Raw genomic sequence first — 53,639 nt, forward strand, 5'->3', positions numbered from 1 at the left:
ACAGAGGGAGGGAGTCCAATAAATAAGCCCACAGACATTCCCAATATGGCTTCCACCTTCTTTTGACCTCCCACATATGCACCTCTGCTGGTGCTGCTGAGACGGCAGAAGTTCCTCACAGGCTTAAATAGTTCCTATCTCCTTCCCTTGAAGGAAGTTGTCTTCCTCACTATATAAAAACTACCTTGTTTTGAATCTGGGCATTGCTCCTACCTTCTGTGTTGATGTGTGGGATAGGAGGCAGACTATTCTGCCCCTTGTCTCTTGTGATGTTGCCTGGATTTTTGGGACTGTCTCCTTCTCAGTTTAGAGGGGATTATGATAAAGGGTTGACTCCTATTCTTCGTTTCTTCTGATACCTCTTCTTTCTCACTGGTTGAGCTTCATGTTGAAGTTTTTCCCAGACAGAGGAATTTGGGTAATCTTGATCTTCTTTTTGAAGGCAGATGGAAAGAAGAAGTTGCCTTTAGGAGACATTACAAGGATCATTGAACCTTGAAGAGGTAAGCATGAACTAACTATGAGCCAGACCCACAGAACTGAGATCCACTTAAAATTATATTTTAAGAAGAATAAACATGACAGTTCTTTTTATTTGCCTTCTGTTTATGAACTTTTAATGTTCTGACACTCTAGCTTTCCTGGTTGCAAAGAAAACCTTGAAACTTGTTTTTAACTAAGGTGAGATTCTAGCAGTGACTTGATTTCATAAGCTAAGACCTTAAGGAAATAGGAAACATCACAAGAATTATGCTCCAGTTGTGAGAATTATCAACATTGATGCTTCCAGCAGTATAGCTGTCAAAATGCACCATTGGGTTGAATGTAGTCCTACACCTTGTCCAGGAGCAGGAACATGTATGAGTGGCCACTGAGAGTGAACATGGCATAGTGTTTTCACATCCAGGGACATATTAACCCTGTAGGGTAGGAGAACTATGGAACCTCTGTGGGCCAGCAACCATTAAACCAGCATAGAGTACATGGAACTCAAGGGGTAGGAAGTGAGAGATACTATGCGGAATAGGTTCAGAAAGAATAAATGGTTTGCCAGCAGATACTAGGGATATCAAAGGAATATCCAGGAAGTCTAGTAAAATGTGAAATCCTGAAGTTCTGCCACTAAGTTCAACAGGCCAGAGGACATAAAATCCAGTGCTATGTTTTAATTACAAGTTCATCCTTCCCTCAATTTCTTAATAATTTCTACACAGTTTTCAGCTATAAGAAGTGTTTACTGCAACATGTGTTTCTTGTCTTATTCAAGAATCACTTTTCCATTCAAGAGCAGACAAATTAGGTCACTCACATAACACATCATTCTTGGATGGAGTTTTCTGGTTTAATGGATCATTGCCCTTGGGTCTAAATTATAGCTGAGGAGCAAGAAGAAATGCTCGAGTGGTTGGCTCATGGGAAAAAGTATATTGGGAGCCCAATGAACTCAGATATTAAAAGTCTCAAAAGATGACTTCCTTGGACTTCAGCTTCATCACTGTACTGAATAAAACAGTCTTGAGTGCTACTTATACAGGGAAAAAAGGTATTTTCCATATTAAGTGTAAGAAGCTTGTCATTAATACACTATGTTCAGCAGAAACATCTTTGTTTCTAAATTTCTATTATAACAGTGTAAATATAACACATCCTTTTCCTGATCTTCCAAGTATCTTCTTCCCGATCACAGCTTAAGAGCTAAACAAAAATGAATCTATAGTACTGGAAAACTGACAATGCCTATCATGCTTATGGCTTCTATGTACATGAATAATAACTGGAATAAGAAGTGCAGCACTAAGCAGAGTGCAAAGTTTTTGAGGAAATTCTAGGAGAGAGCTGACTATCTACTACAGAAGTAACAAGACTACAGCCCATGGGGATCCCTTCAGGTCTAGAAATTTGATGTTGACAGCAGTGGCAGCTTTACTTGCTGCAGCTCCCAGAGGACCCATGCACTGGCCCTGTGCCACTCATCCAGCTCATGGAACCAAATAAGTTGGACAACACTGATCTACAGGGTACCTACAATGATGTTTATTTCTGCAAATCTCCAGGAAGGGGGCTCCAGATCAACCAAAAGTTTCATAGGATGGAATAAGAATGCCACGGTCAATATCCAAAGAAATCAACATTTGCCAGAAAGCCATTACTTAATTATCATTCCAGCTCTAACTGCAAGTGACTTCCTGCTCTAACTGCAACTGAAAATTTCAGTACTTTAGAAATCACTGGGCACATCTACATGAGATGCTTTACTGTGGAGTAGAGCTAATTACGGTGCAGTAGGTATCCACGTCTATACATGCAGACACTTACTGAGCGGTAACTGGCTCTAATCATAAGTAAATTTGCTACCTGCAAGTAGCAAATTTTCTTGTGATTAATAACTGTAGTGCACGTGTACACACCTGACCAGAAGCAAATATGTTCCCAGGAAGCAGGGGATGGGAGATTGCTCTCTGCCCCAAAGAGCTGCCTGCTGTGGGGGTGGGCTCTGCCACCAAAGCCCAGGTGGGGACAATGTCCCCCTTCCCCAGCAGGGAGCTCCCAGCCCCCACTCCACTCCACTCCACTGTCACAGTGCCAGGAGATCCTTCTCTTCCAGCCTGAGACCTGCAGCTGTGAGGCCAGTCTGGGAGATCTTTATCTCTGTCGTGGAAACACACACAGAGTACTTTTGGGTCAGGTCAGCAGAAGCTTTTATTCAAATGAAATTACAGCTGTAGGGGGGACCCCAAAGTGACATGGATTTCCCAAGCACTTGGAAGGGGTTCCTCCCCAAAAGCAAAATCAGGAGGCTTATATACTTTTTAACAGTCGCTTACAACTCACGTGATCATATAGTGGAACCTGCCAGAAAAAGCAGCCACAAACACCAGCTCACACTGCCTTGCTGTTGTCAGGATGGGAACCATGGGGGAGACGAGGTTAGTTCACAAAGCGAGAAATAACACTCCCTTCTTGCACCTGGAAATCAGAGTTGTACATACTTTTTTTTCTGCAGAGGAGTTACAAAGAACAAACACTTTCCCTTATCTGCTCTACTATGCAGAGCCAGCAATTCCCCACAAAGTGGTTATGTCATCTTATAACTCGTATGATCAAAGTTTAAGGCATTTATTTTTTTTCTGATTCCACATCTCCTAGCCAAGCCCTACAGTCACAGGATCCGGACTGGCAGAGCCTTCTCTCCCAGCACCAGTTCTACAGTTGCAGGACCTGAGCTGGGAGATCTTTATCTCCCAGCTCCAGCTCCATGGTCACAGGGGTGGCACTAGGAGATCCTTCTCTTCTCTCCCAATGCCAGCTCCACAGATGTGGAGCTGACACTGGGAGAGAAGGATATCTCAGTGCCGGCCCCGTGACTGTGGAGTTGGCACTGGGAGAAAAGGATGGCCCAGTGCCAGCCTTGTGACTGGGGAGCTGGTGCTGAGAGAGAAGGATCCCCCAGCCTGGGTCCTGCGACTGCAGGGCTCAGGCTGGGAGAGAAAGATCACCTGGCCTCCTGACAGAAAAGCAGGGTCTGGAAGCTCCCTGCTGCTGGGGCAGGGGGACATTGTACCCACTTAGGCTCCTGTGGCAGAGCCCACCCCAGCAGCAGGAAACTCCCAGTGGCAGGGAGCAACAACTCAGTCCCTGGCAGGAGAAGGCTGTTTCCTGGCCCAGGGGCTAGCACACAGGGAGAACCTAGAGCTCCCCCTGGCTACTGTAGGGGCCAGTAGAAGGGCTCTAGGGAGTGGGAGTAGTCTGCTTCTAGGAGTAGCAAATCTGTTCCTTTATCCCTGCATGTGTAGGCATGTACCCAGGAGTATTTACTTTAGAGTAGTTTACTTGAGAGTAATGTGCTCCTGGATCTTTTGCACATGTAGACATGCCCACTGCAGGGTAACTGTGTGTAAAGACACTGAAAGACAAGTATCTCACAAAGGATAGACATTCTGGCCAACACTTGCTTGACTGTACCATAGCCATGATAACAGCCACTTTACTAGTGTATAATAAATCTCTTACAGTAGGGGTTGATTCCTTTTGAACACACTCAACTTCTAAGACAGAGGCCCAGTTTTGAACTCAAAAATCCCATCATCACTTTAAACAGGTCTTCATTTGCACTTGCTGACCTCCTGGCAAAATTTAAGAAAGCAAAGTGATTCTTCAATTTTTTTCCAGGTCAGCAGGAGTGGTTCTTGTATTCTGTAGGTCCCTGGACAGCACACTTCTGTATTTGGCTGTAGTTGGCTTTAAAACCTTGTGACTTAGCGCTGACAGTTGACTTTGGTTTTGTAGATAGATAAAGAAGTTACAAATGAGATTTAGGTTCTGTTAAAACTTAACTAAATTAAACAAAAAATTCTGATTAGGAGGATCAATTATATTCCTTGCTTTAAGGGGGCACACACAAACTATTCTCATAAATGTCTGGCTTACAGATATCTATGAAAGAAGATTCCATTTGTTTTGCAGACAGCCGTCTCCTTTCATAAATTATTAAGCAGATTTGGGATTTAGTGGTTTCCTCAGCTCTGTGAGACACACTAGGGTAAGTCTGCATATTTTAAAAATGTGATCATTCATGTTTATTGTGTGAACAAGTTAAAAGTATGGTGGATAGTTATGGATGGGATTTTCAAAGGCAGCTAAAGGCATTAGGCAACTAAGTACCATCCCTTAGGCTCATTTAAAAATCTCATCCAAGACAGTCTATTGCAACTATTGATCCTTTATATATAACTGGACCAAACCTTAACATTTAGTAAAGAATCTGGTGTCTGCATGGCATTCTCTACCCTAAGAGCTAAATCTGCAGGGTAAGTCAGTGATTCAGTCAAATAGAAGGCAGGGTAGATTTGTACTTTATAGACTAACCAAAGTATATAGCACCACTTCAAAGCAGTCATGGGGGACAAACTGGTCCTGGCTTACAGACAACACCCCAACTTCAAATGGCATCTCTCAAGCAAGAGGCTTCTTAGCTCCCAGTCTCACCAAGGCACCAGGCCTTGCAATGGGCCCAGATTTCTTCTGTGTCCCAACATCAGTACAGACCATGTCATCATTATAACATCCAAGGTTTGTTTATTTGCACCTCTACCAATGTCATATATGCAATTACCTAATTAGTGTGCCCCTCTGCTGTCTATATTGGATAGACTGGGCAATCCCTACTTGTGAGAATGACTGAACACCACTTTGATATCAGTTACAGAGAGACATGCAAACTTCTGGCAGAACACTTTAACTTGTCTTGACACTATATCACTGCCCTGAGGGTGGCTGTTTTTAGACAGCAAACTTTTAAAAAAAAATCTGAACAGTAAATTGTGGACTAAGAAGTCACTCACAGATTGGATAGTCAAGTATGTTTTAAACAGGGATTATGGATTCTTATCCTGTTACCTGAGTTAGTTTTGTGGCCCATTTGTTCCTATGACTTTACTGGTGGTTTTCTCATCTCTGCCAGCACTGTCTATCTGTCTGTCTGTCTGTGTGTCTTGTTCTCTCGTATTCTGATTTCTGTCTCCTCCTTATACTCTGCTTTTTGTACACAGTATCTGATGAAGTAAGCTTCAGCCTATGACATCTTGTGGTATATGTACCTAAATATCTACTTTATTTAGTCTTTAAGATGAAAATCTATCCTGCCTTTTACAGTATATAGCACAACCACCACAGTTACTTTCATTCAGAAAGGCTAGAGGAAGGAGAAGAAAAGGTAATGCCAGTCTTTGAATAATAGTAGTGGTTAGATCACTTACCAAGCAATGCAAAACTTGGGTTTTAGGCATTTCTCAGCCTTGGAGGATTTAAATAATTATTTTCTACTTCCTACAACAGGGCCCTAACCACCAGATTATATAATGGTCTCCCCAGTGGACATTTATCATCTCTCCTATTTAAGAGGCACAGCCATTTTACAAATAAGAATGCAAGAGTCATGGAGCCAGAGAAAGAAATAGAAATAGTTCAAGAATGAGCCTGACTCTGTACCCTAGTGGTTAGGTCCTTAATTACAATGGCAAGAACTGCTGTGATAGAAGTTATTGAGAGACACTCCTTGGTTTAGATGAGTTGGGAATTGGGACATGATCCCTCAGTTAAGTAGTAGCCAGTTAAAGAGAGACAGAGGAACTGTTTAATGTGACATGCATAAATTGTTTGTGGAGCAATGACCAGAACCTTCGGATTCCCCTTTTTGGTGACTGCTCTAACCACTATACCACTACCTCCCTTTGTTTATTGTCTCCCTAGCCCCATGAATCCTGTATCCCTGATACCCAGGGAGCATAAAGCAACTACAGAGAGCACTTGGTTCTTGGACAGCTGACCCGTCTGTTGTACCCTCCAACCATGTTCCTGTTGATAGTGGGAAGATAGCTGATCACAGAGCCTCTTTTAGGGATATTTAGCCTACAGTTTGAGAGAAGTATAAACTCACTTCATAAAGACTCACGTGTAGGATTCCCTGAATTGGAAGACCGCTAAGAAGTTTATAGCAGGAGTAAATCTCTTAACTTGTTCTACATCTCCATATGTATGTATGCATGCATGTATACAAATTGCAGGCATGTATAAAGACATGGGAGTGTGGTTAGCTGTTATTAAAAGTAAAGATTAAATGTAAAAAACTTCTTTTTTTAACTAGTCCCTGATGTGACCCAGAGGCAGCTGACACATTTAATGAATTCTGAGCACATATTTGCCTGTGAGTAGAATACAATGAATAATACTTTTTTTTTTTTTTTACTGCAGCTGGACACCTTCCAACTATGGACAAGACTATTTTAGTATTCTTCATTCTGCTGAGCATTGCAGCTGAAAGCAGCCTGGGATGTAATTGTGAGCAATACGCATGGAGTTCTTGGTCCAGGTGTTCAAAAACATGCAATTATGGAATCCAGAGTAGAGACAGGTTGGCGCAGATTACTATGTTGCTTTAATGTATTGATTTTTTTAGAGGTTGTTTTGTTTCAAGTTTTCAGTCAGGAAGAGAATTACTCTGCTATAGAAAGACTTATAAACACCTAAGAGTTTACAGTAAAAAACGGTGCAAAAATTCTTATTTTGCCTTTGGAAATAGCTGCTTCCACTGCTTACTAGGTTATGTGAATGATTCACTAATTACAATATTTATATGACATGAATTTTAAAATCTTCTATGAAACATACAAAACATTGCAATTATTCAATATTAAGAATTAAAGTGGGACATAAAAGTATGTGCATAAGCAGATTTACTAACCTTTCCTGTACATGGGAACATGATTTTAAACATGTTTCCTAAGATCTACAGGAATTTTTGTTTCATGATCTGTTTCTGTCTCTCTTTTTCTCTCTCTCATTTTTTCCTGATTGTAAACTGCTGAAAACTAAAACTGATTTTCAAACCATGTGTCTTTTTACTTTTGGCTCCCCCTGTAATGTAGCAGAAATGCTGTAATTGCACCATACCTCACTAATGGTAATCTTATTTTTCAGGCAAATAATATATGATACTTATTTTGTAAACAATTTTTGTGGAAAACTTTGCACACTCTCAGAATCTCGGGCATGCAATGAACAGGCATGTCCTATCAACTGCCAGCTTGGAGATTTTGGTCCCTGGTCAAAATGTGATCCATGTGTTAAAAAACAAGTAGGTGGAAAATAAAACTGGTTTGATGGGAGTGGGAAAACAGATATTATGATCCAGGTCATGCAAGGTGGTGTTAATTGTAGTGCAATAAACCAGCCACTGGCCTACAGGCCATAGAGGGGCCAGCTGCAGGTCCTTGTAGCTGCCTCTCCCGTTGCTGTGCTGTCAGAGAACCTGGGAGAAGGCTGCACACCCTTCCCCTTGCAGGGGAAAGGAGAGAAATCCTGGGGGAGGGTGCAGGTGGGGGCTACATGCTGTCATTAGTGCAGACCCCATGACCGGGCTCTATGCACCACCAGGGCTGCCCATGCAGCAGGACTCAGGGGGATCCTGGGTGGCCATGATACTGCCTGCACAGCTGTAGGGGTGGAATTCCACAGCACATAGCTCACATGGCGTGCCACTCAGGCCACATGCTGATGCTGCATGAGGCCCCCAGCCTCACTGAAGCTGGACAACTGCAATAAACCATTCCTCCATTTGTACATACTCAGCAAGAACTGGCTGAAAACCACAAAGAATCAAAGAATATTAGAGATGGTTTTCTTAATGAGGGCCTTGTTGCATGTTAATTTTAGGTGGCTTCTGGAGCTCTTAACCCCTGGACTGGCTACATGTTAGCACCCTTTAAGTGGCTTAAAGCACTCCTTATTCAGCTTAATGTTATGCCACTCCAGAGCAGGTTTATCTCTAATCTGCCTAACTTTGCTCCTGTTCCATTAACTTGTGGCCACTCTCCACAGCTTTTCTATCCATGCTGAAGTCCTTCAGCATCCCAGGAAGCAATGGGTGAGTGGAGATGCCAGGACACAGCAGGGGCAGGCACAGTGCCTCACTCCCCAGGGAAGTGTGGCAGAGCAAACACCACAGCCCTGGAGTGCCTCACACCACAACTCATACTGGCTCTGCTCCTGGTGGGAGCAGAGCAGAGCAAGCCAGTCCAAACAGGAGGGGGAGAAGGGGGAGGGAGGGAACCACCTCCTCATCACTGCTCAAACCGGGGGGCACCACAGCTGCCAGGTACCCTAGAACTGCAGCACTTGCTCTGCCCAGTGGGCACAGCAAGTCTGTTTTTTCCTTAGCTCCTAGTTCTGCCCCTGCTCACCAAGCCTCTAGTGGTAAGTTACAGCTGTGTAGGTGAGAAGCAGGCAGAGCAAGTTTTTCACGTTACTGTGTGACTGCTCCATGAAGCCAAACAATACTAAGCCAGTTGATATATGTTTAGCTTACAGCATAAAGTCTGATAAGGCCCTTAATGTTGTAGTCAAGATTCATCATGTCAGTGAATTTTTTCCCCAAGAAAGTCAACGTTCTGAAAATTCTACCCAGTTCTGGAGTGCCACTTTTTCCTACAGCGCTCAAATCAAAAACCTTCAGCACCAAGAGCCTAGTTCAGGGACCACTTAAATAAATTATTTTTTTCTAATTAACTGAAGTTAGTGTATCACTACCATTTGAAATGGGGCAGAGTAATGAAGATAATCAATTTTAATACAGCCACGTAAAGTTATGCATCTAGGAACAATAAGTAACTGATGCGTACAGAATGGGAGAGCGTATTCTGGAAATAAGTGACTGAAAGGCATAGAAGGCATATAGGCTTATAGGGGATAAGTAACTGAACATGAGCTCCCTGCATGAGGGTGAGACAAAATCAGTTAATATGATACCTTTCCCCCATTTACACATTCAAGTAAGTAGGCTAAGGGAAGTGATACTACCTCTATATATAGCAGGGATGAGATCAATATTAGAAATGCTCTATAAAATTCTTGTTGTCTTGTCCTCATTTTAAAAACAGTATTTGAAATTGAAGAAAGGGAAGAAAAGAACCAAAAAAAGATGGTTTAAGCTTTGTACAAGATGCCCTATCTGATAACCTAACCAGAAAGAATATCGAGAGATGACTTGTGTAAGTTCCTCCACCGGGTAACCTAGCACAGACAGGTATAACAAGAACGAATAGTGGAAAGCTGAAAACATACCAATTCAAATTAACCAAACAAAGTATGGTCTTAATACATGGCTTATATTTAATGTCTCATGATACACAAGAGATCATGCTTAGATAATCTAATGATCTGGCCTTAAACTCTATAGGTGCATCCAGACGAGCGTGGATCGGCAGGCATTCCCTGCCTCATGCTGCTAATTTGCAGGGGAGGGGGGGCAGGCACGGGGGCATGATTGACATTGGGAAATCCCGGTATCAAAAACACCCAGGCCTTATAAAGTGGGGTGGCATGTGCCACCAGAAAACAGCCTGGCCAACCAGAGCTATGCCCCAGCTGCCAGACAGGCTCTATGCTGCCGGATTACCATGGCTGCATCCCATGGCGGCCCCCAGGACCCTAGGTAAGGCTGGGTCCAGCCTCCCCTCCCCTACCCCACCCAGGGCAATGTGCCATGCACCAGAGCGCATGTCCACAGGCATTTCCCAGAGACAAGCAGCAGCGGTACATATTGTAAATTAATGAGCAATAAAACAAATACCTTCCCTTGGTGATTCTGAAGATTGTACTCTGGTGAGGGGAGGCATGATGTTATGCACTAGAGCAACATATGACATCAGTGCTACTATTAGGTAAAAATGACCCGGCTTATTACATATTTAAGAAAATGTAAGTTGTAAAAGGAACTATTTGGCCATATTGATATGTAATTGCTATAAAAATAAACTTGAACAAGAATAAATCATTCAAATAGTTATATTTAAATAGGAAACAGTTAAGATTATACTGCCTTCTAGCTTAGATTTTAGAGGACAAATAATGGGAACTGTAAACTATGGCTGATAAAGGTCCATCAGAATTAGTGTCAGAATTTAGTATTGAATGCAGCCAATTTGCTATAGCAGCTGTCTATTCTTATGAGATCTCCCTCCTAATTTTGCAGTTTAATGAGAATAATTTTGGGGAAATCATATGACTATGGTGGGAGGAGAGGTCTCATCCACACCAACTAAAACTTCCAGCCTTTTAGAAGTGCTTTGCCCAGTAGGAACTAAGGAAAAGGCTATATAAGAGCTATTTAGTTTTATTATCTCTAATTTCTAATATATACTGAACATTTTATGTGGATTAGACAGAAAACTATCAAGAACAAAGAACAATCTTGGGTTTTCTCCTCTGCTTCCTTTCAGTTTCGGAGCAGGTCTCTGCTACGCCCATCTCAGTTTGCGGGACAGCCCTGTTCTGAGCAGTTGGTGGATTCCCGAAGGTGCTTCCCAACTAAACTTTGTAACATTGAAGAAGTTGATTGCAGGAACAAATTCCAATGTGAAAATGGTAATCCTGATATTCAATCTACAACCTCTAATTTGAATTACTATAAAAATTCAAATAATTTTGTAATGCCCCATAAAAAAAATGCCAGGACCTAATTTGGCCCATGTCATAAGCAAAACCAGGTCCTATCATCGCAGTCTTATCTAATTTATTTTAATTAAGTCTGTCTGGCAGTCTTCCATCAGAACTTCAGTGGATGTTATGCATACTTACTCTGGGACAAAACTTGAACAACAAATTCTTTAAAAAACTACCTATTATTAAACAGATAGCTTACACTATTTTTTTTAATACAAAGAGGGTTGTGCAGAAGAAACATCCTCTTTTCCAATTTACTTGATCACTCTGCCTGATACATTTACTCACCATTCAAGACAAGAAGATATAAACACTAGGTGGTGACATTGCTAAAGACTGAGGTGGGGAAGAAGTCTGGTGTTGAAAGAGAAACAGTTCTTGATAAATTAACCCACCTTTAAATCACAGCAACTGGGAAATGCAATGTTTATTGAAGATCTTTGTAACCATCTTAATGAAGATTCTTGTAGATGCAACACTATGGTCTGGATTTTTCACTCCTATATTAAAAGCTGTAGGAGAGGATGGGTCTTATTTAGAAATAACCTAGTTCTAGCTCACTCACACATTCCCTTAGTCTGAGGCTATGAGCACATATACCATTTCTTCCAGGAGAAAGCTGCTTGTCCCAGGAACCTACAGATATACACGTCCATTGTCTCACTTCAAATATTTGTTCGGTACATGGGATGAAATGTGCTAATTCTTTTTTCCCCAGTACATTGTGGTGTGCCTATAGACTTGTCATGTTTCAGGCACAATCACGTCAGGCTGTGTACTGTCACAGGCCACCTATTGGCAGAGTAGCAGCAATGCATTTTGGAAGAGGTATGCGTGTAAATGCCTGTGCTGCTCGTGTTTAGATGCAGGTCAAAACCTGTGACTTTCAGGACTGCCTCAATTGAGATGTCTTTGAAGCCTGAGATAATTCCCAAATGAAATTATTAAAAAAAAAAACAAAAAAAACCCAGCCAGAGCAGGCCCAGATTTCTGTACTATATCTTTAAAATCAGAAAGAGCAGATCTCCCCAGAAGAGACAACATAACAATGTGGATATTTAGACCAAGTCACTTGGAAGATATGATGATGTAAAAGGGAGAAAAAAACAAGGTGGGGGGAAGCATGGGCACCTGGTGCCTCCCGAGTCTGGGGGGGGGGGGCACCAGTGGGGCACAAAAGGATGAGGGGTCCCCCGGTGGCCAGCTGGCAACTGGGGGAGGAGTCCCCCAGCGGCCGGTCACCAAGGATGCTGGCAGCATGGCGGCAGCGGAAGTGACAGCGTTTCCACTACCTGCGCTTCTGCCACCAACGTGCTGCCAGCGGAGCCAATTTTTTGAGGGGGACACTACCACTCTCTGTGCCCCCCTACTAGCTAGAGCACCCGCTTAGGGAGGGCACCAGTGCTCTTATGGGGGCCATGTGTCCACCCCACCATGCGTTCCCTACACGTCTCCTATGGGGGAAATGTCTCTAAAGTGAATGCCAAGGAGATCCCACACCCAAAATTCTCAGCTATACGTAGACCATGCATAGAGCTCTGGGGAGGGCTGTGTAGGCAGTCTTTGCATTCCCCTATTGCCATGACCCTGCTGTGCAGCCAGCAAGTGCCTGGTCTACTTGAAATCTTACTATCCACTATACAGCAAGCAGAGAAATTTTTAGGCCAGTAAGACATCCAGATGTACCTGTTCCCTATAAATACCTTTGATTTGAATTATACAACCACTCTGTGTTAGGGATTTCTATAGGACTGGCTGCAGGATCAGTCCCTAGGACTTCTAGCCATCTTCACATTTTTCCCCATATTATCAACCAGAATTGCAGTTTTTTACCTCTGAAGGAAAATCTTTGTACGTGTACTGTTTCTCTGAAACAGGTCGCTGTATCGCCAACAAGTTGGAATGCAATGGAGAAAATGACTGTGGGGACAACTCTGATGAAAGGAACTGTAGACAGAAAAAGTCTGTGTGCAACAAGATGTATGGCAGCATCCCTGGTGTGCAGTTAATGGGCCAGGGGTAAGTTGTTCCTGCTCACCTTTTCATGGGGACAGTCTTGTTATTGCATTCAATTCTGCAGACAATGAAAGATGGATGCATTTATTGCTTCCCACTGCACCAAGGGCAAAGCTATATCTTCAGAAACATGTGTTAAGAGATGAGCTTTTATGGAGTCATGCAAAGATGTCAATCACAAAAGCAGGAAGAGATTTTAAAAAAATTAAATTATTTTGATATCTTTATATAATATCCATAAATCACATAAATATATAAAACATCCAAAAATATAATAAATACTGGTTTTAATGTTATACTCATAAATATAAAAGATATTTAAAAATAATTCATTTTTATTGTCATTATAAGGGAGCCAGGTTTTCCATTGCCCAAAGAAAAATAGGTAAAACCTGCAGATTTGCCCTTTTAAAAGAGAGAAAAAAGAAGATTTTTAATTTTAACAGAGATACCCATGGATTTTCCACTTTTACAAAGTGCTCTCTGCAGGCCGGCAGAGTTCCAGCCTGCAAGAGCTTCCTACAAAAAGAGCAGCAAACCCTAAACCCCGTCCGAAGTGGGAGGGTGAGGGGTAAGTGGTGGGGCCTGAGACTAAATCAGGGAGGGCTTGGCTCAGGATTGCTTTTCCTCCTGGAGCCTTTGAGGCAAGTGGAGCTTGCAGGGGGCCGTGGGGGAGGACTGGGGGACTGCAGGTCAGGGATCGGGGGCATAGGCAGGGCTGGGGGGGGCAGCCCTGTGGGGTGGGTGTGGGTGACTGCCAGGGCTGGGTCGGGGGGGGGCTGTAAGAAGAACCAGCAGGCTGGTTGGGGGGCAGGGTGGGGGTGTGTAAGTGGAGGCTGAGGAAGCAGGTGTCAATGGGAAGCTGGATGTGGAGGGCCAGCTCAGCCCAGTGGCATGTGCACCAGGAGCTGTGCACCATCAGGCTGGGCAGGAAGCTGTATATGGAGGCATGGGGTCACACACCATCAGGCTGGGCACGCTCCTGCTTGCCTCCATGGGTGGCTTCCTGCTTGAGTGCTGGAAACTGCATGTGGAGGCATGGAGTCCACCCAGCCTGATGGCATATGGATCCTGGTTCACACACTATTGGGCTGAGCTGGCTGGCTCCGTGTCTCCACATGGGGCTTCCAGCACTCCAGCAGGAAGCTGCCCAAGGAGTCACAGATCCTACCCAGCCCAATGGTGTGAGGCTCCTGCCTGCAGTGCTGTGATCTGCATATGCTGGCATACAGCAAGCGTAGTCTGGTGTGAAGGTGTGCACCAGCAAGCCGAATCAGCTCCATGCCAGCACATGCATGCCCTGGGACTCAGCCAGAGGTGAGCACCACTAGGGGCTCTGCCTGCTGCAGCCATGAGTGACCCACAATCTGCTGCTGCTGAGCTGCTGGTGGTGGGGGCTGTACACCACAACCCCCCCCCCATACCTACACCTTCCCATACCCCTTCACAGCCCCCACAAACCCCACATCTGTCCACAAACCCCACCCCCGACACCTTCAGAATTCTCCCCACACACAAACACCCCTTACCCACCCCATAACCATACAAGGTACCTGCATATATTTCTAAATGAGGGTCAAATTGTGTTATATTTAGTTTAATTTGTTAAAAGTAATTAATTTTGTATAATTTTTAATTTTCCTGCTCATAACTTTGAATTTTTAAGCACATAATTCCCTGGGGTATACAGAGTGGTCTCAGCAGGAGCTCTGATTTTCCATGATAAAAAACCCTAAATCAAATGCCAAAATATATAGGTATTTAGAATTTATTTTATTATAATGATTGAGGCATTGGTAGGCTTCCAAATTGCTTTAAAACTGTAAATATATCAATAAAACATTGTGTTCAACCGATATCTATATATGGTGGCCTTCATTTTAATCATGGATTCTGGAGTTTTAAACAGAGAATTTGCAATTTTTTTTTTGTCAGAGAAAACCAGGATCCCTGGTCATTATCCTTTTCTCCTTTTGCCTGGAAGAAAAGTATAGGGGGCTCAGTTTCATCTATTGTATGCCAACTATCATCTTATAGAGAGAGAATTAAAGTCTGTTCAGATATACCTCAGATTGCTGAACCTGTAAGAACATCAAATGTTTCTGAGGGGGTCAAAATAATGGAAAAAGATTCTGTTCTTACTGCAAGAAATGCCATACATAAACATAGTTTCATAATTCCCATGTCATATTAAGACATGGCTTTGTGTAATGGAAGAAGGATGATTTGACTCATATATGAGTTTATATATGCACTTGACATAACTCAGGACTTTAAATTTACAGTTGGCAGTTTTTGTTTCAAGAAATGCAGGGCAAAGATCATTGACTGGAACTTGTTCAGGTTTGTAAGTCACAGTTTTTACCTTGTTTTCAGAAAGCAATGATTTCATGGCAATTATTGTACTGGGACTTAAAGTTCTTAATAAACCAACATAAAAATGAGATCCTGTTCCAAACTCAGGGTTTGGGGGCAGGGATTTATTAATGTAATCACTAAATTGGTACGTAAGCAGTAAAGCTTCTCCCACAAAATCAATGTATTATATAAGAACCTTCTACCTCCTCAGTGTAGTTAATGTTTTTTATGTTATGTATCTGTACAGCACCTGGACCAATGGGGTTTCTGATCCTAGCTAGGACTGCATATGCTACTGCAATAAAAATAAGTGTATTTATAACGTGTTCTCAATGAATTAAGAATTCTTATTAAAAGTCCTTTGAAAAGACCATAAAATGTACATACTTTCCTGCCGATAACTCCTGGATATTACTTTCCCCCTAGATTTAATCTTTTGGCAGGGAAAAGCTGTGGCGATATCCTTGATAATACATTCAATGGAGGAAAATGCATAACAGTAAAGAACAATGAGACAAGAAAAACATTTCGTGTCCCTGCAAATCTTGAGACCGTCAGCTTTCAGGTAACATATCAGGACTTAAAAATATCAAAAGCAGCACTTATCTAAAGGATCCTTGTAATGATTCAATAGCATATGATGTGCCAGATTAGTCAGTGATATACATTAACTCTTAGATTCTCTCTAGTTATGATTTGAAGGGAATTTCTTCTAAACTCTTCTATCTTGTTATGCGTCATTTTAGTGCAGATGCATTGTTTATAGGTATTCAGGTTTGATTTAACAGTAGCCCATATGAAATGGTGCCTCGAATGATCCTGCCTCAGGCAGGAGTTCGGGCTAGATTACCTCTCAAGGTCCCTTCCAGCCCTACTTCTCTATGATTCTATAATATAAATAGATTAATTGGATGAGCATCATATATATATTACACACTGTAGGTACAGTCTTCAATAGTGTGCAAGGTCATACCAAGCTATTATGGAAAAATTTTGGAACCTTCTTAAAATAGTTTGGCAAAGCCCAGATACTTTACTGCCTCCAACTAAGAGAAGAGAGAGAGAAAATCAAGCTCCCAGAAAGGAATCTAAGCAGTTTTTCTCACATCCCATGCTGAGCTCTTTGATCATCACTATCATTAAAGAGAATACAACACTAGACCATTACAAATCAATTCCTAAGAAAAAGAGCCCAAACAGTTAAAATTGTTTGGCAATAAGGCATACTCAAGACCATTCAAAAATCAGGCTGAAGGTTTTGACGGCTCAGTAGGAGGATCCAGCCAAGTTTATTCAATGCTGTATCTTGAACAAAAGACAACATTAGAGGTGGATATGCAGACAACATTTGAAAACTGGAAAACCAAAACTGCTTTTGATTTCCTGGGCTATTATGATGATCTTGGCTCCCCTTTTAGTTTTTGGATACTCTTTGGGATCAGTGGGAATTAGGGGTGTGCAAAGTCGGCCCTATTCGATTCGGCTTTGGCTTCGGCCAGAATCAGGGACCGTGATTTGATTAGTTGATTCAGATCACTGTCCCTGATTCGATTCAGCTGAATCCGAATCTGAAGATTCGATGCTGATTCAGCGATTTGGACATAGACACAGCTTTAAATGTTTTTTCTACATACCTCAAGGTACCAGCACGGTTCATGAATGTTGTGGTGCTGCGGCAGATGGAGCGTCCCACAGCAGTGCAGGGGTACCCCCCCCACATGCTTGATGGCGAATCTGGAAGTGGACCGGAAGAACTTCTGGTCCACTTCCAAGTCATGCTGGGAGGTCCCCCCACACACCCACAGCTCAGTGATCAGCCATGGGGGAACCCTGCACGCCCCCCCCCCAGACCCAGGAGGCACCAGTCGCTGAGCTGGGGGGGTGCAGGGGAGGCCCACATGTTCCCCATGGACCCAGAAGTGGACCGGAAGTGCTTCTGGTCCACTTCCGGGTCTGCTGCCAAATGCACTGGTGACCTCTCTGTACTCCTGTGGGACGCTCCATTTGCCCCAGCATCACAGCATTCACAAGCTGCCTACTACCTAGAGGTATGCAGAAGAAACATTTAAAGCTGTGTCTATTTCTGAATCGCCGAATCTTTCCGAATTGATTCAGAGGATTCTGATTTGATTCGGAGAGATTAAAATGGTCCTCTGAGTTGATTCAGATTCGGAGATTCAGGAAAAAACTAAAGAGCATCTATGACCAGCCATGGAGCAAAACTTTTTGTTTTGTTTTATCTCAGAAAGTTCAAAGACCTATTTTTAAAAAAATAAATCTATGTTTCTTCAGGTGGAAAATCAAGAGGATGATTTGAAAACACAATTTTATAGTAAATTAACTACCATGGGACAACGTGATTTTAAGTCTGGGATACACTTAGGCTTCAGTGGCTCTTCTTCTGGGATCCCCTATCTTTGGGGTACAGATACACACACAAGTTCCTCATCATCTGCTTCCTTCAAAGAAATTATTGATGCCTCTCATAAAATGGTAAAATAATACATCTCTCTGTTATCCTTATAATACCTATGTGTCTTAAAGATTGTAATGACAGGTCTACTATGGGACAGTTTTATTTCTGACCACCTGAAAGTGAACTTCAAGATGACTTTGTAGTAAATTAAATGGGTCAGTTCTGGTTTGATTCCAAAAAATGAACTGTAAATTCAAGAAATGTATATTACATATTTTCTCCATTTCAATTTTGTTTTTTTAGAATTCCAACTTTGTTAGGATCTATAAAGTGATTGCAGTTTCAAACTTCACTCTGAAAAAGAAAGATTTGCTGCTTTCAGGCACATTTCTACAAGCACTTAATAACCTGCCCTTGGAGTACAACTATGAGCTGTATAGTAGAATATTTGATGATTTTGGAACTCATTACTACACTACTGGTTCGGTGGGTGGCACATATGACCTTCTTTATCAGTACAGTACAGAAGAATTGAAAAATTCAGGTATGTGATCTTTTCAGGGAAAAGAAAAAAGATGCATGGCCAGTTTAACAGTAGTTAATGTAGTTTGGTTTACTGTATGCAGTACTATAATGCTATGGTTCTGTCAACTAAATCGGCTATAATTTTTAATGGAAGGGGATAGTTAAATCAGAATGTTTGTAGTAGACATTCAGGTCCTCCTTTCCCTTGTATGGGAAAGCAGAGTTTGAACCATCATCTGGAAATATGGAAAGGATGATATATCTAACACCATTCATTTGACAATTCACAAGCTTTTCTACAGCAAAGGCTGCATTCTGCCCAGCACTAAGAACAGCATATTTACCTTTGCTCATACTAGTCCAGTTTTCAGAAGCGACTTAAAAAAAATTAGGTGTAAGGGGAATCACTTGACTAATACCTATATGATCTCAGGTCACACTTTCTGTGGAGCTGGTTGGCCACACAGATTCTCCATCAAGCCATTATTCTGTTGATAGGTACTGCTCTTATTCTGCTGGGAGGTGAAAGTCTGGCACCAGCTACACAAGACTGAAAAGCTCTGTTCTGCTCGTAGGGTTTCTCTGCATTGCAGACTGCTTGTTTAAAGCAAGTTCAAGGACCAGAAGCAGTCTGTGCAAGGTAATTTACCCTGCACAAAAGTGTGGTAACCAATACATAGTTTTTAAGTGATCCAGTCTCTTGATATTATTCAGAGCCTAGCCTCTTGCATGTCATCAAGGATCACTTTCTTCTTTGTAGCCTTGAGTTCAATTGTTCTGCTACCCTGAAGGTCATCCAGTGTGCTAATGACCAGGATTTCTTCCTGTCTGCTTACTCTGACATCACCCTGCTCTTTGCAACCCCTTCACTATAATAAAACACACAGTTTCTCTGTCTTAAAAACCCTTCATCATTGAGAGCCACTCTGTCAGATCTATCATAACTCCTAATTTAGCAGACCTTTCTCTCCCAGTTAAGGTAGCCTTCTTTGTCCACTTACCCATTTTTGTCTCAAGCATGTCTGTACTTTCTCTGACACAGTCCACCACATGTGAGGAAAAAAACTCTCATTGTCAAAACCTGTAAGGCCATTAAATGATCTTTCCTTTCAAAATTTAACTCCTTGACAATATATAAAGTAAAATGCACTTTGATAATGGCTAGGATGGTGGCAATTTGTGTTGAACTCAGAATTACATCCATCCTATAATTTTTGTTACCTTCTTTTTCCACTGCTGCAGTGTTATTGTGTCTTACCTACCTATCCCACTTTGATTTGTATTTTAAAATGTAAACTCTGGGCAGGAACTGACTTTCATTTTCTATTATTTCAAGGGCTACCTTAATTCTGGCCTGTTCTACCATTCACATGCTAGCCTTTGCAGTCTTAAAGTACTTTTAGCAATGCGCGTCTGTGTGTATACATTATTTAGATTTTTATCTTTTGTCTCATGATTGGCTAAGCCTATCCTGGACATAAAAAGCCTATCATATAACACACTGATCACATGACCCTTTGCAGTCAACCCCAAAATACACTAGTGACATTAAATCTCTAAACATTGAAATTCCTCCAGAAGCAGCAGAATGGTTTTTTACTTTCCAGCTGATCTGCTGTTTGTGTAAACATGAAACTACAAAAATTTGCTATTGCTTATGATTTCACAGTGAAAGTTCCCAGCAAGCTTCAGGCTGGGAGATTGTTCCCAGCTGCAGTTCCTTGATTATGGAGTGGGGGTTGGGGGCTGGGAGCTTCCTGATGCCAGGGCAGGAGGACATTTTCCCTGCCCTGGCTCCTGTGGTCAAGCCCACTCCAGCAGCTAGCAGCTCCTGGGGACAGGGAGAAATCTCCTGTCCCCTGCTCCTGTCTCCTGTCCCCTGCTGCCCAGCTGACTAGGAGCAAATTTGCTGTACTGGACAGTAGCAAATGAACTGCTTGGTAAGGATCAGCACGTGTAGACAGTGACGCTTACTATGCAGTAATTAGCTCTACTGCAGAGTAAAGCATCTCATGTAAACATGCCCAGTGGTTTCTAAGTGTGTCAGTCCTGTGCACTACAGCACCTCTTTATTTGGTATTTTATCTTCCCACTTTATTTTCAGGACCTTATGCAGGCATCTTATGTAGAAGCTGTTCAGTCTCTTGATGTACCTAGCATATGTTGTCCATGTCTCTGAACCATAAAGCAGGCATGACGGCATACAAGTTTCTTAGATTCGCATCTTCACCTTAATTGATAATTTGCTGTTACTACATGAACGTTTCTATACTAGCTGAAAATTCTTATCTAAGTTTCCAATTCTTAGTTCAGTCTGAAGGTTAGGATTCCTGCTGATCATAGAAACCAAGTAACAAAAGCTGTCAGCAATGCCAAAAGATTTACCCTTCAGAGTGATGTCAGGTGTTGGTTCTTCCACCTCTTGGTACATGATCACAGTCTTCTTGAGACTAACTGTCATCCTGAAGCTCTTTGATAACTCAGAAAATCTGTCCACAAGATTTTACAGGGAAGATTCACTGAAGGCAACCAAGGCCACATCATCTGTAAACAGAAAATCCCTTGGAACCAGCTCTTTCACCTTGGTTTTCTCTCTAAACCTTGAGATGGTAAACAAACCTTCATCTAGATTGGTTCAAAGATAAATGCCGTCATTGCTGTCTTTGTGTTTGTTTTTGAAGGGGAGATCTGATGGGCACCTGATGTTCTCCTTTTATATTAAGGGGTGGGTGTTGGGCGTATCATGAAAAAGCAGGAATGAAAAGTAGATGTTAAAGAGAATGGGTGCTAAGACACACCCCTGTTTCACTCCATTGTTGCTGTCAAAGGCATTTGTTTTTTGTTTTCAAACACTACAGTTGCCTTCATACCTTGATGTAATGATGTAATGTAGTAAGCAAATGATGTTCAACAGTTTGAGGGGACAACCCAGTTTCTTCAGAACAGCAACAAAGCCCTGTCTGACTGTATCAAAGACCTTCATCAGATCAGTTATAGCTATGTACAGTGGTATTTGTTTTTCTGTACACTTCTCTTGCAATTGCTTGACCACAAATATCATATCAATGGTTGCAATGCAATGCAATGATTGCAGCCAAGGGAGCATAATGTAAATGACAACTTTCCAGACAATGTTCAACAAGGAGATACCTCTATAGTTGTCACAGTCACTTCTATCCCCCTTGTTTTTGTATAATTGTACAAACTAAGCACCATTGAAATCTTGCAGTGCCACTTCCTCTTTCCAACAGAGCACTATAACTTCACAGAGCTTTTGAAGTACTTTGTTGCTGGCATATTTGTAGAGTTCAGCAGGCAAGCAGTTGTTGCCAGATGCCTTGTTCCCAGGGATCAATTTAATGGCTTTCTGAAAATCTTCTAATATAGGTACATTTTCCAAATCTATCATAACTTCCAACTCTGGTAATCCTTCGAGCTGTTCGTGTTTGATTTCAGTCTCACTCAAATACAGGCAGTCCTCGGACTTATGACACAAGTGGTTCCTGAAAACCGCATCTTAAGTTGACATGTTGTAACTCAGAACCAGTTTTCTCATAAGAAACAATGTTATAAATGGGAGATTCATTCCTGAACCAAGGCCTGATACCCTGTTTTCACCAAAAATACCCCAGAATTTTGTACTCGATCAATTATAGATAAGTACTATAGCTACATTAATGTATTTATATTGTAAATACCAATCATATTGATTTGGAAGGACTTCTTTGAGGTGACTTTGCTGGACTTTTTGAAAGGCTCTTGGTTGGACTTTTTGAAGGGTTCTTGGCTGGAGTCTTCTCAGGAGTCTTGGCTGCAGGTTTTTCTGGAGTCTTGTCTGCTTTCTCAAAGAAAGTGTCCAAGGAAGTTTGGACAGATGTTCTCCATGGAGATCAACGATGCAACGAACTTGTTCACTGGTGTGGTGTCACATCAGATCAAGCGTTGTAAAGTTGAAACTGATGTCATAAAGTTGAAACGGTGTCAGTTTATAAATGTTGTAAGTGCAAAATGTTGTAACTTAAAATGTTGTCAGTCGAAGATTGCCTGTATAGTATTCCATAGTCTTCAGTCCTATACTTGAGTTGTTTTTATTTATTAGTGATGACATTTCTGTTTAAGTCTTCCAGCAGAGCTGTTTTCTTCTTGACTGGACCACTTGCTTGTCTGATGCCTTTGCACATTCTGCAACTATCAATTTTCTTAGCTGCTTTCTGAATATCATCACAAGTTTCAGCCAAATATCTTGGGTGTACTTCCTAGCCTCTTTTTTGCATTTCTATCTGAGCCTTTCTCAAATTTTCCAGGGTTAGAGTGTTGGGAGATTTCTTGTAGATGGTTAAAACTGCCCTTTTGTTCTCAGGCAGTGGTAGAAGGGTTTCAGAGTGCTTTTCAAACCAGTCTGCATTTTTCTTACATTTTTTTTTGCCAAAGGCTGTTACAGCAGCATTGTACATGTTCATTTTAACATTTCCCAAGCCATGTTAGCTGAGTTGTTAGGTAAGCTTGCTTTCACAGGTTCTTCATTAAATAGTCAGCATCTTTCTGTATCTTTAGTTTGGCTGATGTTATTCTGAGGATGACTGGTAATTTTGCTATGGTGGATCTTTTGGGCATTGATTCTGACTTTGCAGCAGACTAAGGCATGATCAGTGTCACAATCAGCACTGTGATAAGACCTCATGTTCAAGATTTATTTCAGGTGGTTGCACTTGGTTAGGACTAGATTTAAGTGGTAAAAGTGCTCTGATCTTAGATGTTTCCATGATGTCTTGTAATTTTCCCAGTGAAGTCGGTGTTGGTATCGCATAGATTTTGACTTGTCGAGTTCTAACACTCACTGGCCATTTTCATTCATATTACCAATTCCATGTCTGCCCAAAATACCAATCCAATTTTCAAAATTACATTCAACTCTTGCATTGGAGTTGCTGAGTATTATTATGGTCTAATTTCTGTGAGTTTTCTGAATCTCTTCTTTGAGTTATTGATAGAAAACTTTCTTATCTTCATTGCTAGCTTGAAAGGTAGGTACATAGATACTAAACAATGTGATGAAGCCATTCTGTGTGCGCACTCTGAGCGTCATGAGTTGACTAGATACAGCAACTGGGCTTTCACAGGAGGATAGTAAGCTGTTTCTAATAGCAAAACCTACTCCCTGCTCTCTCCTTTCTCCTGCTGGCTTCCCATGCCAGAACATGATTTTCTCTCAAGTCATTCTCTTGAATAGAACCTGTATCTGAGAGCTGAGTTTCTGATAATGCAGGAATGTTAATTCCAAGTCTGACCAGTTCATAGTTAGTGTTGTTTTCCATAAATCAGAGTCCAAATCAAGTCATTCCAACATGCAAGTCACTTTATTTTATTTTGGCCTGGATAGATTGGATTGGGGCATGGGGATTTTTTTGGCCTACCTTTTCTAGGGCCTTCTTCAAGACAGATGAGCAGGACACCCCTCAATAGGGCTGCTTGGACACCTTGGTAGCTGCCTCAGGTTCCTATTGCCCCTTACAGAGTCCTGCAACCATCATACTGAGACCATGAATGTATATGCCTAGGCAAGAGTATGGAGTAGAGGCTGCTCTAAACCTACTATCCTCCCTTTAGACCACTGAGATAGAGTCTAAAGGCCAGGCATTCAGTGCCTCAACAGCTGCAGCTTCTGCCAGAGAGCAACAGATTAGAGATTCTGCTGACTGCCTAATGCCTCAGTGAGGGCATGTTTCTATCAGGGGGGTGTCCCTTAGCCTTACTCGAACCAAGGAATACCCACAAGGCAGTGGGGGCTAGCATTTTGAGGAGCCCTAAACTCACCTTATTATGGAGCTTGTGCCATTTTGTGGATGCTACCGCACCACATTGCCATCAGGCTCTCCAGCTGGATGCAATTTATGGTCATACCCAGGACCAGAACCTTCATTAAACCTTCATTGAATTGATTTTTTTCATAAAAAGGCGAATTAGAAGCAATGTGGTACAATGAGCTATTTATTTTTTACTTTTTTTTTATTTATAGGTTTGGGTTTTTTTACTTTATTTTTATTTATGTCTTTTAAGCATGCGGCAGTTTATTAGGAAATTGCCATGTTTTGTAGGCATGTTTTTTTATTATCAGTATCTCTAGAGTGTCTGTCATCAATATCTGCTTGTCTAGAGCATAAGAGAAACCCAAAATATATATATATAATAAATCTGATAACATATTTTGGATGGTCTGGATAAAATTTATAGTTCTGCTAAGAACTGAAGGTTCAGGGCAACCATGACTCAAATCCATTCCTTGTGCGATTCCAGTGAAATAAATACATTTTCCAATTTTAAGTCTAGAATACTACACCTAGCACTGTTACTCACTTTAAGGGGGGTTTCATATCTGCAGTTGTATGATGATTATGCATTAATTCATGGCCTGTTTTAAGGTGTTCTCAGCATTTGGGGTATTGCACCTTACAGCTGTTTGTAAGATTTTGAAATGGAGATTTTGGGTGTTCCTTGAGTAAGTGGGTACTTAAGAATGCAGAGGATGGGACAGGGTGACCGACCCAGGAGTCCCCTTCAGATCTGAAGAGTAGTTTCATTTTCTATTGTGCTGTTTAATATTTTTCTAGGTCTAACACAGAGCACAATTATAAAGTGTGTCATGCAAGAAACAACACGCACCTACTTTTTCTTCCTGAAATTCACCGAGTATTTTAATGAATGCTCCAACAACAGAATAACAGAACACTATGAAGGTAACTGTGCCAAGCAATCCCAACTCAAGCTAAACCCATCCTGTGTGCTGTTACTGTGATGGATAACAGTCAGTTTATGCAACACTTTAAGTCTGTGTAGCCCAGCATTTTTCTGATCCTTATTAGAAATGAACAATTAGAATAATTTAGTTTATTTGGTACCTACCTGTGGGGAAAAATTAAGCCTCCTTATCACTCATATAGCACTTACAGAGGGAGTATATGCAGTGAGGCATTCTAAATTTAACAAACAGTCTAAATAGAGATTTACTGAACCTAACTCCCATATTACAAAATGATGTAATACAATCAAATACAAAATGAGGTGTTCTGCACCCCCTCCTTACCCTCCCCCCGTTAGCATGGCAGGGAAAGCCCTTGTCTAAGGTACATGGCTAATATTGGGCAAACATGCTGATGGGAACCTTTTTGTTTGTTTGTTTTGGCCCTTAAAAATGGGTGGATCTTCCTTTCAAAGGGTACTGGCACCAGGCCCGGTGGCACTGCAACATCAGGCTGGTGCGAGAAGGGCTAGAGCCAGCCCTGACACCCTCCCTTTGGTGCCAGAAATGCTTTATCTTAGCCAAAAGGCCAAGATGCCAATGAGAACCCACCAGAAGGATTAAGGTTTTTTGTTTGTTTGGGGTTTTTTTTGAAAAATATATTTCTATAGATAGATAGACAGACAACCAATCTTACCAGTCTTCACAGCTCAAAACACAGTTTCAGAAACATAAACCTGTTACAAAACTCATTCCCATGCACCTATGCACCCACACACCCATTGCAATAGTCACACCTGCATACCTGTGTCCCTGTGCACCTGTCGTCATGCCACAATGATTAAGTTAGTGCAGCCTATCTGAATAAGACTTATGGTAGTGCCCTGGTAGTTCCCATTGAGTGCAGTCCCTCTCACCACTGACTTTTTTTAAAGTCATGTTAATCCACTACATTGTATATATTTTGACTTTCTCTTCACTCCCATAGCTGAGCTATACCTTTCTTTCCCATTTAAAAAGGTTCCTGTTTCTTCACCACCTTAAATGTCTGGAAAATATTATCAAATGGCACTAAATAATTCACCCAGAATCCCTTTGCTGGCCCCTCTCTTAGCCTCATTTCCTTATGCATATAGAGAGGTTTCCCTATGCCTCATCTGCATATAACATTTTGGAAGAAAACACCATCTCCACTCATGAGTGGGGGCTGATTACCACGTGGATCTTTTGTGGAAGCTCACTGGAGTACACACACATGCATAGTGAGCAACACTGAGCTGTGGGGTCACCATGGCTTGAAATGCTGTTGACTCTGTTGGGGCCCAACCCAGTGACATATGTGGTAAATCATGAGCCTTTGGCTTTGGACTAATATTATGTATAGTTTGTTTGGCACAAGTAAGTTCCAAAGTACTATTTAAAAGTGTATTACTAGAGTACCTGTGCTAGAACTTACAGCAGTTTCCAAAAAGATAAAATGTATCCTTTCTGGATGAACTAAGTCTATGGGTACCATATGCAAATTGTTACAGCTACGTTTATTTGAAGGTCATGTTTTTCAAATTTGCTCCTCACTTCTATGTGCTCAGGGAGAGTAGAATATGACAGTAAAGGGGAGAAAGGGGATGCAGTTGGGGAAGAAGGGGGGAAGAAGTTGTGGGGGTGGGGACATAGGAGCAACCTGATCCCCCCAGATTTATTTTCCCTGTTGTAACAATAGGAGGGTATGAAAGGGTGCTTGACATACTCCTGTCACTTTAGGAAGAGAGGGTGCTTGAAAACCATCCTGCAGGTGTGGCAGGGGTTGTTTGGGGAGTCACCTGACCAGAAAGGGGCCAGGCTTGAGGCATATAAGACCAGGGCCTGAGCTGGTTAGACAGTAGCCCAGGAGCCACAGGGAGCTCCTGGCAGCAGGGCTCCTAGCTGAACTTCTGAGCTGGGGATAAGCTCTGGAGGTTGCAGAAGGGACTAAGGGGTAGAGGAGGTTCCTAGGGGCCCAACAAGGAGTCTGGGAGTCCAGAGAGGGTCTAAATGTGGGACCAGGGGGTCCCAGAGGGACATCTGAGTGGAATGTACATCAGCGAGTAATAACACTTGCAAGGCATGGGGCATGGTGTAGGGGTAGACAGAGTCACTCAATTAGCCCTTAAGGCAATGACCATGGGCACCTGGTGGTCATGAGAAGGAGATCAGGTTTCAGAAACCCTGGGGAAGCCTCCGTTATCTAAAAGTGAGATGCATCAAGGTATGGTGGATGAATGAAGGGGTGACTGTCCACAGACAACAGAGTGGATAAGGGCACCGCAGCCACCCCTGGAAGGGAACCCTATTACAGAGGGGAACAAATTCAAGGCAAACCTCCAATAATTAGATTCTCTACCTGGAAAATTGTATGAAATGTATACATTTTCCATATATAGAACCTAATTATTGGCGGTCATCTTATAATCAGGATCATCTTATATTTGAGCAAATATGGTAATTAACATTATGGGCCTTTTTCAAATCTCTGTATTCAAATACCTTTAACTTTAGGAGGAGATTGAAATCTGAATTTCACAGATGCACTCTACTTTTGTAGGGAGCTGAATTATCACATATTATTGCTCCTAATGTGCATTATCCATCCATAGATTTCAGAGATTTGTAAAGGTATAGGCATTTAATTGTGTCCATATTATAATTGGGGAAACAGACACAGAAAATCACAGCAACTTAAGGCATAGTAAAAGGAAAATGCTTTTTTCAAAACAGTGTTAGGGACTGTCCAACACAATGGGAGTCAATTAATTCTGAAGACAAATTCTGAGGGATAAATCCCAAATCAGATAAAACCCCTGGGAGTGGGCTTAAATGAGGAATTTTTCTGGGATTAACTTTTAGAAGTTCCTATCCAGTCCTGTTCTAGGGATGGGATTGGTTCCTCAAGAGGAGGTGCTGGGGCCCTATTTAAAATGCAGTTGAATGCTCAAGGAACCATGCAGGCCTATGGTTTATTGGATGATATCCATATTGGCTGAGTGCTCCTGATAAGTCTGCCCCCAATGCCCAGTTGTTTGCCCAAGATTCCTGGTATAAGGGAATAACTCCAGCTAGGCGGGTTCTAGACAAGCCCCTTTGTTCTGAAATCTGACAAGTATGTGGCTCTGGTTGAAGCCTAGAGATGTCACTTGCATCTATGCTGTAGTAAGGTTGAAGTTATGCCTTGACCTATCTTAATCTAAATCCCATTTTAGGTTCAATATTGCAGTCAGCTGAACGCTCTTTTTCACTGGTGAAAGGTGGAAGGGCAGAGTATGCTGGAGCTCTGGCCTGGGAGAAAAAAGGGGCTTTTCCAGGGCAAAAAGTATTCACAGACTGGCTGGAATCAACAAAGGAGAATCCTGTTGTGGTTAGTTATGAGGTAAGAGTAAAAAACATTAGCAGGAAATAAGGAAAATTAATCTACTGTTGAAACAGATAGAAGGCCTTCCATTTTTAAGCCACTCCTGTGTATTAGGGTGCATACATTCTGGGAAGGTAGGGGAGGTTAGATTAAGTTAAAAATGGCCACCTACTCTAAAGTAAATTGGGATGAGGAGGCTACTGGGGGGGCTTGGGGTGATCACAGGGGGCAAGCAGGCTTTGAGGGCATTGGCCCGCCCCGGAGGGGGGGGGGGGGCAAGCAGGGTCCATGGAAGGAATTGGGTAAGCTGGGGGGGCAGGTGAGGTCTGCAGGATGGATTGGGGTTAAAAGGGGTCTGCGGGGGGATTGAGGGATTGGGGAGGTAGGCAGGGTCAGTGAGGGATTGTTGGGGGTCCAGGAGGGTTTGGCAGGATGAGGGAGGTTGGTGAAATCTATGGGTGGGAACGGGGGAGGGTCTTGGGGAGACGGGGGAGCTCTTTCCCTTATCCCCCTAGACCAGGGGCTATTTTTAGCCCCCAGTCATCCCCCACCCCCACCCACTCCCAGATGAACAACCCTCCTAGCAAACCAACTCCCTCCATTTCACCTGCCCTCCCCACACCCTGACTTACTTTCTCAGCTCCCAACAGTGGCAAATACTGGTAAAACTGGCACCAAAAGTGGCTTGCAAGATATGGGGGTTTGGCAGGAGAGGGGCTAGTACCTAGACTGAGGTTGTCCATCTGGGCATGGGGAAAGGAGCTGGGGGGCTAAAAATAACCCAGTGCCAGGGATGGGGTAGGAAAAGTGCAGCCCCAGGGCTGGAACAGCAGCTGGGCTTTCCCAACCCAGGGCTTGTATTGGGAACTGTAGAGAAGCTGTGTTTGTGGAAGGCATGCAGAGAGCTTCTTAGCATTGTGCAAGCTAACTCTGAAACAAGTAGTAGCATAGTTATTATATTAATGCAATGCTGCATGCAGCTGCATTAGTGCAGGTGTGGTGAGAAGCTTATAGTTTCCATGCAGTACCACACTAATGAGGTTCTCCCCTTATGGCTCCAAATTGAGCTTGAATGATTTGTTCCATAAAACTTACCCTTTCTTACTCTAGTCTTACTCATTCTTCACTACATAGTAGCCTTGTAGGACCTGGTTACTTAAAATGTTTAGAAGTGTATATGAGACAAAATCTCGTTGTCTGTAAATAACCATAGCTCTATGGGAGTTCCATTGAAGTTAGGAGCACCATGTCCATACACATCAACTGAAGATCTGGTTCAATATTTTTAACTGTGGAGAGGACACCCTTTCACTGTCTGTTGCAAGGTATCGGCACCATTAATTGACACCATTCTAGAGTTGTGCAAAGTGTTTATAGTGAACTTAGTACTCAGAATTCAAGGAAACCTTTCACATTTCATTGGGTCTTACAAGTAGTTCGTTTTCCTCAGAAAGCTGCTACCATGCAGAATAAAGAAAAATGGGCCTAATTCCCAATGAAAACAGGCTTAGAAAGTTTTCATTTCCAGACCTTGTTCACCTACATTATTATGAATGTTTTAAACAGAAAAATAGCCAGTTCCTTGCAAATAGTGACAAAGGAAAATCTGAAGGAAGGGGAAAGGGATTGGCTGCAAAATTGAATCAGAAAATTTTCCCATGACTTCTGCAATAGAAAGTTGAGCATTTCACAAACCTCTATTATTTCTTTCAGAAAACCTCTACTTTATTTTTTATTCTCTGAGCTTTTCTTTCCTGCTTAGAACTGAAAACATTCCAAATAGATAATACAGATGAAGGTCTTTATTTTTGTCTCTTAGCTTGCCCCAATTCTGAACGTAGTGAAGAACTTTCCATGTGCTGTGACTAAACGCCGCAACCTCTGGAGAGCCCTAATTGAATACATGGACAGATTTGACCCTTGTAAATGTGCCCCCTGTCCCAATAATGGCAAACCTGTGTTATCTGGAACAGAGTGTCTCTGTGTGTGTCAAGCTGGAACCTATGGGGATAACTGTGAGAAACGAGCACCAGATTACACATCAGGTATTTATGGGAATAAATTATATAATTTGTGAACATGGACTTTTTAGCTGTGGTTTTCAAAGTCTTTGGAAGGCCAATTCCCATTAATATCAATGTAAATTAATATCAATGAACATCGTGTTTACAAATCCCTTAGGTGGCTTTCAATATTCTACCGTCCAGAAAAATATGTGTAAAAAGTGAAAACTTTGCCAACGCTTTCCACATTTTTCCACAGAAAAACATAATGAACCTTCCTTCCTTCCTTGTACTTAGGAATATGAAGACCTTTGCTAAATCACTTCAGTTCTAACTTAAAATCCCTCAGGTCTTAGCCCTCCCTTTTTTAAAGTGGAGTGTTCAGACCCTACTGAAGCAGATGGTGCATAAATTCCTGGTGGCCTGGGCTAAAGTCACCCAATTAATTTTTGCTAATTTAAGTATAATCTATTTTAATTGTATTATTGGCTTTGAAATCTTCCATCAAAGAAGTGCCCAGGCTCTGCTTTTTCTTAGCTTGTACTGGGAACAGAATACTCCATGAATCCAGGAGTAAACATAGGATGGATAGATTAATTGAATGTTCATGTGTCTTTCCATCCATTCTAGTTGAAGTTGATGGTTATTGGAGTTGTTGGTCTTCATGGAGCCCATGTGATGCTTCTTTTAAGAGAAGAAGAACCCGTGAGTGTAATAACCCCTCACCACTGAATGGTGGACAGCCATGCAAGGGCGAAAGTGAGCAAGAAGAAGACTGTTATGTCTCACTGTTTGCTGATAAGTAAGTGATAAGCAAAAAGGAATTCCACATCCTTGCACCACAGCAGGATGTTTTCACTATAGCTGAATGACCACCTAAAAATTTGCACAAATATTTGCTTAAAAAGCAATATGAATTCTCTTCAATGTTCACACTCATCCTTTATTGTGTATGCTTCCTTGCAGGACTCAGTGAACCTAACAGTAACAATTGCGGAAGTATCCAACAGAGTAACCCAATATGAGAGTTAGGGATTAATAAATCATAGAAACATAGAAAATTAGGGTTGGAAGGGACCTCAGGAAGTCATCTAGTGCAACCCCCTGTTCAAAGTAGGACCATCCCCTATTGTATCATCCCAGCCAAGGCTTTATCTAGCCAGGTCTTAAAAATCTCCTCTCTGGGTATCCTGTTCAAGTGCTTTATTACCCTCGGGAGAGTTTTTCCTAATATCTAACCTAAAACATCCTGTGCTGCAACTTGAAACCATTGGTCCTTGTTCTGTCATTTGTCACCACTGAGAGCAATCTAGCTCCATTTTCTTTGGAACCTCCTTCTGGTAGTTGAAGGCTGCTATTCAAACCCCTCTGAGCCTTGTCTTATCTAGACTAAATAAGCCTTTTCCCTCAACCTCTCCTCAGATGTCATGTCTCCCAGTCCCTTCACCATTGTTGTTGCCCTCTGCTGGACTCTCTCCAATTTGCCCACATCCTTTCTGTAGTGGGGGCCTCAAAACTGAACACAGTACTCCAGATGTGGCTTCACTAGTACCAAATAGATAGATAGGTTGAAACTCAGGGTGTGTAACATATACTCATGCCAACATGTTGCCAATACTATCAGGGACACCACCTCCCAACTAAAAAGACAGAAGGCTACTCTTAGCTTTGTCCAGCATACCCAGGAGCACCTTATTCATGAAGTCTTGGAGCAATCAGTACATAGGGGACTAAGGTCGAGAAACTCATTTAACTGGGAGGCGCAGATACAGTTGCAACAGTGTAGAGGTGGGAGCAGCACCATATAGGCACTCGAACAACACTACAAAAAGTGGGATGAGACTGATTCTTGTATCAAGTGTTTCATAAGCAGCCCAACCTCCTATTCACCTGGGTACATGCTCCTCCGCAGCTTATGCATTAAACTAAACAGGATTCGCTCCTGAGTTGGACACTTTAATGCCACACTCTATAAGATCATCTTAAAGGACAGTCTGATATGCAAGTGTGGTGATTTACCACAAACTGCTGACAACCTCCTCGTGTGCAGCACACCTATACACCCAAAATGAGGACCTGGCAAGTGTCAACGATAAAGCAGTGGTGTGGTTTTGTCACATTAATGATGTGTAGAAGGGGAAATGAAGTATATGAGAGAAGTAGTGCCAAACAGAGTGGAATAATCATTTCCCTCAATCTGCTAGCAATGCTCCTACTACTGCAGCAGAAGTGTAAGGAGGCAAAGATTTTTCTACATTTTCTACATAGGGCTCTAAGACTAAAAGGGACCTCTTGGTCCTCAAGCTCTGTCCTTCCATATTGCAGATAATCGTGCCATTTAATCACAAACACATACTTGCCAAGTTTCAGCTTAACAAATTAGCATTTTTACTTCCCATGAAAGGCTGTTCCAGAACACCAGTCTCTGTCCCTCTATTTTTAGAGAGACATAAAGAAAGCCTACTGTACTGTCCATGCCCTGAGGGTAACAGCCAGATATAGTCCTTCTAGTTTACTGGAAGCAATACAGAGCAGAGTTCACTGGGCTAAAGTAAAGCTTCTAAGGGAACTTTGCCCTAGCTGAGAAACTTTACCCTGTCATACCTTGTAACAGCAACAGCTGGATGAGGTATAAGCACGTCACTGTAAGCAAAAAGATATTAAAAATAATATGTCTGTCTCCAAATGCTTGCTAGCCATTTTCCCCATATTTAGATCCTATATCAGAAAAATAGAGGCACAGATAAGTTAGTAATACTCTCAGAGGGTGAAGAAAGATATCCACGTCTGCTGTGTTCAGGCTTCTTTATTCTCTGTAGAGTTGTTCATAATATGACCGATACACTTATCCTGGGGAATGAGGGCTCCTCACAATGTGAAATGAGAAACAGCCACTATACGGCTACTCCTCCCTCTTCTGAAGAGGTAGAATAGATGGGTAGGAGTGGAAAGTGGGTAGACTCTTGGTTTCATGTTCCCAAAAGTATAGATCAGCACAACAAAGGTGACTCAAAGCAGGGAAATTAAATGGTTTTAAGGAAATGGTAAGCATCACTTATCTCCAGTAGAGACAGAGGGTAAAACCTTGAGTCTCTGGGAGCCTTCACTCCTGGGACAGTATCCTTTACTTAGGGAAGATTGCAGGGTGCCAGCTTAGTTCTATGCTCTGAAGATCCTTAGACACAGGGGTAGCAGCGGATGTAGTCTTTCTGGACTTCAGGAAGGCCTTCAACACTGTCTCACCCCATTCTCATTAAATAACTAGGAGACTGTGGCATCGACACCTACACAGTCAAATGGGTCGCTAACTGGCTGAAGGGCCGCACCCAGGGAGTGGTGGTGGATGGTTCATTTTTGACCTGGAGGGATGTGGGCAGTGGGGTCCCCCAAGGCTCAGTCCTTGGACCCGCACCATTCAATATTTTCATCAGTGACTTGGACGAGGGGGTAAAAAGCACCCTATTCAAATTTGCTGACGACACTAAGATGTGGGGGGATGTGGGCATGCTAGAAGGGAGGAATAGGCTGCAATTGGACCTAGACAGGTTACAGGGGTGGGCAGATGAGAACAGGATGGGTTTCAACGCTGACAAGTGCAAGGTGCTGCACCTGGGGAGGAAGAACCAGCAGCATACCTACAGGTTGGGGAACTCCCTTCTTGTCAGTGCAGAGGCAGAAAAGGATCTTGGAGTCATTATTGATGCCCAAATGAACATGGGCCGACAGTGTGGGGACGCGGTCAGGAAGGTCAACCACACCTTGTCATGCATCCACAGATGCATCTCAAGCAGGTCCAAGGAGGTGATCCTCCCCCTCTATGCGGCACTGGTCAGGCTGCAGTTGGAGTACTGCGTCCATTTTTGGGTGCCCCACTTCAGGAGGGATGTGGACAGCATTGAGAGGGTTCAGAGGAGGGCCACCTGCATGATAAGGGAGCAGCAGGGCAGGCCCTATGAGGGGAGGCTATGGGCCCTGAACCTGTTCAGCCTCCACAAGAGAAGGCTGAGGGGGATCTAGTGGCCATATACAAACTAGTCAGGGGGGACCAGCAGGAATTGGGGGAGTCTCTGTTCCCCCGAGCACTACCAGGAGTGACTAGAAATAACGGCCACAAGCTGGCCGAGGGTAGATTCAGACTAGACATCAGGAGGTGCTACTTCACTGTCAGAGCAGTTAGGATCTGGAACCAACTTCCAAGTGAAGTGGCGCTGGCTCCTACCCTGGGGGTATTTAAGAGGAGGTTAGATGAACACCTTGCTGGGATTGTTTGACCCCAGTACTTTTTCCTGCCATGGCAGGGGATTGGACTTGATGATATGCTCAGGTCCCTTCTGACCCTACCAACTATGAAACTATGAAGATAGATTGAATTAAAATGTTAAGCCCAATGCTTCAAGTGAATTAGAGGGGGTTCCCAACAAGCCCATAGAATATGATCATAATTGTTGTCATTTTTCAGGTATGTAAAATGATGGTTGAGCCCCATAGATAGTATTTGCCAAACCAAAATTTGTTAAGCTAGAATGGACCATTCTGAACCCATCTGACCTCTTCCATAATGCCTGACTTCCCAGCTTTTCCCCTAAAGTCTTATTAGAAACAAATCTGCTTCAGTGACTGTTCTTTGAGTTTGTATCCATGCCTATATGTATATGCAGGGGAGCCCCATGCATAAATGATGATGAAGAAAGGCGTGAGGTGGATATTTATATTGCTGAACCTGAATCTGGATGCCTTGCACCAGTCCCACCAGAAAATGGCTTCATCAGGGTAAGAGCATATTACTGGGGATGTGTTACAAAGTTGAATCTAAATAACCTATATAAATGCACTTGGCCAGATCTCCAGCTAGTATAAATCCAAGTCACGCTAACAAAATTAGTGGAGCTTTGCCAATCAACATAAGCTGAGAAAGAGGCCTACAGTGCTTGTTAATTAGTTTTCTGAGAATTAGGTAAGAAGATTAATTCCCAGCTGAAAATCTGTTCTTATTCCTGGAAGGTTCACATAGCTTGCAGTTGGACCTTATTATGGCTGCCTTATAGAAATACATTAGGTGAAAGAAGAGTCCATCCACTCCTCCCCTCAGTGATCTGACCAAGAGACTGCACTGTGCTGGGTTAGAAGCATTAGTAACCTCAAAAGCAGGATGGTTGGAGATTGAATTAAAACACTAGCAGAGCTGGTTTCCAAAAGAAAGTCATGTCCTAATGCCCTCCTTGAAGGACTGTTCTGATTCCTGCAGCAGCGTTGCTGTTCTTGTGGCATATTGTTTTCCATTTCCCAATGCACTGCTCTCTTACAAAAGGCAAAATGTTCCTTGAGCCCCCAAAATAAGCTAGCATTAAGCACACTTGGATTTTTACCTAGTCATTCAATTTGTCAGCAAATTTCCATCGTGACAGCATTTTCTTTAATATCATATCCACCTGAGTGTATCCTTGGGTCTCCATCTTTTTTCCTCTGATTTTCACAACTCTGAATAAAAGTATCACCCATAAAAAACAACGTCATAATGAAGTCTATTGGAACTGCTGGAGGCAATTTGTGTCTGCTAGCATTAGAGCATAAAAGAAAACTTAAGATAATTAAAGCCAGTGAAAAGGGAAAGAAAACAAATGGCAAATGCCTTATGTGGTTTGAATGGGCTAATCAACAAAATAAAAGTTCATTGTAGATGCAGGATGGCATTACTGATTAACTCAAGGGCATGACACATTTATAGTTGTCTTGGCTATCAGGCCTTATATTTTGGTTGTAAGTCATTTTAGAGCCAAATAGAGCTTCCCACTAGACATTTTCATGATGGGGCCAGATTTTCAGAACTCTTCAGTAGACAGTGGCTTTGTCACCAAAAGGGCCTAATAACTTGCATCTTTAAAAAGCTCCAGAGAAGGAGAGCAGGTGCATCCTCAGGCTGCAGTGCTTTCTTCAAGGGAAGCAAAAAATGGCTTTTGAAAAATCTTTGAGGAACGTTGTCTGTCCAGCTTTAAGTCACTCCTTAAAGTGCTATTGTGATCAGTGAGAGCTGCTGAATGTGAAAAACTAAAAATATGTCTACTTCAGCTTGTGTATACATGGCTCCTAAGTACTTATGGACATCTGGCCCTGTGCAACTTACTGGCAAAACCCTCTATCAGACTTCACTGTCTGTGTTAGCGGATATAGCAGATACAGTCGAATGTGGTGTTTAGTTCATGATTCCTAAGAACTCAGCCTATTCTCTGAATGATTAAGTATGCAGGTACTGCATGAAAGAATTCAAAAGCACTTTGCTATCCTTAGGGGGAGCATTATATAACCTGCCACCTTGCAGGTATCACTACTTGAATAGACTTCAGGGCTCTGTAAAGGAGCAGAGATCTATCCACATTGTTATCCCTGCATAAGAAGAGCCTAAATTACTATATTTATTTGTACATCTTAGCAAACATTTGGGCAGAACTCACAAAGACTTGCTCAGAAAATCCCTTATATTTAATTTGACTCTTTTTCTGATGATTTTCAACAAATATTGTAGCAAATAAGTTGATGATTAGAAATATTAAAACAGCATAGCAACTCTTAATTTATTTTTAGGAAGTAGTTATGAAGAGTAAACTCTAAACACATGACTATGAATGTAGACCCCTGAAACCTGATAGTAAGATTTGTATTCATGCTGTTAGGATACAGAAGAATATCATAACATGCATATAGCCAAATAAACCTAACCAGCTTCTCATTCTCAAAAATTATTTATGAATTAGGGACTATACAGACATGGTTTCCAAAACCAGATTCTGGAAAACTCAGAACAGAAAAATGATTAGGCAAGTTGAATTAACACAAATTATGCCCTTAGCTAGTCATTTACTATGTAGGCAAATATTCCATTTACTTATTGTTTGTTTTAATTGTAGAATGAGAAAAGAGATTACTTAGTTGGGGAAGAAGCTGAGGTTGCCTGCATGACTGGATATGACCTTGTGGGATACCAGTTCCTTAGGTGTTTACCAGATAAAACCTGGATACAAGAAAGCATCGAGTGCCTGCGTAAGAAACAAGAGAATTGTTAACTGGACATTCAGGAATAAGGCATTCAAAAGGAAAAATGTATTAGAGTTCAGTTTTTCCTAAATCAATACATTTATTAAGAATTAATCAAATATAACAATAACCTTCAAATGATTGGTTTGGTCAGGTAACTTATCATTGCACAACTGTCCCCCAAGATGTATGTTCCCATGGTTTGCTCAACGTAGTTATATATAAGGCAATGAAACTCTCATACCTTTCCTTAGGAGACTTTCCTGCAACCCAAAAGATCATTGGTAGAGGGATACACCTTGTATTTAACTTAAGTTTTCCTTCCTCCCTCATCAGGCTATAACTTTACTTCTTGGCAAACAAAGGACAGAGGTTTGTGTCATTCCACCTTGCTGTGATACCTGGCCCTTTAGAGTTTTACAAATCCCAGGTTAAATGCTTATCCAATAGTCAGTCCCAGTCTATCTTACGATGGTTTAAATTCTCAAGTTGCAGACTTGTTTGTTAATCTCTAGGCCTGTGCAAGTCGGCAGCGATCCAATCTAGCTTCAGATCCGGCTTTGGATCTGGCTGCTTCAGATGGCAGTGATCCGATCCAGAGCTCTGGACTGGGTTTCTGCCTCGATCCGGCCAAAGCAGTGAGGTCCCCCAGGGCTCGGTCCTTGAGCCTGTACTGTTTAACATCTTCATCAGCGACTTGGATGAAGGGGTGGAAAGCACGCTGTCCACATTTGCTGATGACACTAAGATGTGGGGCAAGGTGGACACACTTGAAGGGAAAGAGAGGCTGCAACTAGATTTAGACAGACTACAAAAGTGGGCAGACAAGAATATGATGGCGTTCAACACAGACAAATGCAGGGTGCTGCACCTTGGGAGAAGGAATCCACAGCATACATACAGGCTGGAGAGTTTCCTTCTTGAGAGCACAGAGGCGGAAAGGGATCTTGGAGTCATTATTGACTCCAAGATGAACGTGAGCCACCAATGCCAGACTGCAGCCAGCAAGGCCAGCCATACCTTGTCATGCATCCAAAGGTGCATCTCAAGCCGGTCCAGAGAGGTGATACTCCCCCTCTATGTGACTTTGGTCAGGCTGCAGTTGGAGTACTGGGCGCTGCACTTCAAAAGGGATGTGGCCAGCCGAGAGGGTTCAGAGGAGGGCTACCCGCTTGGTGAGAGGGCAGCAGGACAGGCCCTACGAGGAGAGACTGAGGGACCTGAACCTGTTCAGCTTCAGCAAGAGGAGGCTGAGAGGGGACCTGGTGGCTGCCTACAAGCTCATCAGGGGAGATCAACAGCAAATAGGTAGAGCCCTTTTCTCCCCAGCACCACCTGGGGTGACAAGGAACAATGGTCATAAGCTGATGGAGAATAGGTTTAGGTTAGAGATCAGAAGGCAATATTTTACAGTTAGGGCGGCCAAAATCTGGAACCAGCTTCCCAGGGAAGTGGTCCTCTCCCCTACCTTGGGCTAATTCAAGAGGAGGTTGGATGATCACCTGTCTGGGGTCTTGTGAACCCAGCATTCATTCCTGCCTGTGGCAGGGGGTCAGGCTAGCTGATCTGTTCAGGTCCCTCCTGACCCTAGCTACTATGAAACTATGAATACTTTGGGGTACAGTTGCCCCAAAACCCCTACATCAATCTTTTTGAAACTTGGCAAGCTTTGTGGCCTCAGTAAGTGCTACCATCCTTGCAGTTTTCACCCTGCTATGTTGTAATGCCTAGACATGACATGAGTTTTGCTTTCAAGAATTTGGCATGCTGTTCCTCCCAAACCCCTGCACTGATCATCTTGAAGCTTGGCAGGCTTTATGCTCTCTGCAGAGTCTACCACCCCTGAAGATTTCATCTGAATCAGACACAAAACAACTAAGTTATAGATATTTTATTGTTTCCCCATTATACCCTATGGCCAGATCTCCGAGGTGGCTCTGAAGCTCTTTGGGAAGCCTAACAAGTCCAGTGCTTCGACCTGGACATGCTGCTTCAGAGGTCGAAGTGTCAGAAGCTTCTCCAGATCCAAAGCAGGGTCCGAAGCCTCGCACAGCCCTATTAATCACCCTTTCAAGTTTTCCCCTGGTACATTGACTCACTTTACCAAGACAGCTCTGGTTCCTACAATATTGAGTGGCTGCATGTGACAGAGGGGATTTTGGAGTGTCATTATAGAAATATAAGAACGATATTTCTTGCCCATAGTGTACTATAGTGTCATGGGAACCTTCAAAGCATGAGGCAAAGAAGAGAAGTTAAATCCTTTTAGTAATCACTTCTTTCCTGCCCTGGCTTGCAACAGGGTGAGCTGGTCTTGTCAGGCTAGCAAATGGATTCAGCAAGCCAGTACAATCTGATTCCAGGCTTTCCAGAAGAAAAATCTAATCTCTGGTTTGGCTCTTCTGATATGATATTTTAATTTTCAGGGAAAGGTGTGTTCAGTAAAAGGTGCCTTGCCAAAGCCAAATTACCTAGAAAAAGAATAGAGCAAGAACACTTTTCTCTTAAAGAAAACTGCATCAACAGCCTTTTGATTTGTTGCTTCATTCTACATCAAGATGATCTACATCATCATCTCAAACTGAACTACAGAAGACTTAAGTATTAATCTCCATCAACTTGGATATGTAGCAGCTGTTAGGTTTTTAAGTAGACAGCCAGTGTGTATCTCCCTAGGTAGACCTAAGAAGCAGATGCAAGTAGTTTCAATAATATCTTAAAAGTACCCCACAGGATTTAGGAACTAAGATGCTACATTAAAGGACAGTGTTCAATGAATATGAAATATTCAGCCTATGGCTTTCAAAAGTGAATAATAATATTGGGTGCCCATATTTAGAAAGTGCTGAACATCCATCTGCTAAACATCAAGCACCTTAAAGATGTCTCAACTTGGACACCCAAAATGACTAATCAGTCTTGAAAACCACGGCCTAAATAATTTACGGATGGTAGAAAGAACCCTTTTAGAAGTTTTAGTGGATGATCCTTGGGTGCTGGTTTTTAAAATATATGTCATTCAATATGATCTAAAAATGAGACATGATTTTTTAGAAAGCAAGTTCTCTTGAAGCCCTGATACTGGTAGTTGAAAGGGCTTCTGCTCCCATTTGTAACTCTACTGACTTCCACAGGGCTGATCACATGCATATACAGAGATCCTTCCAGTACTAGAAAGTAGAGGTATCCGAAGTGGGCCCTATTTGATTCGGACTCGACCCAAATCAGGGACAGTGATTCAATTAGTTGATTTGGATTACTGTCCCTGATTCGATTTGACCGAATCTGAATCTGAAGATTCAATGCTGATTTGAACACAGACACAGCTTTAAAAGGTTTTTTTTACATACCTTGAGGTAGCAGGTGCGGCTTGTGATCACTGCAATGCTGGGGCACATGGAGCATCCCACAGGAGTTCAGGGGGGGCCTCCACATGCTTGGCGGTGAACCCGGAAGTGGACTGGAAGTACTTCCGGTCCATTTCTGGGTATGCCTGGGAGTGTGTTGGGAGGGGCCCCCCGCACCCTCCTGGCTTGGTGATCAGCTGCAGGGGGACCCCAGGTACCCCCCCAGACCCAGAAGGCACCAGTCACCAAGCCGTGGGGGGGGGAGGGGTGCAGCACAGGGAGGGAGGACCTGTGTGTTCCCCAGCAGACCTGGAAGTGGACCAGAAGTGCTTCTGGTCCACTTCTGGGTCTGCTGCCAAGAGCGCTGGGGAGCCCCCCATGCTTCTGTGGGACACTCCATGCACCCCAGTATAGCAGCATTCACAAGCCCCTGCTACCTAGAGGTATGTAGAAAAAACATTTAAAGCTGTGTCCATGTCCAAATCTGAATCTTTCCAAATTGATTAAGGGAGATTAAAGGGTCCTCTGATTTGATTCGGTGGCCAAATCTCCGAATCTGAATCGGAATGAATCTCCATTGAATTGAATCAAAGACCAAAGCTTTACACAGCCCTACTAGAAAGTGATATCAGAGGTCATTCAAGTCACTGTTGGTAGAATGTGTTTATAAAATAATGATACTTTTGTAAATCATTGCTAGGTACATTCTCTAAAATGAAACATCATGTTTTTTTAACCAATCATTTCTCTTCACAACAGCTGCAGTCTGCCTTAGACCATTAACTTCTGATAGCATCTCAGTAGTCCCACTTAAAAAAGAGTACAAAATGAATGAAACCATACAGTTAAGATGTCCTCCTGGCTTCATTGTTACTGGTCAAAAGCACTATACTTGTGGGAAAGAGATGTCCTGGATACCTCCTCTGGATACCTCCTCACTTACTTGTGAAAAAGGTAAGTAATTACCTGCAAGTAATTAGCACATTATTATTTTTAGCAATTAAGTTGTAAGATTGTGCATTGAACAGAGTGTATCCAACTGGTCCAGTAAAGGCTACCTTTGAGTTGTGATCATTTCACTATTATGTTGAAGCTTTTAACTTCCTAACAGTAGATGTGCATGTAGTTTCCTGGAATCATAGAATAGAAGGACTGGGAGGGAGCTGTAAGTTCATCAGGTCTGGTCCCCTGCCATAGGCAGGAGGTAATTGGGCTCAAACGAGCACAATGAGGTGCTTGTCCAGCCTCCTCTTGAACACGTCCAGGGATGGTGACTGCACAACCTCTGCTGGGAGTGTGCTCCAGATTCTAGATGTCCTTACGGGAAAGAAGTTTTTCCTTATGTCTAGCTTAAATTTTTCCTCAACTAGCTTATGTCCATTGGTCCTTGTCCTCCCAAGGGGTGCCTTTCTGAAGAGTTGCTCCTGTAGATCTTGGTGTTTGCCCCAACATACTTGTAGGCGGCTATCAAGTCACCTCTCAGTCTTCTCTTACACAGACTGAAAGAACCCAGTTCCCAGAGTCTCTCCTCATAGGGCCTAAGGTCTGAGATGACATCAGAATCCAGTTCCCTCCCATAATAAACATACAACCGGAATATATCAAATTGCTAAATAAATAAAGCAGGCTGTTTAAAAGCGTTATGGAATTTAAGCCAACGTCATAAACTTCTTCAGCGTGACTCATCTTCTCTTCTACCTATGTAATTATTTACAATTTGCCCTGACAAAGACATTCAGATTCATTGGTCATAAAGGCAATATATTTACCTAGCTAAATAGAGAGATTGTATCACTGGTTTGTAGGAACTACTCATTGAATGCTCTGTCAGCCGGTTCAAAAAGCATAGTATCTGCCAAGGCCTGAACTTGTTGAAGTCAGTTGAACTCATGTAAGGGTCTAGCTGCTTAGAGCTTCTTGGCACTTCTATGAATTGCCTTCCAGTCCCTATTTTCTCTTTCAGATGAGCAAACAAGGATAAGAGGTCATTGCAAGCTAGGAGAAAAACAAGTTGGATCCCAATGTGTTTGCACATCTCCAGATGAAGACTGCGGGTACGTAGAAATAAAGGCAGAGCCACTCCTTGGGACTATTGCTGCTTGTACTAACATGACTGCTACTTCAAACTTCTCTTCTAACTGAGAATCCTCTTTACAGATTGGAGCATATGTTGTTTTACACTGATAAAATGTGCAGAATTAAAATAGTATTTGGTGTTTGTAGGAGTGTAGACTGGATTATCACCTAGTAATCTGTATTTTATTCATAATCTTCTCCAGACCTTTCAGAATATTTTTCTTTCCTTCTCTCAACCTCATTTAGCTCAGGCATATACTTCTCCTAACTATAGCCTTCTTTTCTCCAGATTTTCCTGTTTCTTTTCATCATATTTTCTGTACTCTCTCACTTGTGCCTCTCGTATGTGATCTGGATCTGGTGACTGCTGTTGTACCAAACCTATTGTTCTCCTGACTCCCCAACACCTCTCTGGAGGCTAAATCCCTCTACCTCTGCCGATCCCACCAAACCCTCTAAAAAATAATAGAAACCATTCTCTCTCATTTTCCTGAGTTCCAGTCTACCTCAAAATGCATTGTGTGCTTCTTTCATGGAAGTCCTGGATTGTCTAAGTCTTGAATTCTGCAGTACTGATGATGAGTCTAGTTCATCAGTAGGATACACCAATATAAAAAAAATCACTGTAATGAATCAAACTCAAGGACTGCTTTTTCAATAGGTACAGAGAGAATAACAGATATTTGACAGGCATCTAGAACTCCTGAGAGAGATTATAATAAGCAAGGAAGTCAATTTAAGACAAAATTATCTTTCATCTGGGGTGAAGATTGTGGTTTTCTTTGTTCTTCAGTTTTAACTTTTTTAACTTTACCTCCTAGCAGGCATGACTCTGAAGATATCTGCCTACTAAATGCAGATACCAAACAGAACTTTACAGAGCCCAGCTGTGAGTATTTAGCTGAAAGATGCCAGGGTGAACAACAGTTCCATTTCCTGCATTTGGGCCCCTGCGATGATAGTATTGACCTGAAGTGGGCCACAGAAAGGGTAAACCTTTCTATCAGCAGCATAAAGAAAGACCACTGTGGATATGACACATGTTATGACTGGGAAATGTGTACAGGTAAGACATAAAAATGCTGTGACTTAACTAGACCATTGACTTTTAAGACTATGGTTACTCCTTTGGACTGGGATTGAACTTTACAAACACTGTGGGCGCATCTATACATGTTTACTGCACAGTACAGGTATGTGTCTACACCTGCATGTCCGTACTGCACAATAAATATAGCAACTTATGCCGATTTGAGTGTAAATTTCATACCTGCATCATGCAGGTATCAAATTTATGTCTGATTAGTTACTGCACAGTAATGCATGTGTAGACGCCTTACTGCGCAGTAACACTATGTGTGTACTGACTTGGGACTAACTTTAGTCTCAAGTCAGACCACACACAGTATTAATGCGCTTTAATGCCTGCATGTGTAGACACCAGCCTATTCCTGCTATTCCAGTAAATTTAAGTCAGCATAAATGCACGTGTAGACATGCCCTGTATGAATACAGGCACTCCTCACTTAACGACCGAGTTCCGTTCCTGCGACTAGGTCGTTAAGCGAATTGGTCGATAAGCGAGGAGCCACCCCTTGATACTGCGTGCCTTGGCTTGAGACGCCGCGCTGCCGTTTCCACAATACGTTTCGTACAATACCGACTGCTCGGAGAGCTGGTCGTAAGTCTGCGCGGTTGTTAAACAGGTAGGTCGTTAAGTGAAGAGTACCTGTATTCATTATAAAGTTTCACATACTTTACCAATTAGTTGGTAGCCCTTCACCCTTCAGAATACTGAGCCTTGTGAGCAAGTATTTTTCTCATGTAACCCGAGTTGTGTAGAGCTCATTTGGGAATTACTATTCTTAGGAGGAGCAGTCTTCCGGGAATGAACATTAGCACTGGATGACAGTGAGCTGATGTTCCAGCATCATTTGAGGAATGTTGGTTAATGAGGGTTGTGATTTTGTGAAGACAGTATGATACTTGTGTGCTTATAATTATAGGTGAAACATTTAAGGATAGTGCTGGTTTATTTTTAATTCTATATCTTAAAACAGAAGTGACATAAGTACATCAATATTCCATGAATTATATTCATTGACAAACTATATATGCTCTCTCTTAGGATTTCATGTCCCAGCTTCCTGTATTCAGATAACTCTGTCTATTTAAAAACTCCTTGGTAACAGAAACAGTACAAAACCTCAGAGTTCAGGTTCAAAAAAGCATTCCAAGTGCAGGGGTATGTATGTAGCATATCCATGTTGATGAAATCTAGAAAACTGGAGAGGAAATGCTATGAGATTAGATGCACTCTGTGATTTTTGCCATCTTAATTTATTTTCCTTAAATGCTATGCTAATTATGATGCTTACATTATGACTGCCTAATATACTGGTTTAGGCAACTAGAAAACTAAGCCTTCCACATTTTGCTAAAATTTTCTCTGCAAGTAGTATATTCACTCTAGATAAGTGGCATAAATATATACAGGTGTTGTTGTTTTCTTTCAAGCCTACCAAGTTAATTTATAGACCTGCCAAGTACAATATATTAAGGCTATACAGGCAGTCCTCAGACTTACAACACAATTGGTTCCAAAAAAAACGTGTCTTAAGTTGAAATGTAGCTCGGAACCAATTTTCTCATAAGAAACAATGTTATAAATGGGGGATTGGTTCGTGAACCAAGGCCTGATATTCTATTTTCACCAAAAATACACCAGAATTTTGTACTCGATCAATTATAGATGAATAATATAGCTACATTAATGTATTTATATTGTATATAGCAATCATATTGATTTGGAAGGACTTATTTGAGGTGACTTTGCTGGACTTTTTGAAAGGCTCTTGGTTGGACTTTCTGAAGGATTCTTGGCTGGAGTCTTCTCAGGAGTCTTGGCTGCAGGTCTTTCTGGAATCTTGTCTTCTTTCTTTAAAAAAGTGTCCAAAGACGTTTGGACAGATGTTCTCCAGGGAGATGAATGACACAGTGAACTTGGTCACTAGCATGGTGTTGCATCGGATCAAACATTGTAAAGTTGAAAATGACATCATGAAGTTGAAACAGGGTGTCAATTATAAGCGTTGTAAGTGCTAAACGTTTGTCGTGGAAACACACAGCATACTTTTGGGTCAGGTCAGCAGAAGCTTTTATTCAAATGAAACTACAGCTGTAGGGGGGACCCCAAAGTGACATGGATTTCCCAAGCACTTGGAAGGGGTTCCCCCCCAAGAGCAAAATCAGGAGGCTTATATACTTTTTAACAGTCGCTTACAACTCAGGTGATCATATAGTGGAATTAGCTAGAAAAGCAGCTACAAACATTACTTCATTACTTCTTTGCTGTTATCAGGATGAGAACTATGAGGGAGACAAAGAGGGAAATAACACTCCCTTCTTGCACCTGGAAATCAGAGTTGTACATACTTTTTTCCTATCTTCAAGGCCGCGGTGAGTGAAGCAGTTGCAGAGGAGTTACAAAGAACAAACACTTTCCCTTATCTGTTCTACTATACAGAGCCAGCAATTCCCCACAAAGCAGTTATGTCATCTTATAACTCGTATGATCAAAGTTTAAGGCATTTATTTTTTCTGATTTCACACGTCGTAACTCAAATCATAAGTTGAGGACTGCCTGTACCATGATTTATTCATGTCACTGTTGTTGTTCTACTCTGAGGGATATTATGCTTAAAATATTTGTCTAACTTTTTGTGAAAATGTGTTTGTTTGCTAGCATCCGTGAATATACAGGGTTTTCTGCTTGTGAAATATTTCTGAAGATGTCTACACTCATTGTGCAACTTTCCTATTTACTCCATAACAGAGTGATAACAGCAGTGTTTTTTCCTGTAAATTTGTGAAATACATTTTGGCTTACAGTGCACAAAGTAGTTCTGCCAAAAAAAGATGGATAGCAGCCACATTCTTCCATGGCTCTGTGTGTGTGTGTTGGGGTGGGGTGGGGGATGGGGGAGGGTTATATGTGTTTGTGCACGTGCATGCATGTATGCACATCTGTACACAGCTCTGAGAGAGTTCCTTTAAAAAGTGCCCCTCAATGTGAAAGAATACAGAGGCATTGCTTAACAGCATTTTCCGCTCAATGCTTTATGGGTCCAAAACCCAGCTCAAAACTACCCTCCATCTTTTTTAATACTTTACTTACTACTTTCTCACTGCTACTGCCCATTCTTCCCAGTTAACCATGACTTTTTGCAGTAAGGGTACATCCAAATCATTAAAACTGCTACTATGTACCTTATTTGTATCTACTGGGCTGAACATGAGTACCCTATAGCCTTTCAACACTACCTCACAAAATACTTCACCTTTTAATATTCTTCTTTCAATAGTATCACTGACGCTAGAGACAACAGAATATGTTGTGTTAGGATATAGCTATATTTTTGTAACAAACATCTTTTTCTTGGCTCTCTAATACCAATGAGCTGCTACGTAACCCAGTGAAGAGAACTGAGGTACATACTTTTACAAAACTAATTTTCAAATCACTTCTAAACCTTTTCATTCACAGAGTCACAGTGCCTCTGCCTCATGCCATACCAGTGTCCAAGGGATGAGAACCAGCCTTATTGTGTCCGAATGGGATCTACACGCAGAAAGAAGACGTCCAACCTCTGTATACTGGGAGCAATGTTGTGTGCTAAAATGAAGATAGAAATATTATATCCTGGGAAATGTGTAGATTTAGATTAACATGTTGAGGGAGACAGATAACCTCACTCTCACTCTCACTCAAGAAATCCCATCGTTGAGCTTCAAGAATGTCATCTTTTTGTAGTAATGCTAATGAATGCTTGGAAGGTTCTAATCCTGCAACCCTCACTGAAATGGCCAAGCAAATTGACTTTTATTAGTAAATGTTTAGGATATGAATCCAAAAAAAATGACAAAGCTGGTAGGGAAATACATATCGCCCAAACGAGGGGCTAACATTAGAGGGATGGGGGTGAGGAGGGGCACGCAACTAGGTTACAGAAAATACAATATTAGCCAACTAAGCCCGGGGATGGGGAGAGGGGGAAAGGAGGAAGGGGAGCGAGGGGGTTCGCGATGCTGAGAGAGAAAGAAGATAGATACACACAAACGCGTTACAATGGTCTGCAATGGTGGAGGAATTGGTTCGAAGAAAGTCTCTCATGTCCAAACTACAGTGCTTGCATTACTATTCCATGGATGTGACCCTAGACAATATTATGGTCAAGCCTTTTAACAATGTTACAGTATCAAACTCCAAACATGTAGGAATCATGCATATTACCCTGCATGTTTTTTGTCTTTATGTGAATAAAGACTAATAGTATAAGAATACTGAGTCCTAATAATATCGATTGCTCAAGGACCTAATAATATAAACACATTGGCTGCTTCCATACAAGCACAGCCATGTGGTATGTGGTGCCACAAACACATCTGCAATGCCACATACTGTATATTCAGATGTTCTCCATGCTGCAAGGGAGCATTGCCTGTTAGGGGTGTGCGAAGTGGGCCCTATTCGATTCGGATTTGGCCTGAATCAGGGACAGTGATTCTATTCATTGGTTCGAATCACTGTTCCTGATTTGATTCAGCTGAATCTGAATCTGAAGATTCAATGCCGATTCGGAGAATCAGAGATTCAGACATAGACACAGCTTTAAATGTTTTTTCTACATACCTTGAGGTATCAGGTGTGGCTTGTGAACGTTGCGATGTTGGGGCTCATGGAGCATCCCACAGGAGTGGCGGGGGGGGGGGGGGGCCTTCCACATGCTTGGCAGCAAATCCAGAAGCAGACCACAAGTACTCGATTGGCTGCGAGGCAGACACAGGAGGCACTTCCTGCCGAGCCGGGGTGGGGGGCCCCAGTGCGCTCCCCGGTGGACCTGCAAGCAGACCAGAAGTGCTTCTGATCCACTTCTGGGTCTGCTGCCGAGCACGCTGGGGAGCTGCCCATGCTTCTGTGGGGCACTCCACGCATCCCAGCATCACAGTGTTCACAAGCTGCCTGCTATCTAGAGGTATATAGAAAAGACACTTAAAGCTGTGTCTATATCCGAATTGCCAGATATTTCCAACTGGATTCAGAGTGATTAGAGGGTCCTCTGATTTGATTTGGATTTAGAGATTTGTCCACTGAATTGGGCCAAATCTCCACCAAAATGAATCGGGGACCGAAGCATCGCACAGCCCACTGCCTGTGCGTGTGCTACTCCATTTTTTTTCTGTGGATTTTTTTTGGATATGGAGTCAAAAAAACCTGCAGGGAAAAAAAAGTTGCTGTAGAATTGCCACTGCTGCAGCCTCAGGAGGCCCCCAGGACCTCAGGTAAGGCTGCTGCGCTCAGCACGGTGCTGGCCCCAGCCTCCCCTACGCCACCAGGGGAACTTGTTGCATGCCAAAGTGTGCATGCCATGGGCATTACCTAGGAACAAGTAGTGGTGTTGCAAGGGGAACCAAACCTCCATGCTTGTGAATATGCACTTTGGTGTGAGGCAAGTTGTGCCACTTGTGGCAAACTGGCCCTGCCCAGCTCCTGCCAGATCTTCAACCAGGGGGAGTTAGAAGCTGCGGCTAGCACCTACGCTGGCCCCATTTAAAAAAGCTGCCTTGGCAAAAAGCTCGGGGAGCTTCTGAAGCACAGCCACTTGGTATCTGGGGACACTACCCCTTGTGCCAGCTGGATTGCTGAAGCAGCACTAACCTAGAGTGGCCCCTGAACCCTCTACCCACTGCAGCAGTCTGGCAGTGGGGGCTGCTGTCTGGCTGTGAACTAGTGCCACCTGCAACAACATCCACCCCCTTGGACGTACAGCTTCATGGCTGCACACCTCCCAGACCCAGATGGGGACAGCAGTATGGGCACTGCATCAGAGCCTCCTGCACCTCTGGGCCAGCAGCCAGCGGGCTGTGGTTGCACAGTTGGCCTTCATGCAGCACTGCTGTCATGTCTTCTGGTGCTCTTGCTCTGCCATCTGAGCAGCTATCGCCCAGAAGATGTGCCCGTAGAGGTGGCCCACTTTGAACTATCAAAGTGTGTCCTACTGGGCCCAAATGGCCAGGAGGTCAGCCACCTCATCTGCCCTCCAGCTGGGTCCCTGGTGCTGGCCCTGGGCAGGCTCCTCTGCCTCGGTCCCACCACTTGCCTCACCAGCAGGGATCCTGGTATTCCCTGTTTAAAAATTGCAAATTCTCTGATTAAAACCCCCAAATTCTCCCATTAAAATACCCAAAATCCATGTTCTTCCATGATTAAAATGAAATGCCACTCTATATAGAGAAATCAGTTGGGCAATTTTTTACTGATATTTACAATTTTAAAGCAGTTTGGTTGCCTAACAGTGCCTCTATCATCATAATGCAGTGAATTCTAAATATCTATACACTTTGATACAGGTGTGGGCACAAACCAGAGCAGTAGTGTGGCAGTTGCCGCTGAAGCTGTGGCTCCTGCCAGCAGGTCCCATCATGTCTGGCAGCTGGGTACACAGAGTGTGAGATTTGTGAGGCTTTGGGGGGCTTGGGGGGCTTGGGGTGTGCAGGGTGGGTGGGGGGTTTGTGGGGGGTTGTGGGTGGGTGTAGGGTTTATGGGGTGGTGGGGTCTGTGGGTGTGGGGTGACTGTGTGGTGGGATTATATGACAGGGGTGGATCCCCCACCTGCCTGTCACCCTGCATGGACGCAGCCTCCTGCTCCACCCCTCCCCACAGCAGCAGCAGCAGCAGCTCCTGGCAGAGACCCCTAGCGGCTGCACATGGCACACAGTGCTGCCCAGCCAGCTGGCATGCACCCTTAAACAAAACCAGGCCAGCTCTTGCTGTCATCCAGGCTCCCAGCACCACATGCTAGAGCCATGAACCCTTGGGCTGAGCCAGATCCTGCCTCCATGGAGCCAGGTCAACCTGCATGCATGTGGGGCATGTGGAGGGAGGACCCAGCCTGGCCTGCTGGTGCATGGCTCTTATGTGATGTGCCAGGAGTCCCAGGAGGCAGCAAGAGCCAGCCCGATTCTGCCCAAGGATACATGCCAGTGGGCCGGGCCACTAGGTCTCAGGTGGTGCTGTGTGCTGCCAAGGGTCTCTACCAGCAGCAGGCTATAAGTGCCCCGATAGCTGCTGCTGCTGCTGCTGCTGCTGCTGCTGCTGCTGCTGCTGCGGGGGGAGGGGCAAGGGATGCTGTGCAGTTTGCAGGGAGGCAGGAAGGGAACCGACTCCTCCCACACAGTCCCCCACACCCACAGTCTCCCCATCCCCACACAGTCCCCTCCACCCACAGTCCCCCCTGCCCCATCCCTACTTACCTGGGACAGAGCTTGGGCCCAATCCACTGCTGCCAGCCTTGCCCAGCTCCTATTTGCCCCAGCACAATGAAGCAGAATGCTGAAGTAGCAGAGGCATGCAGCAGGCATAGAGATACTCTGGCTGGGTGCTTGAGTGTCCCTCTGGAGGACACAGCCTCTGGTTGCCTCAGGGTATGCTATAGGAACATGCCATGCACCGCTTTTTTTGCGCATTTTTTTTTATATATACTGGGATTTCCTGGTATCAAATTTAGAATCTGCACTGCAAATATGCAGTGCGGGGAACGTTTGTTCATTCCCAGAGTGCCTCTTGCAGCATCTCAAACTGCTTTCAGATGCTGCAACAGATACTTGATCACTTGTCTGGACACAGCTATTGATAGCTGTGTTGTTTAGTATAATGCTACCTGTAGCAAAATGTAAAAATATTAATTTACCCCACTAGAAGTTGGTCACAGAGTTAAATTAAATTATCACTCTGCTCCCACACAGTCTTTTCAGCTCCATGCTGCTGCTTGCCTCTTGGTAAAATTTAATTCAGTATATTTAATTTTTAATATATTTTTTCAAAGTAGTAAATGTAACAAAAATCAGTGACAGCAAATGTTTCCAGTTCTGTAATATTTCCAGTTCTATAATTCTGTCTGTTTACATCAGGGCAGAATTCAGCCCAGTGGCTTTAAAGAATATAAACTGTATAAAAGGATAACACTTTCCTAAGGAACATGCATACACACATCCGACAACAGAATCGAAGCCCTGAAGGAGCCCATTCTTCTTAAAATTTCTGTCTGAGCATAATCCAACATGGATTACTCTGTATTACCAGAATCCATTCTTTTTGCTATTGAGACAAATCTACCCTACCTTGCACAGCACAGAAAAAAAATCAATAATATTTTACATTACTGGGTCAGTGGGCAGATGCAGTACTTCATAATTAATTGCAGTAATGTATCAGCAAATTGCACGGCTGCAGTAAATACATTGTGTGGTAGAAGTGAAACTCATGCAGATTAATGCTAGAAGTAGTGAGAGAGAGCAGTTTTGTATTGGAACAAGTTAGTGAGGGGAAGTTACTGTATTTTGGGTTATGAACATTTTCTGTGTGACGATATTGCTCTAGAGAGGTAGTTAGCTGCGTTAATCTGACATCATATTGCTCTACTTAGAAACGTCATGTTCACTCACATTCCCAGATCTGGACTACAGGGCTCGTCATGGGCTGGATCTGGTGGTGGTGTGTGTGGTTGGCAGACCACAGGTTAATGCAGCCATCACTTGCTGTGTCCCTGCTCCCTACCCCCCCCCCCCCGCACCTTGCTGCTGACGTACCCCCAATAGCTTCCTAGTTAGGAATTTGGTAGCAGGCCCCACCTGTGATTGCTCTGCCCCAAAATCCCTGGCTCCTCTGGGAGCCCTGAAGGCCAGGTGAACCAGCTCTGTGGGCTGTATCTTTGCCTGCTCTGCTCTAGCTGATAATGGGAGCTGTGGGAAAGCAAACAAGGAAATAACCCAATAAGGCCAGGGACAGACATTACTCATAAACCAGTTTAAGTGATCAGAAACTGATTTAAACCTGTAACAGAATAGACATTCAGTTCACATAAACCAGTTTCAAAATGGCTGAAACCAGTTTGAGATAAATCTGGTTGAATATAGTATCAGACTTACCTGATTTGGCTCAAACTGGTTTATGCGTTGTCTGTCCCAGAACCGGTTTGAGTTAAATCAGAGACCTCCAGCATCCCAGCATGCTCTCTGGGCGGGGCTCTGCTCCAGCCCAGCCCTCTGCTCTGCAGCCTAAGCAGGGACTGGCAGGGGCAAGAGTCTGGCCAAAGAGGGGTTTAATTCCCCCTTCCTTTGCCACCGGCGGGGACCTGAGCCAGGTCTGCCTGCAGTCCCCCATCGCTGCTGCAGCAGGGGGGCACCATGGCCCCTGAGGCAGAAAGGGGCAGGGAGCAGAGTTAGTTTTCCCCCTACCCCACTGGCAGCCAGGTGGCTCCCTGCCCACAGTATGTTTCTGGGTGTCCTCTCCACCGGAGGCCAGAGGGAGGAGGAATAACCCTGTCCCTGCCCCCCACAGGGGCCCTGGCTGGCCATGCCCCCTCCCCACCACTGCAGCGGGAGGGGGCAGGGCCCTTCCTGCGGGCGGCAGCCCCTGTCACACTGTCGAGGAGAGCAAGCCCCTTCCCGCTGAGGGAGTGAGCTGCGGGCTTGGGCTGAGCACGGCAGTGCCGGGGTGTGGAGCAGGTCAGAGCCCTACAAGCCCCTGCAGCACCGCCGTGCACAACAGCTCCGCCGGCCCCACAGTGCGGCCCCGCCAGGAAGCCGTGACAGGCTCTTGCCCATCGGGCACTCGCTGCTTGCCGCCCCAGCTGCCAGGCAGGGGTGGGGCCCGGCCCCCACCGCTCATTCTGTGCTTGGGCAAGACACT

At 43.2% G+C, this 53,639-nt stretch overlaps 1 protein-coding gene across 3 annotated transcripts; it reads left to right on the top strand.

The window, feature by feature from the left end:
* Positions 1–4,380: 4,380 nt before the first annotated feature.
* Positions 4,381–48,230, top strand: LOC102571296 (complement component C6-like). 3 transcript variants are annotated; one of them, XM_014594009.2, is made up of 18 exons: positions 4,381–4,540; positions 6,751–6,910; positions 7,477–7,633; positions 10,776–10,920; positions 12,876–13,017; positions 15,799–15,937; positions 17,665–17,865; positions 18,092–18,332; positions 24,922–25,047; positions 28,286–28,452; positions 30,254–30,479; positions 31,068–31,239; positions 35,096–35,207; positions 37,340–37,472; positions 41,573–41,767; positions 42,777–42,867; positions 43,711–43,955; positions 47,436–48,230. In XM_014594009.2, the coding sequence occupies exons 2-18, from the start codon at positions 6,768–6,770 to the stop codon at positions 47,615–47,617; spliced, it is 2,817 nt and encodes a 938-aa protein (XP_014449495.1). In that variant the 5' UTR covers positions 4,381–4,540; positions 6,751–6,767; the 3' UTR covers positions 47,618–48,230. The 3 variants fall into 3 exon arrangements, with proteins under 3 accessions (XP_014449495.1, XP_006277940.2, XP_019351397.1); XM_006277878.3 differs by having other exon boundaries at positions 43,714–43,955; XM_019495852.2 differs by lacking the exons at positions 4,381–4,540; positions 6,751–6,910 and adding an exon at positions 9,435–9,545 and having other exon boundaries at positions 7,544–7,633.
* Positions 48,231–53,639: the final 5,409 nt, after the last annotated feature.

Source organism: Alligator mississippiensis, chromosome 3, assembly GCF_030867095.1.
Source record: "Alligator mississippiensis isolate rAllMis1 chromosome 3, rAllMis1, whole genome shotgun sequence".
In the NCBI taxonomy this organism is placed as follows: domain Eukaryota; kingdom Metazoa; phylum Chordata; order Crocodylia; family Alligatoridae; genus Alligator; species Alligator mississippiensis.

Bases quoted from the DNA above. Each gene is read 5' to 3' on its own strand.
- LOC102571296 (XM_014594009.2), top strand. From the start codon at position 6,768: ATGGACAAGACTATTTTAGTATTCTTCATTCTGCTGAGCATTGCAGCT. The intron at 17,866-18,091 runs GTAAAATAATAC...TTGTTTTTTTAG, and splicing joins TTGATGCCTCTCATAAAATG to AATTCCAACTTTGTTAGGAT. The intron at 31,240-35,095 runs GTAAGTGATAAG...ATGTATATGCAG, and splicing joins GTCTCACTGTTTGCTGATAA to GGGAGCCCCATGCATAAATG.